Consider the following 71,785-nt stretch of genomic DNA (forward strand, 5'->3'; position numbering starts at 1 on the left):
ACTCTGCGCAAGGCAGCCTCCTGTGCTCCCAGGGTGCTGCTTCTGGGCTCTCTACTTAGGCTCCCCTACCAACACATGCAGGGTGGCTGCCATTGCAATGACCCACAATGCCTTGCAATTACAATGGCAGCCACCTGGTGCTGATCAGAGAAGCATTGCCACTTGGCACTGTTACCATCGTCCATCTTTGTCCTCAGTAAGACTCACCCACCTACCCCTGCAGCTGGCAGAAACAAAAAGGGGAAGGGAGAGATGGACAGGATCCATACCCTCCAACATTTCTCCAATGAAAATAGGGACCTCCTATTCCACACCCTCCAACATTTCTTCAGTGAAAATAGAAATGACCCCTCCAACATTTCTCTGATGAAAATAAGGATGCCCTATTCCATACTGTCAGGGGATTGTTGCGACTACTCCCGAGTAAAGACGCTCCAGTCCGTTCTGCCTTTAAGGGTTTTATTGTGCATACTATTTACAGTGCAGAGATAGCAGAAAACATGACCTCCTAGTCACTTGCAGAATCCTGCAATGGCGCCCTTCTGCTCCGGGGCCAGCATAATAGGTTGGGCACCCCAATACGCCGCCCTCTAAACCTGCGTTTGGGTGCGTGCCTCAATTCGGGTGCCGGAAGCAGCTGTGCTCCCTCTTCCACTTGTTGGCTAGGGCAGCGCAGGGGCTCTGATACATCGCTGAGCCGTCCCTCCTCCATTCCGCTCCCCTCCTCATTCCCCCCGCCTGACCCGCTGCTGCCGCTCTCGCTGGGCGAAGTGCTGGTCAGGATGATGGGGGGGGCTCCCTGTAGGGAGTCCCCCTGACACATAGCTTCCAACATTTCTCTGATGAAAATAGGGACGTCCTATTCCAAACCCTCCAACATTTCTCTGATTAAAATAGAGATGACCCCTCCAACATTTCTCCGATGAAAACAGAGGCGTCCTAAGGAAAAGCAGGACATTCCTGGATCAGATCAGAAACTGGGGCGACTTCTATAAATCTGGGACTGTCCCTGGAAAATATGGACCCAGGTATCCTGCCAACAAAGGGGAAGAGGTGGCAACCCAGACCCAGACCCCAAACCTGAGCATGCAAGGCAGCCTCTGAGGCCTGGTCTGCTACAGGTGCAGCAGAATATGGCAGCAATGTCCCATTGCGGAAAGATTGTGCTGTTTTGTAACCTTTCTCCCTGGTGTGATAGTTTTTATTTTCAGGAATTTTTTTTTGTTTTTAATCGAGGGAGCAGTGTTTTAAAAGATGCCTCATGGAACCCTGCAGTCTGGAGTACAGTGAAACCTTGGAAGTCATTACCAAGCTTAAAACCATGGAGCCCCCTGGGATGAATAAGGACATTGGATTCTTATCTCATTATGCAAGGTCAAGCTTTCTTTAGCGCCTCAGCCCTTCCTTTTCCCCCGCAGGACCAATTGCAGTCATCAGCAGTCGTTAACAGCCATCTACAGGTTTACCACTCCCATCAGCCCATCCCCCATCCCCCCCCGCCCCCCACCCTCTGTATATACATAAGGGACTGACTTCTGTTTCAAGTGTATCTGAAGAAGTGTGCCTGCACACGAAAGCTCATACCGAAATAAAAACTTAGTTGGTCTTTAAGGTGCTACTGAAGGAATTTTTTTGTTTTGGCTCCCGAACGCCGAAAACCCGGAAGTAAATGCTTCCGTTTTAAAACGTTTTTCGGAACCCGAACATGCGACGCGGCTTCCACTGAGTGTAAGAAGCTCTTGCAGCCAGTGGGAAGCTGCGCCTCGGTTTCCAAATGTTTCGTAAGCCGAACGGATTCCGTTTGAGAACCCGAAGTTACCACTGTTGTACGACCTAAGCTGCCTGATCAGGGTTGAGAATCCCGAAACTCCCGCCAATGGCTGGCAGAGAATGCAGCCGAGGCAAAACCATGGGGAGAGGGAACTGCTGGCTTGCTTCTCCCTCTCCATCTGCTGTCTCTGCCCTGTGCCCTCATAACTCACAGGGACAATTAGCCACTATAGCGGGTGGGGGGGGGGATACATGAGAAGAACGGCCAGCCATCTCTGGGAGAGCCTCACAATTCTCAGCAGTTACGGTAATGCCTGACTTTTGCACGTGGCTATTTCTGACACAGTTTTTTCAACAGCCTCTCAAACGTTCGCCCCAGAGCGGTCGGTCATCCTGCAGCATCTATAGAGGCCTCTCTGCCTGCTATTTTGACTGACAGGCAAGAGAGGAGTCCCAGTTATATCCTGTATTAATGAATTTATCATCTGGGGGTGAAGCAGATGTCTGTGGCTGTCTGCCAAGTCCCACGAATGTTACTTGTTTGTTTGCGCTCTGCGTGCGCATGTGGACAAAGGCACAGTCTGGTTTTTTCTTCCCTCTCGGGGAATGCAGATATGTGGGGAAATTCTCTCTCCCCCCCCCCCCACCGAACACAGCAAATGAAGTAGGATTGGTGATCCAGTCAGTAAATTGATCAACAAAAGCGTCAGTCATTCTCCTCAATTAGCTAGTGGGCCTGGAAATGTAGGGCGCACTACTGGCTAGGCTATGCCAAATACCTCCCCCTTTGATTGAATTTTGTGAAGGGAAATGGCTTTTCCCCCTTCCCACTTGTATTCCGATGAAGCAAGATTCTTGATTTATTTAGGGCATTTTTCTAAGATCAAAAGGCCCCCGGAGCAGCTTAAAACGGACCCTATTTTCCAGGGACAGCCCCAGATTTACAAAAGCCTCCCTGGTTTCTGATGTGATCCCAGAATGTCCCGCTTTTCCTTAGGGCATCCCTATTTTCTTCAGAGAAATGTTGGAAGGGATGGAGTTATGCAACCTCCGAGCCAAGGAGATAAGTAACTAGACAACCATTAGAAGACATGTGAAGGCAGCCCTGTATAGGGAAGTTTTTTTAAAAAAATGTTTAATGTTTTATTATGTTTGTATATATGCCAGAAGTGGCCCAGAGTGGCTGGGGCAACCAAGTCAGATGGGCAGGTCGGGAATAGTAAAGTTATTATTATTATGGGATAAGGTAAAGGTAAAGGTACCCCTGACCATTAGGTCCAGTCGTGACCGACTCCGGGGTTGCGGCGCTCATCTCGCTCTATTGGCCGAGGGAGCCGGCGTACAGCTTCCAGGTCATGTGGCTAGATGTCAAAGAGGAAAACAACTACCAGACTTTTAGAAGACATCTGAAGGCAGCCCTGTTCAGGGAGGCTTTTAATGTTTAATAGGCTACTGTGTTTTATTTTTCTGTTGGAAGCCGCCCAGAGTGGCTGGGGAAGCCCAGCCAGATGGGCGAGGTATAAATAATAAATTATTATTATTATTATTATTATTATTAATAATAATAATAATAATAATAATAATAATTTATTATTTATACCCCGCCCATCTGGCCGGGTTCCCCCAGCCACTCTGGGCGGCTTCCAAAAAAACAAATTCTAAAATACAGAAATCCATCAAACATTAAAAGCTTCCCTAAACAGGGCTGCCTTGATAATAATAATTATGATTATTATTATTATTATTATGACTAAGCCGCTTTTGGCGAACCAGAGCAGCGCACAGAAACGCCGTTTACCTTCCCGCTGGAGCGGTACCTATTTATCTACTTGCACTTTGACGTGCTTTCGAACTGCTAGGTTGGCAGAAGCAAGGACCGAGCAATGGGAGCTCACCCCGTCGTGGGGATTCGAACTGCCAACCTTCTGATCAGCAAGCCCTAGGCTCTGTGGTTTAACCCACAGCGCCACCCGTGTAGTGATAGGACGTCCCTATTTTCATCGGAGAAATGTTGGAGGCTATGGTGGGGAGGTAGGTTACATTTTGTGGCTTTCCACAGCTGCCAGAATGCCTTGGGCTAGCCCTGATCGCACCTGTTTTGTTATGATTTCTGTCCCCACCGCAATAAACAAATTAAATAACATCCCTGTTGTTTCTCTACACAGCAATGCAGCAGGTCTTGGACAACCTCAGTGACCTCCCCAACTCCATGGGAGCCGGAGACCTGGATCTCATCTTTCTCCGTGGCCTCATGGAGAGTCCAATAGTAAGATCATTGGCTAAGGTACAGTTACATGGGGTAGTTGGGAGAAGGGCAGTTTGCTGCAACAGTTCCTGCGTCTCCAGTTCCACCCACTTCCGCTGCATCGCTTACTTCTCCTTAATCTTGCCTTTAATGCATTTGCCAAATAGATTAGCTGGCAACCTATTGTCTGCTCGCTTTATTTCCCCTTTACCTGGAAGGTATTGCTATACACGATCCGGCCTTCACACTGCACACACATAATACAAATGCGTACACACACACACACACACACACACACACACACACACACACACAACTTCTTCCATGTTTTTTAGCTGAATGGGTCCCATGTGGTGTGACAGAATGGATGATGGTGTCTTGCCAAGTGCAAGGCGGTTCTTTTAAAATGAGATTCAGAAGTAATACAAAACACAAGTGAGTGAGAAGATTAAAGATTCTATTCTAAACAGGTTACGACACGTCCAGATAAATGAATGATTTAAAAAGGATAAGAAAAGAGGGATTTGCTCACGAAATCTCAAAATTCCAAAGGGAAATAATAGAATGTGATATTAAAGTGCTATCAGGAATGTACAACTTGTCGTTGGAATGGGAAACTCAAGATTAAGAGGTCAAATGGGTAACGATAACATGGGCTAAAGATATGGGACGTATTATCCAAATGTCAGATTGGGAAAAATTATGGAGAAACCACCTGAAATTTATGGCCTGTCAACTGATGCGGGTGGCCCTGTGGGTTAAACCACAGAGGCTAGGGCTTGCTGATCAGAAGGTTGGCAGTTCGACTCCCCGCGACGGGGTGAGCTCCCGTTGCTCGGTCCCTGCTCCTGCCAACCTAGCAGTTCGAAAGCACGTCAAAGTGCAAGTAGATAAATAGGTACTGCTACAGCGGGAAGGTAAACGGCGTTTCCATGCGCTGCTCTGGTTTGCCAGAAGCGGCTTAGTCATGCTGGCCCACATGACCCGGAAGCTGTACGCCGGCTCCCTCGGCCAGTAAAGCGAGATGAGTGCTGCAATCCCAGAGTTGTCCGTGACTGGGCCTAATGGTCAGGGGTCCCTTTACCTTTACACTGATAAAAGAAAATGATGTATAGGTGGTACTTAACACCAGTCAAGTTATCGCAAATGTATAGATCAGAAGATAAGAAATGCTGGAAATGTAAGGAAGTAGAAGGAACATTTTATCATATGTGGTGCCAATGTAAAGGTATAATTTTTGAGGGGGAAATGATATATACATACCAAGCAAGCACTTCAACCTGCAACTTGGAAGCCTTCAAGAAGTGGTGAAGTGACTCCACCAGGTATTCTCAGTTTGCACGGCCCCATGGCCGTCAGTCCATGCACGAGCTTCTCTCTAAAACTCTGCCCACAACCACCCGATTTATAGATAGCTAACCTGTGTGGTTTGCCCGTCTGGCTGCTCTGTGCAGATCCCTAGCTCTCTGCAGATTATCATTAGCCACCCTCTCCCAATGCCTCACTTTCTCCAAACAATGTCCAGCATCAAAGAAGGTACCTAGCCCTATCACCGCGAGTGTCTCTCTGGGTAGTTTTTCAAATAACAAATCTCTTAAGCATACCTGCCAAGTTCCGGCCTGAGAAATAAGGGACTGGACCGGAAGAAGCAGACCGGAAGTAGCGCTGCTGCCATTTTGGAACTGGGCAGAGCATGCTCAGAAGCGACTTTTGATGCTGCTCTGCCCTGTTCCAAAATGGCCGTCGCAACAGAAGTCGCGCTGCAGCCATTTTGGAACTGGGCAGAGCAGCATCAAAAGTCGCTTCTGAGCATGCTCCGCCCAGTTCCAAAATGGCCACCGCGCCAGAATAAACCGGGAAAAAACAAAAAAAATCCGTTTTTTCGGCTGGGGACAGCAGGAAAAACGGGGGTTTCCCGGGGAATACGGGAGACTTGGCAGCTATGCTCTTAAGTTGTCCAGCTGTCTAACACTGTCAAGTACTAACTACCATTGCATGCTCTCCATCATTTGGGCCGGCATTTTTGTTTGTTTTAAAAGCCATTGCATATCACCTGGAGACTTTTGCCTGATTCCCCGCTGCTAAGTAGCTTTGTGTATTATTTTCTCTCCTCTGCTTGTTCATATTCTTTGTTTTTGTTGTTGTTTATTGATCAAACTTATTGATTTTGCTGCAAGCTGCCTCAAGCTGAGGCAGAAAGGCCCGGTTATAAATAGGTTTTTCATTTAAGTGTTTTTGTAAGAAAAAATGTTACAAACAAGGTGTAACACAGTTAGGATAAACTGGGGGGGGGAGAGCCAATGCTAGTCTTGCTCAAGAGTAGATCCATTATAGCTAATGGGCATGACTAACATTTTAATTTGTCTACTCTGTGTAGGACTTACCGTATTTTTCTGTGCATAAGACACCCCCATGTATAAGACGGACCCCTATTTTTTGAGCCCAAAATTAAGAAATAATTAATTGCAACATTTCGTGTATAAGACGACCTCCAATTTTAAACTTAAAAAATTTGGGGGGAAATGTACTCTTATACATGGAAAAATACAGTAATTGAATAGAGCCCAAACATGTTTCCTGCCAGTTTTAGAATGAGCTTTCAACTCTTGTTTAGCATAGGGTGGGATACTACCCCACAATTCTGTTATTCCAAAAATGTATAAATAATGCCCACATTTCAAGAAATTTGCTTTCTTGAATATTTATTCCAGCTGTTTGCTTGGTGTGCCAGTTCAAATACCAATGCTGACTCCCATGTGTTTTTTCTTAACTACTCTGGGATGAAAAGTGGGTTTTAATTTTTCTATTATAAAATGTTTTTATTTACTTTTTCTTATTTAAAATATTTATGGATCACCCTTCAGTGGGGCTTCTCCAAAAGAAGATAATAACCATCTTATTAGTAGACATAATTAGCCATAATCTGAGTGTGGTTTTTTGTTTGAAGCTCAATAATACAATTTGTGTATTTGCTATCTGTCCTGCCTGCACAATTGCTAGTATCAACCAATAAATTATTGTCAAAACCTGTCAGGCATCAAACAATGAAATGCAGTGTAGCTGGATGTCAAAAGCAGCGGTCAAATATTCATCCACTTAGAGAATAGCGGCAGAGTATTTTATGCGGGTGGCGCTGTGGGTTAAACCACAGAGCTTAGTGCTTGCCGATCAGAAGGTCTGTGGTTCGAATCCCCGCGACGGGGTGAGCTCCCGTTGTCGGTCCCAGCTCCTGCCAACCTAGCAGTTCGAAAGCACGTCAAAGTGCAAGTAGATAAATAGGTACCGCTACAGCGGGAAGGTAAACGGCGTTTCCGTGTGCTGCTCTGGTTTGCCAGAAGCGGCTTTGTCATGCTGGCCACATGACCCGGAAGCTGTATGCCGGCTCCCTCGGCCAATAAAGCGAGATAAGCGCCGCAACCCCAGAGTCGGTCACGACTGGACCTAATAGTCAGGGGTCCCTTTAACTTTATTTGACACAAGCATTCACTAGTTTGAATTTGGAGGGGATGATTCTGCACCTACTGAGCATGCTTATTCCTCCTCATTGGGCTGTTTTGGGTACTTCTGCAAATCTTGGAAGTCCCCCCACACCCATTGATCTGTCCCTCTTGTGCTTGGATGGCACTGTTTTAGCTGCACAAGAATGCACACTTGAAGAAGGAGTTCCCTGTTAGAATATGGGATACCATGGAAATTGCTTGATGAACTGGCAAGGGCTTATATATCCATAATGGGAACGGGTGGGGCTGTGGTCTAAAGCACTGAGCCTCTTGGGCTTGCCAATTGGAAGGTCGGTGGTTCAAATCCCTGCAATGGGGTAAACTCCCATTGCTCTGTCCCAGCTCTTGCCAACCTAGCAGTTTGAAAGCACACCAGTGCAAGTAGATAAATAGGCACCATTGCGACGGGAAGGTAAACAGTGTTTCCGTGCGCTCTGGTTTCCGTTCTGTTGCACCGGAAGCAGTTTAGTCATGTTGGCCACATGACCCGGAAAGCTGTCTGTGGACAAATGCTGGCTTCCTTGGCCTGAAAGCGAGATGAGCGCCACAACCCCAGAGTCGCCTTTGACTGGACTTATCCGTCCAGGGGTCCTTTACCTTTTTACCTTCATATAGAATCATATAATTGTAGAGTTGGAAGGGTACCACAAGGATCCTCTAGTCCAGGGATGTCCAACACATCAATCGTGATCTACTGGTCGATACATGTGAGGTTTTTGTAGATCGCGGTCGATCGCTGGCCCCCTTCCGGCCCCGGCCCCTCTCCTTGTGCCGGCCTCTATTGTTGCAGAAGGGAAGCTGGAGCTTAGAAACGGAGGCTGTTATCTGGCCAGAGAGCCAGTGTGGTGTAGTGGTTAAGAGCGCTAGACTCGTAATCTGGGGAACCGGGTTCGCGTCTCCGCTCCTCCACATGCAGCTGCTGGGTGACCTTGGGCTAGTCACACTTCTTTGAAGTCTCTCAGCCCCACTCACCTCACAGGGTGTCTGTTGTGGGGGAGGAGGGGAAAGGAGATTGTTAGCCGCTTTGAGACTCCTTCGGGTAGTGATAAAGCGGGATATCAAATCCAAACTCCTCCTCCTCCTCCTCCTCCTCCGGCTAGTGGCTGCTTCTGTCCCTCCCCCAAAAGGGGGGCTTTCCCCCTCCCTCAGAAGAGCTGCAAGAAAGTCACGAAACCCCCCTCCCCCCAAAAAGGTCAACAACTTTGGCCTAAACTCCTAAAACGGGGGTATATCACTGCCAGATTTTAATTTTGAAAGTTGACCACCCCCGGCTTTCGTCCAACCCCCTGCAACGCAGGAATCATTTGCCCAATGTGGGGCTTGAATCTGCAGCCCTGAGATTAATGTCATGCCCCAGGAAGCCATGTGTAAGCCGGAGGATTCTAAAAGTTCCCCCAGCGACAGGCAGAGGAAGATGGGGGTGGGGGAAAATGCTCACAGTTGCGGGTACACATGCACTCTCAGATACAGGAATCCCTGGCCATCTTTCCGTTGTTTACCTCTGCTTATCTTTCTTCTGGCTGCTAATTGTCCCTCATTCTCTCCACCGCAGCCACTAGGGAAAATTAGCCATTAAAATGAAAGATAATATAAGCAAACAACCCAGAGAGCGCCTGCTCTCAAGTGTGTGCAGTGGTTATTGTCATGGAATTTTAATCAATACCGTGTTTCTCCGAAAATAAGCCATAGTGATAGGCAGTTTAACCTTGTAGGTTAACCTTGTAGGTTAAACTGTACCATACTTAATAAAAAAAGACATCCCCTGAAAATAAGCCACCATGGTTTTTTTTGAGGGAAAATAAATATAAGACGGTGTCTTATTTTTGGAGAAACACGGTATTGATCCAGAGCAGAACTCCAACATATCGTTAGCAGAGTAACAACTTAAACACAATGCAGGATTCCCCCAAAAATTACCAGAGGCAATTAATATTCCATCCAGCAGAGCTTTACCTTCTACTGAAGGCAAATGAGCATAATGGTCACCATACCTGCCAAGTTCCTGTCTGAGAAATAAGGGACCAGACCGGAAGTAGCAGACCAGAAGTAGCGCTGCCGCCATTTTGGAACTGGGCAGAGTATGCTCAGAAGCGACTTTTGATGCTGCTTTGCCCAGTTCCAAAATGGCCGCCGTGCCAGAAGTCACACTGCAGCCATTTTGGAACTGGGCAGAGCTGCATCAAAAGTCGCTTCTGAGCATGCTCCGCCCAGTTCCAAAATGGCCGTCGCGCCAGAATAAACCGGGGGAAAACAAAAAATCCATTTTTTCAGCTGGGAACAGCTGGAAAAACGGGGGTTTCCCGGGGAATACAGGAGACTTGGCAGCTATGATAGTCACAAATCCAATACATTCAGGATTGGCACCGTCCATAAGAAATCCGGTTGCGGAAGACTTAACTTAAACTTACAATACAGTGGTACCTCTAGTTACGAACTTAAGTCGTTCTGGAGGTCCGTTCTTAACCTGAAACTGTTCTTAACTAAAGGTGTGCTTTCGCTAATGGGGCCTCTTGCTGCTGCTGCTGCGCTGCCGGCACATGATTTCCGTTCTCATCCCGGGGCAAAGTTCTCAACTCGAGGTAACTCTTCCAGGTTAGCGGAGTTTGTAACCTGAAGTGTTTGTAACCTGAGGCGTTTGTAACTCGAGGTACCACTGTAACTTATAATAAGTCACTCCAAACCTTAACACTAAGCATACTATGTACAGAACACCACACCAGAAGGAAGAGAGACAAAAGAAAGAAAGAAAGAAAGAAAGAAAGAAAGAAAGAAAGAAAGAAAGAAAGAAAGAAAGGGTGAAACCCAGGCTCCTTCTAGCCTATTATTATAGTCATAATGACCTTGGCAGAAAGAGATAACAGAATCTGTTTAAGCCAGCTGTACTCAGCTTCTCTGAAGGAATAACCCAAATCTCATGAACCTTCTGCTTGTTTTTTTCACACAGAGAAGCTTCCAGAACCCTCTTGAATGAAATAATAATAATAATAATAATAATAATAATAATTAATAATAATAATTAATAATAATTTATTATTTATACCCTGCCCATCTGGCTGGGTTTCCCCAGCCACTCTGGGCGGCTTCCAACAGAAAAATAAAATAAAATAATAAATTAAACATTAAAAGCCTCCCTAAACAGGGCTGCCTTCAGATGTCTTCTAAAAATCTGGTAGCTGTTTTTCATTTTGACATCTGATGGGAGGGTGTTCCACAGGGCAGGTGCCACTACCAAGAAGGCCCTCTCTGCCTGGTTCCCTGCAACTTGGCTTCTTGCAATGAGGGAACCGCCAGAAGGCCCTCAGTACTGGACCTCAGTGTCCAGGCAGAATGATGGGGGTGGGGACGCTCCTTCAGGTATACTGGACCAAATTACAGGGTGAGTCTTTTAAAAGAGGCTCCGTGGAACATGTGTACACTGTATCCACGGGGCCTCTTTTAACGGACTCGCCTTGTAGAATAGGAAAGATCTCTACACATCAGATCAATGCTTTCTGCACTAAGAAATGCGAACTGATCTCTATTATTGTTATTAGCGATGACCATTTTAGGTGTGTCCAAATGACATGTGATCGCCAACCTGTGGGCCCTTTTGGACCCGGAAGAGGGAAGAACGGAGGCAGAATTAAGCACGCTCTGCCGACAGGTGTGGGGGGCCGGGAACAGACCCCTGTGCAAAATGGTTGCCGCCTAGATCATTAATCCAAAGATCACAGGGCGGTTCAGAGCAAACCTGTTTCCGGCTTTAGAATTTTTAGTTTTTAGAGCCGTGTTGCTTTTGAAATGGGGAATACATAAGCAGGATTTGAAACAGATATATTTTATTTCAGCCAAGTTCAGATAATAATGAAATTTAATTTATAATTAAGTAACAACAATTGAAATAGTAATTGAAAATGAAATGGGCAGCATCTCTCTGTCTGAAATGCTGAATTCATTTCTAACCAAGCCAGCTGTAACACATAGTCTCTTGATGGAGGCTTTTGATTGAAGGGGATCGGGGATTGCATGGGGTAGCTACTTAACCCCTTACCTTCCTGCCATTTCCCCCCATGCCCAGTTCAAATATCATCCTTCCTCAGCTAGAGATAAACCAATCTTTCAATTCTCTTGATTTCTTGCTTTTCAAATCTTAATTTCAGTCCTTCGCATTTCCACTTCAGTTTGATTTTTTAAAATGTCCTCATTAAAATCCACCAGCATTTAAGATACACATGATTAATGTGATATACCCATTTCTGTAAAATACATTTGTCTTTGTTTGTATGCTTTCACAGTTCATATGCATTTCTACGCACACTTTACCTCAGTTATATGCATTTTTGCACACATTACTCATTACTCGGCTGGAGAACGGCAAAATTCAGAGAAGTGCATGGGTGCGTTTCAGTTTACATACTGGGAGGGACTTCCCTGTATCCCTTGTCCCTCACTTTCAGGAAACTGCACATTAGGTAGATCTGCATTTAGATGTGAACTGAATCAAATTTCTCTCTCTCCTCTCCTGGCACATCCCTACCCCAAACCGCTTTTCTCCTTGAGGGGTAAAAAGATACAGGGACCACATATCTTCCAGCCGCAGGGTGAAAAAAGAGCTTGGGGAGTGATTTTGAGCAGGGAAATGGCAGGAAGGGTAAGGGTTAAGCGGACCTTCCCTCATGCTGTATTTCTGATACCAATCACTGTATCTGGCAACTTCCCTGCCTTCCACACCCACTTTCCCCCTCGTAGTACCGTAGTAGTAGTAGTAGTAGTAGTAGTAGTAACAATAAATAAATAAATTTTATTATTTATACCCTGCCCATCTGGCTGGGGGAACTCTTGGTGACTCCCAACAGAGCAATAATAACAACAATAATAATAACAACAATAATAATGCAATAAAACATCAAACATTAAAAACTTCCCTAAACAGGGCTATCGTCAGATATTGTAAGAAAACTGTACATCTCCTGTGTCTCCGAAACTGGTATGTTAATGTTTCCTGGATTGGGGGCCAAAATGCATTCTCCCTTCTTGCCTAGCCCCTGTCAAATAGTGGGGTCTAGGCAGGGCCGGCCCTACGGCAAGGCTGGACAGTCGCGCTGGGAAACGGGGCGGGGGGGGCGCCAGAGGGATCTTTGCACCACGGCGCTAGGGCGCCAGATATGCCTAAGGCGGCCCTGGGTCTAGGAAAGTTGCTCTCTCTCTCGAGAGAGCTAGAATCAGGATGTTTTTGTCCCGTTTTTCAGCCAAAGCTACCCAGAAACACCCCACCTCGCTATTTTCCAGTGCTAGCCCTGGATTCCAGAACTGGCTCATATCAAGCTCTCCTTTCACCTCTCCTACTGACTCCAGGCAGGCAACGCTAAGCTTCTGCTTGAGAGCCTAATTATTTTTAGTTCCTTCTCTTTTGTGTCTGCCTCCCTTTGGACAGCCTTTTCCCGAGGCTCCTCCAGAGCCAGCGATTCATCCCCTCTTACAGCAAACTCCCGTCAAAGGCTAGGAGAGGCTCTGATCTTTCTGGCGTTGCTGCTGCTGCTGTGAGCAAGTGGGCTGTGTGTTTGTGTGAGAGCGGCATGTGTGAGTTAATACTTCCAATCCCCTTTGCTTTACACAGCTCACAACACACCCTCTCTTTTCCCCCCAAGCTTACCCTTTTGGCTCTGGAAAGTGCTGATGAGTTTAAATATGAGGCTACATGTTTAAAATTTGGAGAGCTCTATAAACCACACACACACACACACGCTTTTGGTTTAACTTGGGGGGGAGATAGGGCCGTGGGTTTTTCAGCCACCCACATAAATATAACCCCATAGGTCTCTAGCGTGTCCACACTTACCACTGTCGGAAGGACAAAGGGTTGGTTTGTTTACATGTGCCTCTCTAATCCCCCCCTCCTTCACCCTTTTGCCACCCGCCCACCGTGCAGGCTCACGAGCGACTGGAGGAGACGAAGCTGGAAGCCGTGAGGGACAACAATCTGGAGCTGGTCCAGGAGATACTCAAAGACATCACTCGCATTGCTCAGCAAGACAGCACGGCCGCCGAGCTGGCTCGCATCCTCCAGGAGCCTCACTTCCAGGTAGGAGGTAGCTGTATCTCAAGATCTGGGGAGAGAGAAGAAAGTGTCACTGGGATTGTTGAGGCCACATGGACCGCGGAGCCTGGGGCTCGTTGGAAGTGGCCCTGGAAGGAGGACAGACAGTTCACTAAGGGCTCATTTCTCATCAGGAGGTGTTAGCAGGAATCCCATCGTATATCAGCTTTGTCTGTGTGTGACACACACAGAGAGAAAAGTGTAGGGAGAAGTGCCCTTTCGCACGAAAATCCACAGGGACAGTATATTAATAAAGGATCTGTGGATTTGCCCTATTTGGCAGCGGGAGTTGGGGGAAGGGTTCCGACTTGGCGATGGATAAAGCTTTCTGCTTCATGCCAGGCTGACAGGCCTTTGGTCAACAACGTGCAACAGCGAGATGTATTTTATTTTTCCATGTGTATAAGGAAGACATGCTTTATGTCCTCCTTTTTTGCAGAGACACCTGAGGCTTAATGCTGTTGATTTATTTGCTAGTATCCTTATTGCATTTGCACCCGGTCTTTCTTCTGTGTGGGTTGAGTGGTGACACACCAGGACTTCCCAGGTGTTTCCCCACTTAGGAACTGAGCAGATGAATACCTGCTTAGCATCAGCAAATTTGCTGGATCGTGTAACTTCAGACTGCTGATGTATATACAGTGGTGCCTCGCAAGACGAATTTATTTCGTTCCTCAAGTCAATTCATTTTGCGAAAAATTCGTCTTGCGAATCGCGGTTTCCCATAGGAATGCATTGAAATTTCTCTTTTTTGCCCATAGGAACACATTTATTAAATTTCAATGCATTCCTATGGGAAACCGTGATTCGCAAGACGGATTTTTCGCAAAACGAATTTGTCTTGCGAGTCACCATCAGATCGCAAGACGCATTTGTCTTGTGAAAAATTCGTCTTGCAGGGCATTCGTCTTGTGAGGTACCACTGTACGCGAATTATAGATTCTCTGTGCTAATGTTGCCTCTCTGTGTCTATGTCTAAGGTGGCATGAGGGAGGGGTTTAAATGCTTGCAAGGATTTGCCTGTCTTGTTTTAACTGGTAGGTTTATGAATAATAATAATAATAATAATAATAATAATAATAATAATAATATATTTTTACCCACCCATCTGGCTGGGTTTCCCCAGCCACTCTGGACAGCTCCCAGCAGAATATTAAAAACACGATAAAACATGAAACATTAAGAACTTCCCTAAACAGGGCTGCCTTCAATTTTCACAGGAAACTGAAGTAGAAGCTTATTAACAGTGAAAGCTTTATTTATTGCCCTCCCCAGTTAAAAGCTTAAGACAATATTTAAACAGTCTTGGCCCAGTATACCTGAAGGAGCATCTCTACCCCCATTGTTCAGCCCGGACACAGAGGTCCAGCTCCAAGGGCCTTCTGGCGGTTCCCTCACTGCAAGAAGTGAGGTTACAGGGAACCAGGCAGAGGGCCTTCTCGGTAGTGGCTCCCTCCCTGTGGAATGCCCTCCCATCAGATGTCAAGGAAATAAACAACTATCTGACTTTTAGAAGACATCTGACGGCAGTCCTGTTTAGAAGTTTTCAATGTTTGATGTTTTATCGTGTTTTTAACATTCTGTTGGGAGCCGCCCAAATCCAGCAAGATGAGCGGGGTATAACTAATAAATTATTATTATTATTATTATTATTATTATTATTATTATTATTATTATATTTAATAGTCAGGTATCAGAAGCCAAGTTGTAATACAACTTGCTCTTTAGATTCCTCCCCCCTCTCAATGTCATTCAGATGTTGTGATCCCACCTCCCTCTAAAGAGTTCAAGGTGATACACATGGTATTATCTCTGCAATAATCCTGTGGGCTCCGAGAGAATGAATGACCCACAGTTACTCAGTGACCTTCATGGCTAAGTGGGGATTTGAAGCCTGTTCCACTCCCTAGTCTCAGCTTGATAGGCACCTCTACACCTGCTGTACTATATATCTAACCATTGATATATGGCCTAATCGTTCCCCAGGGCTCTGCGCATTTGCGTATGTTCTTGCTGGGCTGAATCTAGCGATTTCGGAAATCACCGTGCAAGAGATCCTATTCTGATCAAGAACATTCCTATATGAATGGATGCCTCTAGGAAAGCCATCAGTGTGCTTTCTGGGGTATCTGAGTGCGCTATTTAGAGAGAAAGGCCTGGAGATCCAGGACCTCGTGCGAAAGACTTGATCCTCATGATCCCCCGTAACAAGGCCCGTTCCCCTCCTCTGTGTTTTACTTAATCTGTCTCTGGTCTCAGCTGAGCGAGTCTTTCTGTTGTCTCCTCTTTCCCACCCCTGCCACGCCCCTTTCTCAGTCCCTCTTGGAAACCCACGATTCCGTTGCCTCCAAGAGCTACGAGACTCCACCACCCAGCCCAGTCCTGGACCCCATGTTCAACAACCAGCCGGTGCCACCAGATGCCGTGCGCATGGTGGGGATTCGTAAGACTGCTGGGGAGCACCTGGTGAGTAAAGTCTTTTCTCACTGTCATTGGCCTCGCCATATTTTAGTTTAAAGGCCAGTGTACTAAGCAGACCTGTAACTAACTAACTAACTAACTAACTAACTAACTAACTAACTAACTAACTAACTAACCAATTAACCAATTAACCAACCAGCCAGCCAACCAGTGCCAGATTTACATACAGTGGTACCTCTACTTACGAATGTTTCTACTTACGAATGGAGCTCCATCCGCCATCTTGGATGCGGTTTAGATAGGATTTTTTCTACTTATGAATTTTTACATAGGGTTGCTTCTACTTACGAATTTTTCCTCTCAAAGCATTCCTATGGGATTCGACTTACAAATGTGCGTTCGGAACGCATTAAATTCGTAAGTAGAGGTACCACTGTATAAGCTAAACAAGCTATGGCTTAGGGCCCTGTCCCCATCACCCACAACTTCTTTGCATTGCCCCTGCTTTGCATTGCTGGTTTCTCTTTCCTCTTCCCTCAGGGTGTGACGTTCCGGGTGGAGCGCGGCGAGCTTGTCATTGCCCGCATCCTGCATGGCGGCATGATTGACCAGCAGGGGCTGCTGCATGTGGGCGACATCATCAAGGAGGTGAATGGGCAAGAGGTGGGCAGTGACCCACGTGCATTGCAAGAGGTGCTGAAAAATGCCAGCGGAAGCGTCGTGCTCAAGATCCTGCCCAGTTACCAGGAGCCACATCCACCTCGCCAGGTAGGCGGCGCCATCATTTAGTTACTGTCTCCCCTGTGCTAAATAAGGTCTTGCTAATTGCCCCCCCCCAATCCTGCCAGGAAGAAAGATAAAATGTGATTGTCATCTCTGACTGAAACAGGCAGGCTTTCTGCTTTATTCTTTCTTTGCCTTTCTTTCTCCACTCCTTTCTTGCGTCTCTCTCTTCCTTTCAGAAAGATTCCCCATCCTAAAATCATAATGACTACGCTGTTGGCTGATTAAAGAATCCATCAATTATTTATCTCTCTTCTCTCTTTTTGCATATTATCAGAACATCCGTATTGGTGCCTTTCTGAGCTGCTGGGAGGAAGTCTATGATAACGTCCCATGGAATTAATTATCAAAGCTCTTTTTCCAAAAAAGGAAAGGCCGTCTGTAATATTTTCTTCTGCATTCCCTGTAGCAGGAGGAACACGCCGAGAATTAAAATAGCCCCTGGAAACAAGTTAAGTGCTCTTAACTTGCAGGGCCACCAATTTAAATTTGGCCACCACCACTAGTTAACCAACAAAACGTTGAGTCAGTACCGATGAAACCTTTGAAAGCTTAAAGTGGTTTTAAAAGCCCCCCTGTTTTCGGTAGCTGCATGTTTGGCCATACGCTGATAATTATTTAGGTCATTGGAAATTGCCGGATAAGAAGACTGTAAGTGCTGAGCATCGAGACTTTCTTGGCATTTGTAAGTGTTGCTCAGATGCTCTCGTGTTCACAGCTGGAACATACAAGAGAGCCACGAAGGACCCTTTATGGCCCTCCAGCAATATTTGCAGCCTTATAGCATGGATATATATTTTTCCCCCAGTGACTGTTTTGAACGCTGTGATGCTGTGATTTTTTTTGCTGAAAGATTCAGAACAGATGAAAGAAAGTACTTCTTCATGCAGTACATAGGAAGCCGTGATGGCCACCAACTTGGAGGGGTGGCTTTGAAAGAGGATTAGAAAAAATCATGGAGTAGAGGGCTATAGATGGCTACTAGCGGGTGGCACTACGCTCTAAACCACTGCCCCTCTTGGGCTTGCCGATCGGAAGGTCGGCGGTTCGAATCCCCGCGACGGGGTGAGCTCCCATTGCTCTGTCCCAGCTCCTGCCAGCCAACCTAGCAGTTCAAAAGCACAACAGTGCAAGTAGATAAATAGGTACCATTGTGGCGAGAAGGTAAACTGCATTTCTGCGCACTCTGGTTTCCGTCATGGTGTTCCATTGCTCCAGAAGCGGTTTAGTCATGCTGGCCACAGGACCCGGAAAGCTGTCTGTGGACAAACGCCGGCTCCCTCGGCCTGAAAGTGAGATGAGTGCCACAACCCCATAGTCGCCTTTGACTGGACTTAACCGTCCAGGGATCCTTTACCGTCCAGGGGTCCTTTTCACTAGCCACAATGATTATGCTGTGCCGCTATAGCTGGAGGCAACCATGGTTCCGAATACCAGCTGCTGGAAACCACAGGATGGGAGAGCAGCGTTCTCGTGCTCTGATCCTGCTTGCTGGTTTCCCACAAGCATCTGGTTGGCCACGGTGAGAACAGGATGCCGGACAAGGTGGGCCTGATCCTGCAGGCTCTTCTTAATGTTCTCATGCTAACTTCCGCAAGCTGCCCAGCTTTCTGTTTGCCGCTGTTGCCAGTGATTTCTTCGTTTTGTTTTATGCAATATTGGGAAAGTTGGCCAAACTTTCTATATGCTGTATCTAAAACGAGCCGCCGCGAGGGGGGGGTCATCCGGGGAACAACCATCAGTCTTAACCGAGGATGGGTAATAGGTTCTGACAGGCAGGCAACAGAGTGGAATGAAATTCAGCACCTTGGCCAGCGCACTTTGGAGTCAGAGGCAAGATTTTGCATTTGCAAGCAGTGCTAGCACAGCAAGCTGAAGTGTTGCCTCAGCACCAGTTCGAAGCCTAGTGACAACTGATATGTTGTTGTTTAGTCATTTAGTCGTGTCCGACTCTTCGTGACCCCATGGACCAGAGCATGCCAGGCACTCCTGTCTTCCACTGCCTCCTGCAGTTTGGTCAGACTCACATTGGTAGCTTCGAGAACACTGTCCAACCATCTCGTCCTCTGTCGTCCACTTCTCCTTGTACCCTCCATCTTTCCCAACATCAGGGTCTTTTCCAAGGATTCTTCTCTTCTCATGAGGTGGCCAAAGTATTGGAGCCTCAGCTTCAGGATCTGTCCTTCCAGTAAGCACTCAGGGCTGATTTCCTTCAGAATGGATAGGTTTGATCTTCTTGCAGTCCATGGGACTCTCAAGAGTCTCCTCCAGCACCATAATTCAAAAGCATCAATTCTTCGGTGATCAGCCTTCTTTATGGTCCAGCTCTCACTTCCATACATCACTACTGGGAAAACCATAGCTTTAACTATACGGACCTTTGTCGACAAGGTGATGTCTCTGCTTTTTAAGATGCTGTCTAGGTTTGTCATTGCATTTCTCCCAAGAAGCAGGCGTCTTTTAATTTCGTGACTGCTGCCACCATCTGCAGTGATCAAGGAGCCCAAGAAAGTAAAATCTCTCACTGCCTCCATTTCTTCCCCTTCTATTTGCCAGGAGGTGATGGGACCAGTGGCCATGATCTTGGTTTTTTTGATGTTGAGCTTCAGACCATATTTTGCACTCTCCTCTTTCACCCTCATTAAAAGGTTCTTTAATTCCTCCTCACTTTCTGCCATCAAGGTTGTGTCATCTGCATACCTGAGGTTGTTGACAACTGATATAGTCTTGTTCTTTAGTCAGGGGTGCAAAAATCCCAGGTTTCACCTCCCTGGAGGAACTCCATCTTGAACTGAATGAGGCCACAGTGCATACCCGAGGCAGGCTGCAGTGTCTATGGTCTCCCTGGGACTTGCATGCTTTATGGAAGGCAGGGTGTCCAGACAGAGGGAGGTTTGTTTTGGAGAAGAGCTGTTACTGTCACAGGTTGTAGGCAAGGAAACCTCAGGAACAGGGGGTGGATTCATCGCAGATCCTTTGGATTTTTCCTTCCAGAAGTACATGCCAAAGTATTTGACACTCTGGCTGCTTCCTGAGATTGTCAAAGGAGAGGATCACTTCATCTTCCATGACTCCTGGTGCATAAAGCATTTCTCGTGTGTCCTGAGTTATGACAGATAGCCTTGCTCAGAGGCTCCTGCTGTCAATCTCACAATGGATACAAGGGAAGATTTATTCATAACTAATGCATTGTTGTGTTTGCGTCTCAGATTTTCAGCTCGCCTAAGGTGGTGTGCAGATCCAAACTTAAAATAAAATAAAATATATGAATCTAAGGAACCCTATAGAAACCTTCTCCATGCCAGCCACAGTTGAGCACATGGCTCTCTCCATGTTCCTCACGTTTCTTTGAATTATGATCTGGCAACCATTACTTCTGGCAGCATTCAAGCACAGTTGGACATACCACCTCCTGGTATGTCTTCTTAGGTAAAGGTAAAGGAACCCCTGACCATTAGGTCCAGTCGTGACCGACTCTGGGTTGTGGCGCTCATCTCGTGTTATTGGCCAAGGGAGCCGGCGTGCAGCTTCCAGGTCATGTGGCCAGCATGACTAAGCCTTTTCTGGTGAACCAGAGCAGTACCGTTTACCTTCCCACTGTAACGGTACCTATTTATCTGCTTGCATTTTGACGTGCTTTCGAACTGCTAGGTTGGCAGGAGCTGGGACCAAGCAACGGGAGCTCACCCCGTTACAGGGATTCGAACCGCTGACCTTCTGATCGGCAAGCTCAGTGGTTTAACCCACAGTGCCACCCACGTCCCTACAGCGTCTTCTTAGATGTTTCTAATCCCTATCTATCTATCTATCTATCTATCTATCTATCTATCATCTTTATTTATTTATTTGATGGCCACAGGGGTCGCCAACCTTTTCGGACCGGGGACACATTTTGAATGTTGAGAGTTCTGAGGGCATGAGTGATAAAATGGCTGCTGTGGGGGCACAAAATAAAAAAGTGTGCAGTCTGGGCAATGCTTTCCTCATAACTGTATTTCCATGTCAGAGGAAGCATAATTTCTGCCTGGAATGTAAGACTGAAGCAGGAAACAAATGCATTAAAAAGGAGAAAACAGCAGGCCTTTGGGACCCCAGGAATTCCTCTTGCTTGTTGTCTTAACAATTCCCTTATCAGTCACAGCTCTGACTTCACTCATTGGTTAAAAACACTAGCAAGCTAGATCAGCCAGGCTTGCTCATTTCACAGAAAATGCTTGAAAGGGTATCTGCATATTTCTGTTTCAGAACTTACTTTCTAGGAGAAAGCTCAAAAGACGGGAGCCGCTGTGCAGAGGTGCAAATGAAGACCCTCATGTGTGCATTGGCTCCTACAGGCATGAGTCTGGCAGCCCTTGCCTTGAATTGCTGCATTGAATAGAACCCCAAATCTTTGCAGATTCCTGTACAAAATTAACACCTCTAGGTTTGATTTGTATCTCTTGGACAAGTGTGCAGATTGCATCTACCCAACAGATTCCATACTTCTCATAATGTTTGTGGATTTATTAAAATAACTCATTCGCCGCCTTTAAACCAGAAGTTATAATGTTGTGACATAAACATATCAAAATGCAACCGTACCTTGGTTTTCAAACAGCTTAGTTCTCGAACCTTTTGGCTCCCGAAAGATCGAAACCCAGAAGTGACTTTTTTCTGGTTTGCGAACTGTTTTTGGAAGCCGAAGGTCCGAGGGGGCTTCCGTGGCTTCTGATTGGCTGCAGGAGCTTCCTGCAGCCAATCAGAAGCCGTTCTTTGATTTCCAAACATTTTGGAAATTGAACGGACTTCCGGAATCCGTTCCGGAAGTCTGTTCGACTTCCAAGGTACGACTGTACGTATTTAAATGCTTTATTGGAGATAAAAATATATATGCTTTTTTGAATATGAAAGGAAGTAGAAATTTAAATGAATACTTACATGGAGAGTTTTGTTAGAATATTGGGGTGTGAAGCCCTATATTCTTTCTCTTGCCACTGGCTTCGGTAAAGAAGACAGCAAACAATCATAGCTTTTAACTACGTTTATTAGAGAATGATGGTTAAGTGTATACGCCATCACTCTCATTCAGTCAAAAAGTGAAAGTAGAAACAGAACAAAGAATATCACATGACAGGAGACCAAGTTACACCGTCTCCTGTGTGTGGGAAAGTTACAGCAGTCTTATAATGTAATCAATCAGTCACATGCAGCTTTTTTCCCTTGCATAGGATTTATGCTAATCACAGATTAATTCAGAAATGGCTCAAACAGACTTAATGGGTAAAAACAGAAATACAGATTTGTGCCTGCCAGGCTGAGGGCTGTAACTCCTCATCTCTTGCAACCCTTTGGGAAGGAAAGAGAGAGAAATTTGCTGCCTCAGCCAATGTCCGTGTCCCTCTCTGCTCCATTCCTCCTCTGCCAAGTGACTTTTCCATTCTGCTCTGTCATGCGTCCCTCCCTTTGTCTCATGCAGCGGAGTTCAGAAGTGACAATGCTTGGGTGCTTTGGGTATAGCGGCGTAATAATTTAATGAGCAGGTGTCAAATCAATTACGCATAGCCGTCTCATGCTCTGAGCATGGGAAGCTGTGTAGGTGTGTCACGCAGCCTCCTCCCCCCCCCCCCCCCCCGGCAACCTGGTTCTGGGTGAGGCCTAAGTCGACGCGAGCAAATTTCTGCTCAGGAGGTAGCGCTTTTCTACCTCAGCCATTTGTCTCTGGCCTAAACCATCCTGGACTTCACACCTTGGAGGGGACCCTGGCGCAGCCATTAGTCCTTTGGGGTGCAAGAAAAGGATAGGGAAAAGCTTTCTGCTTCCTAAGACCATCCCATCTCTGCTTCCCACATAAGATTTGTTGCCTGAGACCTCCTCTCCAGGCATCCTGCTATGGTGTATAGTAGGAATGCACGAGGCAGGGGCGAACATGCTTCTCCCTCCTCTCCTCAGTGTCGTTCTTGCCACCTTTCGTGAGTCGGAGGTTGCCTTCATGAAGCACAGTCGCTCCCTGTGCAAGGTACTGAACCAATTGTGGAATTCCCTTCTGCAGTTACAGAAGATTCCCCACTTCACTGTCTCGCCAGAGTGGTGCATGCTCTAGTTATCTCCTGCTTGGACTACTGCAATGTGCTCTACGTGGGGCTACCTTTGAAGGTGACCCGGGAACTACGACTAATCCAGAATGCAGCAGCCACTCTGGGCGGCTCCCAACAGAATATTACAAACACGATAAAACATCAAACATTAAAAACTTCCTTAAACAGGGCTGCCTTCAGATGTCTTCTAAAAGTCAGATAGTTTATTTCCTTGCCATCTGATGGGAAGGCGTTCCACAGGGCGGGTGCCACTACCGAGAAGGCCCTCTGCCCGGTTCCCTATAACCTCACTTCTCGCAGGGAAGGAACCACCAGAAGGCCCTCAGAGCTGGACTTCAGTGTCCGGGCTGAACGATGGAGGTGGAGACGCTCCTTCAGATATACTGGGCCTAGGCCGTTTAGGGTTTTAAAGATCAGCACCGATACTTTGAATCATTCATATATACAGACACTGCTGATAAGTAAGGTCCATTGCGCTGAACGAACGGGAGTTAACTCCCAATTAAGCAGGTATTGTTTTTCAGCCCAAGTGGGGGCAGCACTCTGCATCAAATTGCAACCAGCTGCAGAATACTTTAGTTTAAGGTGGGCAGGGTAAAAGGAAGCTAAACCAGCATCAAAGTAAGCAGAGAGGAGGTGCTGCTTCTGTACCCTGTAGCATTTAACTGGAAATGCCTCAAAAGACTCCTGATCTTTGCAAGTTTTGATGTGAATCAACCTGCTCTGTAACTCTTGGACTAATGTTCCGGTTGGACCATGGCAGATACCAAAATACATTTAGAAAACCATATGGTGCATGTTGAGTGAAAATACATACAGTGGTACCTCTACTTACGAATAACTCTACTTACGAATGTTTCTACTTACGAATGGAGCTCCGTCCGCCATTTTGGATGCGGTTTAGATAGGATTTTTTCTACTTACAAATTTTTAGATAGGGTTGCTTCCACTTACGATTTTTTTCTGCCAATGCATTCCTATGGGATTCGACTTACAATTTTTTTTGACTTACGAATGTGCGTTCGGAACGCATTAAATTCGTAAGTAGAAATACCACTGTATAGGGATGTGTATTTTGAGAGGAATGTGTGTACTGCAAGGGGAAAGATGTTTATTTAAATGCAGAATTTTGTGCAGATTTTTTTTAAAAAAAAATGCAGTTTAATGCAGGAATGGGGTAGAGTGGAACTATGGATTAAGATAAGTGACAGTGACATGGACCAGAAGTAAACTGATTCTCTTCTCCTTATTTCCAACATCCTTATTCTCATCCCCACCCTCCCTTCAAATGTCAAGGAAAGAAACAACTATCTGTAGGGTTGCCAGACTCAATAGAGGACAGGACTTCTGTGCCTTTAATTGCCCTGCTCTCTTTTGAGTCTGGAAACCTTAAAGACAAACCAGCAGACCCTTTGTTTAATTTCCAAGCAAAGGGTCTGCTGGTTTCTCTTTAAGGTTTCCAGACTCAAAAGAGAGCAGGGCAATTAAAGGCACAGAAGTCCTGTCCTCTATTGAGTCTGGCAACCCTAACTATCTGTGACTTTTAGAAGACATCTGAAGGCAGCCCTGTTTAGGGAAGTTTTTTTTAAATGTTGGATGTTTTATTGTGCTTTTAATATTCTTTTGGGAGCTGCCCAGATGGGCGGGGTACATTATTATTATTATTATTATTATTATTATTATTATTATTATTATTATTACTATTCCACTCCAGGGCCCTGTGCTGTGCCGTATCTTTGCCTACAGATGTTTTGATTTCAGACTGCGCAGCCAAAGGAAAATGGGTCACCCAATGTCATGGTGACGTCAGGTGATTGACAGGTGGCTGGCCCTGCAAGGGGAGGGGGGTGGAGATAAGGATCCACCCCCCACCAGCTGCATCCAGTTCCCCACCCCTTCTTTATTCCATAGGATCTATTCTGTATTTTGCAGCCTTTTAAAAGCAGCCTTAGCAGCTGATGGCTGGTTGTTGATGTTTTTTTGGCTAAACTAAAGCTGTACAAGGAAACATCATTTCCCTATAGTGAAGCAGTTCTTCTTTAATACATATAATAATATTGTACTATTCTTTTTCCGTACAGAAAGATACATTTGCTCCTCTGTATTAAAAAATACTATTGATTTCCCACTCGGGCAGCATCAATGCTTATAACCCAAATCGCATACAATTGCATTTTAGGTTTCCTCTTTATCTGATTCCATCCTCTGTGACATGTTTCTCAATATGTTCTGCCGTTTTCTTACACTTCAGACACCGCTGTGGTCCTCATGTATGGAAAATAACTTTTTATATAGACTAGGAACGGTTTCCAGTCTTCTTTAAAAGATTCTAAATTCGTATCTTTCATCAGTGCCGTCAGTTTTGCCATCTCTACCTGTTCCAAGATTTTCATCAAACGTTATTCTTTGGAGTGTGTCCTTCCTTCCTTCCTTCCTTCCTTCCTTCCTTCCTTCCTTCCTTCCTTCCTTCCTTCCTTCCTTCCTTCCTTTTCTGTGCATGTAGAATCCTTGCTGCTGTAGCCACATATGCACATAAATACTGTTGAGGCTTCCTTTGGGATTCCACCGTCTCCTCTCCCAGTGATGCAGTTTTCATGTAATGCTAAGCCAAACCGTAGCTTAGCCAAATCAAAAATTGTAGCCGTCCTCAGTCCTGCTGGGCCAACTAAGCCATGGTTTGGCTTAGCATGTTTTCCAGGCCCATACTCATGGTTCTGCTCGCTGCAGACAAAGATTTCTTCTTGGTTTACTGCCTTATGTGTTTGTCTTGAGGATGCAAGCCCAAGGTTTAGATGTAGTGCTCCGCGGTGGACTTATAAAAGGGTAAAATGCTTCTTAGGCATTTAAGCAAGCAAAAGAAACAACATTTCCCCACTGGCGCTGTGGGTTAAACCACAGAGTCTAGGGCTTGCTGATCAGAAGCTCGGCGGTTCGAATCCCTGCAACGGGGTGAGCTCCCATTGCCATAGCTGCCAAGTTATCCCTTTTTAAGGGATTTTCCCTTATGCTCAATAGGCTTCCTCGCGAGAAAAGGGAAAACTTGGCAGCTATGCCCATTGCTCGGTCCCAGCTCCTGCCCACCTAGCAGTTTGAAAGCACATCAAAGTGCAAGTAGATAAATAGGGACTGTTCCAGCGGGAAGGTAAACAGCGTTTCCATGCGCTGCTCTGGTTCGCCAGAAGCAGCTTTGTCATGCTGGCCACATGACCCGGAAGCTGTCTGCGGACAAACGCTGGCTCCCTCGGCCTATAGAGCGAGTTGAGCGCCGCAACCCCAGAGTCGGACTCGACTGGACCTAACGGTCAGGGGCCCCTTTACCTTTACCCTTTAGATCATGTAAAATGTGCAGGGATGTATGGTATGCAAAATGAACCATGGAAAGAGAAGAAGGGAAGTCATGGATTCAAGGTTGCTTAAATGAATATTTTGAAAACCTATAGATACCGGTAGATAGATGTTAGATAGATAGATGTAGTGCTCAGCCAGAGCATGACATAGCCCTGAGTAGCGCAGGTCATGCTAAGCCATGCTTTGGCATGGTATGTCACGGCCAAACATATGTAAAAACCAGTGCATGACACTTTGCTCTCCCAGCACAGTAGGGATGATATATACAGTCATAACTCAGGTTACGGCTGCTTCAGGTTGTGTGTTTTCGGGTTGCACACCGTGCCGAACCCGAAAGTCCTGGAATGGGTTACTTCCAGGTTTCGGCGCTCATGCGCAGAAACATTAAATTGTGCTTTGCGCATGTGCAGAAGCGCCGAATCACGACCCGCGCATGCGCGGATGCGGCACTGCGGGTTGTGAATGCTGCGGGTTGCGAACATGCCTCCTGCACGGGTCACGTTCGCAACCCGAGCGCCCACTGTATTGACTAATTCACTGGGAGATTTAATGTCTAGATGCCATTGGAGAGGAACTAAACTCTGAAGAATGGTGCCAATGGCTCACCCTCACAAAGTGTAATGAATAATAATAATAATAATAATAATAATTTATTTATACCCCGCCTATCTGGCTGGGTTTCCCCAGCCACTCTGGGCGGCTTCCAACAGAAAGATAAAACACAATAATCTATTAAACATTAAAAGCCTCCCTGAACAGGGCTGCCTTCAGGTGTCTTCTAAAAGTCCGGTAGTTGTTTTCCTCTTTGACATCTGTTGGGAGGGCGTTCCACAGGGCAGGCGCCACCACCGAGAAGGCCCTCTGCCTAGTTCCCTGCAACTTGGCTTCTCGCAATGAGGGAACCGCCAGAAGGCCCTCGGTGCTGGACCTCAGTGTCCGGGCAGAATGATGGAGGTGGAGACGCTCCTTCAGGTATACTGGACCGAGGCCATTTAGGGCTTTAAAGGTCAGCACCAACACTTTGAATTGTGCTCGGAAACGTACTGGGAGCCAATGTAGATCTTTGAAGACCGGTGTTATGTGGTCTTGGCGGCCGCTCCCAGTCACCAGTCTAGCTGCCGCATTCTGGATTAGTTGTAGTTTCCGAGTCACCTTCAAAGGTAGCCCCACGTAGAGCGCATTGCAGTGGTCCAAGCGGGAGATAACTAGAGCATGCACCACTCTTGCTAGACAGTCTGCAGGCAGGTAGGGTCTCAGCCTAGAATAGACATCTATTTACAGGGGAACTGTTCCTGGTAAACGTGGACACTTGATTCTTGCTAAAAATCTGGAGCAGATTCAAGCCCTGCTGTCAGAGGTGTTATCCTCCGAACATGGGTAGCAGAATACTTGCAGCATCCCTCTGCTATCCACCAGTCTTCGGAGTACACCCGGGAATCGCTCTGTGGGAACGCTTCAGCATGAAACGTGAAACGCAGGGAATAAAACGTAGGGCCTACGTGCGTTCTGCCTGGAATACTCGAGTGTTCTCCCGGTTGCGATGGTGCAGGCGGGGATTTGAGAGTAATGTCTGGCGGTGCTAGAAGCATTCCAGAGGGAGGGATTGTGTAATGAGTTAGCAGCAACAGCTCCTTGTCACAAAGCCCATGCTGATTCCAAAAGCGGGCGGCGGGGTGGGGGGTGGGGGGAAGGATGACGTGAGTGGTGGTGATGGAGACGAGCGCTGCTTGTTTTCATGTGAATATAATCCTCCTGCTTTGTGGAAGCCAAGAGGATTATTTCACACCAACAAGCCCAAATAGTGGCCTAAAAAAAGACAGCAGGGGCATGTCTCTCTGTGTGTGTGTGTTTGGGAAGACACATTAACTTATTACACAACCCTCCTCTGCCTCCCCACCTCAATCTTTCCCTCTATCTGGAGAGATAATATATAACTTGCTCAAGGGCTTTGGGAGGGAATAACATAGAGCGGAGAAGCAACGGGGGGAGGATATATTCAGAGCCGGCCTTGCTGTTAGGTAGAATGAGGAGGCTGCCTCAGAAGGCAAATGCTGGGGGGGGGAGCAGCATTCTGCCCTCAGGTGCCAGTGGAGGACACAGTCCGCTATCACCTGTCAGGTTTCCTTGTGGTCCCTTCCAACTCTATGACTCTATGATCCTAGATTGCATTTATGCACATCTGTGAGACTGTACTGCAACATTCAGGGATGCGGGTGGCGCTGTGGTCTAAACCTCAGAGCCTCTTGGGTTTCTCCCAGCTCCTGCCAACCTAGCAGTTCAAAAGCACACCAGTGCAAGAAGATAAATAGGTACCGCTGTGGCGGGAAGGTTAATGGCGTTTCCGTGCGCTCTGGCTTCTGTCACGGTGTCCCGTTGCGCCAGAAGCGGTTTAGTCATGCTGGCCACATGACCCGGAAAGCTGTCTGTGGACAAACGTCGGCTCCCTCGGCCTGAAAGCGAGACGAGCGCCGCAACCCCATAGTCGCCTTTGACTGGACTTAACCGTCCAGGGGTACTTTACTGCAACATTCAGTGCACATTTTAAAAGATGGCTGGGTTTCGCTTTGCGTATTGTTTCCTGAAAGTGCAAGTGTTTTAAGTTCTCCAGACTCGCAATGCCTACAATAGCCATGTCTCGCTCCAAATGGAACCGAGCTGTAGAAAAAGTCTCTACGAACTGAAAACAGAGATGATCTCTGTAGCTTTGTTATCCATGAAAATGTCTTGAGGAAAACATTTTTAAAGGAAACGGAATCACATTTCTCCCACATCCCTGACCAGCCAGTGCCTTAGCCCATTTCCCCTGATCTGTGAGAAGTAGAGCCAAGTTTGATCTCCGACAACATTTCATTGTTGAGATTCAATGGTGGGGGGTGGGGGCTGCAAGGGGTCGAGAGAGCCTGAACTGGGGTTCTCTTGTCCCTTTGCCACTCCTCAAGCGCTGAGCCCCTGAGTTTCTTTGCAAATGTCCTTCTGTGATTTTTGTCCCCGCATGCATTCAGATTGGGCAGGGAGGGGGACGAGTGAAAGGTCTCTCTCGACAGACAGCTCATATATGATCCGTTTCCCAGGAGATGTCAGCAGTGTGTGTCTCCTGCAAATGCAAATAAAAGGAGTCTATAATGAAGAGAGAGAGAGAGAGGCTAGTGTTTTTTCCTCGCTGCCTTCCACCACCAGGATTTATTGTTTGAAGATAACAGAGCAAAATGAGTACTGTACTGGCCATGCTCTTGCTTCGGCAGCTTGCTGGGTTTGTCCCCTGACTGCCGGATTGTTCTTTCCAGTCCACAAGGAGGGAGGAGGTGTTTGTAGCGATAACATTACAATGAACACCAGCAATTTATTGCTAAAGAAAAGGGTGCCAGGCCTCAGCTTGGCTAGGAAGCCTCGTGTTGCCGACTCCCCAACTCCCCCAAGTTTCTGAGCTGTAGTTTAATTTGCAAAAAAACAGGGCAGGCTAAGTTTGCTCATCTCTGTGCTGCAAGTTATTTATTTCACTGGTTTCTGCAGGTCAAGCTGATGCTCAGGTGTTTTTGGGGGGGGGGGTTTGTGTGTGTGTTTTTGCAGTTAGTCCTAAATGGAATTGCACTCCTGAAGAACCATGTTGGCTGTTTGGGAGTTCAGCTGGACCCAACCCGCCTGGATATGCCCGGGTGGTGGCAGGGCCCGGAGTGTTTTTTACCAGCTTAGGCTGGCACAGAAATACCTGATGCCACTACCTCTTCTTTTGCCCTGCTATAGGTTTTCTGGGAAGGTTTAGGGGCTGGTGGTATGGGGCTACCTTTGAATGTGACCCAGAAACTACACTTAATCCAGAATGCGGCAGCTAGACTGGTGAATGGGAGTGGCTGCCGAGACCATATAACACCGGTCCTAAAAGACCTACATTGATTCCCTGTACGTGTCCGGGCACAATTCAGAGTGTTGGTGCTGACCTTTGAAGTCCTAGTTACAGGTAGGTAGCCGTGTTGGTCTGGCGTAGTCGAAACAATTTTTTTTTTCTTCCAGTAGCACCTTAGAGACCAACTAAGTTTGTCATTGGTATCTGAAGAAGTGTGCATGCACACGAAAGCTCATACCAAAATATAAACTTAGTTGGTCTTTAAGGTGCTACTGAAGGAATTTTTTTATTTTGCTTCGACTCAGACCAACACGGCTACCTACCTGTAACGGTCTCTAAGGTGATACTGGAAGATATTTTTTTTTTTACTTTAAAGCCCTAAACGGCCTCGGTCCAGTATACCTGAAGGAGCGTCTCCACCACCTTCGTTCAGCCAAGACACTGATTTCCTGCTCCGAGGGCCTTCTGGCTGTTCCCTCCCTGTGAGAAGTGAGGTTACAGGGAACCAGGCAGAAGGCCTTCTCAGTGGTGGCACCCACCGTGTGGAATGCCCTCCCATCAGATGTCAAGGAAATAAACAACTATCTGACTTTTAGAAGACATCTGAAGGCAGCCCTGTTTAGGGAAGTTTTTAATATTTGATGTTTTATTGTGTTTTTAGTATTCTTCTGGGAGCTGCCCAGAGTGGCTAGGAAAACTCAGCCAGATGGGTGGGGTATAAATAATAAATAATAACAATCATCATCATCATCATCATCATCATTATATGTTGTTGTTGTTGCAGGATTGGGACAGGCATAGCTATCTCCCACAGAACTGGAGACGTGAGATGGGTTGAACTGTCCTGTTTGCATTTTCCCGTAATACGTATCTTTCATCCCTTCCTGTTTTCAATTCCATGGTTTCTGGTGTCAATGCCACAGTCTACCGTGACCTGCAAGCCCACTTTATTTCGATCTTAGCTGGCTCGTGGTGTCCACCCCTCTTGGATCCTCCCTCACTCCAGAGCCTCCCGACGCATCTCACCTTGCTTCCCCTTCCTTAGGTGTTTGTGAAGGCCCACTTTGACTATGACCCAGCCTCTGACAACCTCATTCCATGTAAGGAAGCTGGGCTGAAGTTCATTGCCGGGGACCTGCTCCAGATCGTCAACCAGGATGACCCCAACTGGTGGCAGGTATGGACCTTGTGTCAAATAAATGAGCCATGGGCAGGATCAGGCCCAGGGTGCATGTTCATGGGATTAGGCATGGGTGATGTTCAGGGAGAGCTGTTTGCTGCCAAGAAATCAGTCCGTAGGCAGCTAGGCCAGAACTAGCCAGGGAAATCAGAATGGCTACATGCGAGACAGGATTAGACACCTGCATGTTTAGGTGTCCTAGAAAGGAATGCAATTCCTAGGCAAAAAAACCAAGTCTGTATGAGTTCTCCACCTCTACTTTACTGCAGCTCTTTTATTAACACTGCGACTTCTAAAAATGTCAGAATGAAGAAAATGGGTTGCGTGTCTTTGTGGGGGGAAATGCTTTTTCCAGGATCTTGGGTCCTGCAATTTACCCACCCGCCCGGGTGCTCAGAACTAACCTTTGGTTGTTTCAGGCCTGCCACGTGGAAGGCGGCAGTGCAGGTCTGATCCCGAGCCAGCTGCTGGAAGAGAAACGCAAGGCCTTTGTGAAGCGAGACCTCGAAGTCACCCCCTCATCAGGTAAAAGGCACAGCCCCTCCCAGTTCTCAGAGTTCCCTGGGAAGAGAGACAGAGATTGTAAAACGGTTTGAGGAGGGGAAATCGGACTCTCCTAACAACTCTCAGCACTTCTAGACAGTCGTGGCTTCTTCCCCCAAGGAATTCTGGGAGCTGCCGTTTGTCAAGGATGCTGAGAATTCTTAGGAGACCCTCCCAGAGCTTCAATTCTCAGAGTGGTTTAACAGTCAATCTGTCTTCCTGGGGAACTCTGGGAACTAGCTCTGAGAGGGGAATAGAGTGGTACCTTGGTTCTCGAACGGCTTGGTTGTCGAACAACTTGGGACCCGAACGCTGCAAACCCGGAAGAAAGTGTTCTGGTTTGCGAACTTTTATCAGAAGCCGAACATATGAGTGCCACGCTTCGGATTTGAGTGCCACACTTCCATTCTGAGTGCTACATTGAGGTCTGTCTGATTTTGCCATTCATTTTAGGGGTTGTTTTTAAAAGTTTGGAACGGCTAATCCATTTTGCATTACTCTCTATGGGAAAGCACGCCTTGGTTTTGGTATGCTTTGGTTTTGGAACGGACTTCTGGAACGGATTAAGTTTGAGAACCAAGGCACCACTGTAAAGGTTCTTCTAAGAACTGTTGACAAACTACAGCTCCCAGAATTCCCTGGGGGGGAGCGATGGCCATTTATAGTGGCATTGTGGTGCTTTAAAGGTGCGTCATGTGAATGTGCCCCTACTCTCACCTTCTTCCACACGTGCGATAGCTTTCTCTGCAGCTTTGCTTAGTGGCTCCTTTCCCCTCTCCTGGCAGGTGCCTTGTGCGGAAGCCTCAGCAGCAAGAAGAAGAAGAGGATGATGTATCTGACCACAAAAAATGCAGGCAAGGGATCTTGGCATGTCTTCACATTTCTCCGTCGCCCAACCATGCTTCCTCTGTGTTAATGGCTAATGGTGATTTCTTTCCCTCTCACTTCAGAGTTCGACCGCCACGAGCTGCTGATCTATGAGGAAGTGGCTCGCATGCCTCCTTTCCGCAGAAAAACCTTGGTGCTGATCGGGGCTCAGGGGGTTGGCCGGCGCAGTCTTAAGAACAAACTCATCATGTCTGACCAGTCGCAGTACGGAACCACCATCCCGTGTGAGTCTTGCTGATTGCAGACAGGGTGTCAGGAATGAGCCAGCTCCAAGCAAAGGTTTGCAGCCAACTGCAGAAAGCAGCCAGGAACAGAGAGGTTTAGATGTTAATCAGGGGAGAGCCAGCAGCTGCAGACTTCGGCTCTTCCTGACCTTGACAGGCTGGCTGATAAGGCAGTAGCTGAGAGCAGGCTAGTACACAGCCAAAGCTTGCAGTAAGCACAAATAGGCATGAATAGACTCAGCCTCTCAGACCAGGAACAGGTTGGAGCTGACCCAATAAGTCCAAGGAGTCGGCGAATGGGAGGGTTGCTAGACAGGAAGCAAACAAGAGGCGTAAGAGGCGTAAGTTCAATACCTTCTGTCATGCCCAGAAGCAGTCTTCAGAAGGGTCATCTTGAGTAATGATGCCGGAGCCATCCAGAGCTATCTGTTTGTTTTTTCAATAACGCCTCATTTTTCATTACCTATGCTTACTGTGTTATGTAGCTGGGAAACATGTACTCCAGACACGGGGGCACGGAGGGCATCTTAACATCCTGGCAGATCCTAGTTCTGTTGTTGCACTCTGCCCTGGGTCTGTGTGTGTATGCGAAGGAGAGTCCTGCATCTTGTGTTAAGAATGGATGGATCCGTTCTTCCGGGTCCGTTTCACACACCTTGATTTATTTGTAAAATAATATTTGTGTGTGTGTGTGTGTGTGTGTGTGTGTTTATTTGGTTTTTCAGATTAAAATTTTACAGTCACATATCCAACATGCAACATAAATACAAGATTCGAAAGAATCTCCTGAATTCCCCTCCTCCCCTTTGCGGTTCCTATTATTAATCATTTCCTCCTGCCATCTTTTACGATAATCCAAATCTTTTACCTCTCCATTGTTTCCAAAATTCACCGTTAAACTACAAGTGACATTCCAATCCTACTAATGATTTTAACTGTTTATAATGGTCTTTAAGATAAGTTATGAATTTCCCCCTTTCCTTATAAAAAGTTTGGTCTTCCTGATTTCTGATTCTTCCGGTCATTTTTGCCATTTCGGCATAATCCACCAACTTGATCTGCCATTCTTCTCTGGTCAGGACTTTATTTGAAGTCCCTGTTTGTAATAATAATAATAATAATAATAATAATAATAATAATAATAATATTCATATACTGCTGTATCATGAAAATACATCACAGTGATTTGCAACACTGGAGATATATAAAACCACACTGGAAAACTATAGAGAGTTACCAAAAAGTGTTGAAAGCAAAGGCGTTATAAAGGCAAACATTAGTGGACCCTTGTGGGGGATGGACTCTTAATTTTCTGCAAAAATAGAAATAGAAAAGTTTCCAGCAGGCAAACGTTTAAAAGTTGGCACAGAAAGTGCCCATCGAATCCCAATGCCATGATCTTTTCTTAAAGTTCTGTCCCACTTTGCGTCCGTCATGGTACCCAGATGCTTGTTATCTTTTATTCCTTTATTTTTACATTTATATATTACCATTCTTCCTAGGATCTCAGGATAGCATTTATGGTCCTCTCCCTCCTCATTTTTATCCTCACAACAACCCTGTGAGGTGGCTTAGGCTAAGAGGCAGTGAGTAGCCCCAAGGTTGCCCAGCGAGCTTCTTGGCTGAGTGACAATTTGAAGCCATGTTTCCCAAGTCGTAGTCAAACACTTCAATGTGCATTTTCTACTATTGATCAGCACTTCGCCCAGCGACAGCACTAGCAGTGGGTCAGGGGGAAGCGGAATGGAGGAGGGAAGGCTCAGCGAGGCGTCAGAGCCCCTGCACCACTCTGACCAACAAGTGGAGGAGGGACGGCTCAGGGAGGCGTCGGAGCCTAGGCACTGCCCCAGCCGGCCAGGGCAAGAAGGGGCACTGCTCCTTCCGGCGCCTGAATTGAGGCACGTGCCCAAACATAGGGCAAAGGGGCGGCGTTTTGGGGTCCCCAGGCTATTATGCTGGCCCCGAAGCAGACGGGCGCCATTGCCGGATTCTGAGAGTGACCAGGAGGTCATGCTTTCTGCTATCTCTGCACTGTAAATAATATGCACAATAAAACCCTTAAAGACAGAATGGACTACAGTGGAACCTCGGTTTATGAACACCTCGGTTTATGAATTTTCAGTTTGCGAACGCCGCGGACCCATCTGGAACAGATTAATTCACTTTCCATTACTTTCAATGGGAAAGTTCGCTTCAGTTTATGAACACTTCAGTTTAAGTACTCCGCAGACCGTCTGGAACGGATTAATCCACTTTCCATTACTTTCCATGGGAAAGTTCACTTCAGTTTATGAACACTTCAGTTTAAGCGGACCATGTGGAACAGATTAATCCACTTTCCATTACTTTCAATGGGAAAGTTTGCTTCAGTTTATGAACGCTTCAGTTTATGAACAGACCTCCGGAACCAATTGTGTTCATAAACCGAGGTACCACTGTAGAGCGTCTTTACTCGGGAGTAGCCGCAATAACTCCCTGACAGTATCAGTCCGCAATTTTTCACAAAACGTGTTTTCTCACAGAATGTGCAATTATAAACACACTTTCGCTTGCAATATGCCTTTTTAAATGTATTTTTATCCCAGACTGTGAAATGCATTTTGATACGTCTTTAGCCAAGAATTGCATCACAAAATCTGACAAAAGGATTACCTTAAGTTTCCACCCACACTTTAGTCTGGATGGTGCAGTTGAGGTCAGTCCCTGCTGGAAGATCGAATTCTTCAAGCATCCCTGGTGATAGGGAGGTGAGCAGGGAGAGTTCAGGACAATCTTCAGGGGCTTATTCCATTGATTTAATCCATCAGAAGGTAGCAGAAATAAACTATCTGATTTGTAGAAGACATCTGAAGGCAGCCCTGTTTAGGGAAGTTTTTAAGGTTTGATGTTTTATTGCTTTATTGTTATTATTATTATTATTATTATTATTATTATTATTATTCTGTTGGGAGCTGCCCAGAGTGGCTGGGGAAACCCAGCCAGATAGGTGGGGTATAAATAATAATAATAATAATAATAATAATAATAATAATAATAATAATCCTAGTTACAGGTAGGTAGCTGTGTTGGTCTGAGTCGAAACAAAATAAAAAAATTCCTTCAGTAGCACCTTAAAGACCAACTAAGTTTTTATTTTGGTATGAGCTTTCGTGTGCATGCACACTTCTTCAGATACCACGAAAGCTCATACCAAAATAAAAACTTAGTTGGTCTTTAAGGTGCTACTGAAGGAATACTAATACTAATACTAATACTAATAATAATATAGCAGAGAACCACAAACTTGTCCTGACCTCACTCTCTTCTCACTAGATCCCATCTCCAGTTTCAGTTTCTGGGTGATCTTTCTTTGTACATCTGTGCTTCTGCAGATACTTCGCGGAGACCCAAGGAGCATGAAAAGTCCGGGCAGGGGTACTGCTTTGTAACCAGGAGTGAGATGGAGGGAGACATCAAAGCAGGCCGCTACCTGGAACATGGCGAGTATGAAGGAAACCTCTATGGGACCAAGATTGACTCTATCCATGAAGTCGTAGAGTCAGGCAAGATGTGCATTCTGGATGTGAACCCCCAGGTACTGCCTCTTTTCTCACTCCAAGGGTTGGGAACGAGGGAGGAGAAGGGAGAGAGTCTTCCCTTGGTCGGCTGTGCCAGGAACCTTTCCTGGTTGCAATGCAATGATTTATTCAGGTCACATCATTTGTAAGTACAGTCATACCTCGGTTTAAGTACGCTTCGGTTTGAGTACTTTCAGTTTAAGTACTCCGCAGACCGTCTGGGACGGATTAATCCACTTTCCATTACGTTCAATGGGAAAGTTCGCTTCAGGTTAAGTACGCTTCAGGTTAAGTACAGAGTTCCGGAACCAATTGTGTACTTAAACCAAGGTACCACTGTACAGAATTGCAACTTGACTCTCATCAGTGTTGCAGTACTGGAAGTCAGTTTCCTTCCTTCCTTCCTTCCTTCCTTCCTTCCTTCCTTCCTTCCTTCCTTCCTTCCTTCCTTCCTTCCTTCCTTCCTTCCCTCCCTCCCTCCCTCCCTCCCTCCCTCCCTCCCTCCCTCCCTCCCTCCCTCCCTCCCTCCCTCCTTCCTTCCTTCCTTCCTTCCTTCCTTCCTTCCTTCCTTCCTTCTCTCTCTCTTCTCTCTTCCTTTTTTCCTCTTTCTTTCTTTCTTTCCTCTTTCTTTCCTTTCTTTCTCTCTCTCCTCTCTCTCCCCCCTTTCTCCCCCCTCTCTCGGATGCGTCAAAAGGCTGTGAAAGTTTTGAGAACAGCGGAGTTTGTCCCGTACGTGGTGTTTATTGAGGCACCGGATTTTGAAACCCTTCGAGCCATGAACAAGGCAGCGCTGGAGAACGGTGTGGCAACCAAGCAGCTTGCGGTGAGTCCCCTCAATGCCCGCATGGCAGGCAAGCAGGCAGAAGCAGTGGCAAGGAAGAGGGGTAGCAGTAGCTGGGGCTAGTGGCTGCAAGGGAGGAGGCCTCTGGAGGAAGCCTTGCCAAACACACCTCCTGCACAGAACTTGGCTGGGGGGGGGGAGCCAGTCCCTCCACAATAACCCCTAGTGTAACACAGAAGGGTTTGAATCCCCGTGACGGAGTGAGCTCCCCTTGCTGTGTCAACCTAGCAGTCCGAAAGCACGCCAAAAATGCAAGTAGATAAATAGGTACCACTCCGGCGGGAAGGTAAACGGCGTTTCTGTGCACTGCTCTGGTTTCGCCAGAAGCGGCTCAGTCATGCTGGCCACATGACCCGGAAAAACTGTCTGCGGACAAGCGCCGGCTCCCTCAGCCTGTAAAGCGAAATGAGCGCCGCAACCCCAGAGCCTTCTGCGACTGGACTTAACTGTCAGGGGTCCTTTACCTTTTTTTAATATGATCAAGGGTCTGGAAACCAAGCCTTATGAGGAGTGGTTGAGGGAGCTGGTTACGTTTAGCCTGGATAAGAGGAGATTAAGAGCAGATACGATAGCCATCTTCAAATATCTAAAGGACTCGCTGTCACATGGAAAATGGAGCACGCTTGCTTTCTCCTGCTCCGGAGGGTAGGACCTGAACCAATGGCTTCAAGTTAGAACAGGGGTCCCCAGACTATGGCCCGCGGGCCAGATGCGGCCCAATTGGCCTCCCAATCCGGCCCGCAACGACCCTGCCGCCCGCTGCCGCCGCCCACTCTTACGGCGTGCAGCGCGGCGGCGCTCTTCCAGGTCGGAGAAAAGCACAAAAAATCGTTTGTGCGCATGCGTATGGGCCTCTCCCGACCCAGAAGAGGTCATTTCCGGTGCACTTCCGGGTCGGGGGAGGCCTATACGCATGCGCACAAACAATTTCCGGCGCTTTTTCCGACCTGGAAGTGTGCCACCGCGCCAGTAAGTGTGTGCGCGCATGCGCATGGGCGCGCAATCCCCCGCCCTCCGGCCCAAAGCCAGGTAAGTCTGGGGACCCCTGAGTTAGAAGAAAGGAGACTATTAGGGTTGTTGGGTTGTTGTTTTTATTTTGATGATATATTTTGTGGTTTTATATTTTGATTTTGTTCTGTGAAGCACCCTGAGACCTCCAGGTATAGGGCGGTATATAAATAATAATAATAATAATAATAATAATAATAATAATAATTATTATTATTATTATTTTCGTGTCCTGCCAGGATGCCGACCTGAAGCGGACGGTTGACGAGAGCTGCCGGATCCAGCGGGGCTATGGTCACTACTTTGACCTCTGCTTGGTCAACGACAACATGGAGCAGACATTCCAGCAGCTGCAGGAAGCCTTGGAGAAGTTGCACAGCGAACCGCAGTGGGTCCCCGTCAGCTGGGTTTACTAGAGGGACAGCGCTCCTCCTCCTCCTCCTCCTCCCCACAGCCTCAAGAGCATCGGCTTTTTCCTCCTCACTTGGCCAAGAAACCCAGATCTTTTAACCTGCAGCACCCAGCACATGCTCTCCCCCACCCTCTCCCCATTGCTGGCAACGAAGGAAGAATTCATCTCATGGTGAACGTGGGGGTTGGTCAGAGGGGTTGAGCCAGGCTACCAGTTACCCACAATGCCCTGCCCTGTCGGCTCCCCCACCTAATTGTGGCCGGCTCCTCTGATTGGGTGAGGCGGAAGAGGTGGGGTGGGAGCACAGCGCCTTTCCAGCCACAGCTAACTCACTGCCAAAATCACAGCTTTGTCGACGGACCACAATCTCAATATTGCCAAAGGAACTGGTAGCCTGGGCTGTTGCCCCCCCTCCTGCCCCCCTTGCCCCCACTGAACATACCACGCTGAGTAGATTGGAGGGGAGGGGAGGGGCGGACGCCTTGCCACCCTTGGTCAGCACAAGATTTTGCGGGGTGTTGAAAAACTGCAGAGGAACGCCTGAAAGGTTTGTAAGCGAGACAAGGAAGAATGTGACGCAAGATAGCCTGGCGGTGGGAATTTTGCACTTGGACTTGTTCCCTTGGGCCGTGGCGGCTGGCGGCTGAGCGAGATCCTCCGGCCTCAGTTTAGCTGCCTGTAAAATGGGGCTATTTAATACGGTTTGTTTTTGTTTTACGCTGTTTGCAGAGGCGGGCTCCCTCGCCGCAAATATCCCGAAAGAGCTGTTGGGCGCATTGTGTCTGGTGCAACCTAGGTTTCCCTCGGCCACCCCAAATACCCCTCTCCCTGCCCCAAGCTCTTAGAAGAGCTTCTTTCAACTCTCCTAGGCAACACTGGGCAAGGTGGGCTTATGGTTGGATTAGCGTCGTATCAGCTAGGAAGTTGTTCTTCTCCAGCCTCCGGGAAGCTGACCTGCTATTAGGAAAGCAGCGTAGGGCGGCTGTTAGGGAAACTCAGGGCTGGCATCAGGGATCAGTGTTGGGGGGCACCTGCCAAGTCCCACATCTTTGCAATGGGGCCACCACTACCTCCCTGCTCCTCAGCTGACTTCTTGCCTCCAAGCATTAGGAAAGGCATCCCCAAACTGTGGCCCTCCAGATGTTTTGGCCTACAACTCCCATGATCCCTAGCTAACAGGACCAGTGGTCAGGGATGATGGGAATTGTAGTCCAAAACATCTGGAGGGCCGGAGTTTGGGGGTGCCTGATTAAGAACATAGAGCTATAGCCTTATGTTCTCCCTGTAGGTGGATGCATGGATCTGGCCCAGAGGGAGAGGGCAAGAGAGTGGGCACCTTAGAGGGGAAGTGGGGCCGGGGGCACCGTGAGCACACCTTGTCCAAGATGCCCCACCCCTTGCAAACAAACCCCTAAAATCACCAGAGAAAGCAATAGCAATTACCGTCATCTTTGATCCTAATCCTTGCTGTTCCTGCTGCTGCAGCCCACAGCCCTCGTTGTCCCTTTTTACAACATCAAAATGCAAAACAGATGATCGGGCGTTTAAAATCTGCAGCGCAGAAATACAGGCTGCTTCTCGTCTGCACCTACGTGAAGCCCACTCCTTCCCCTCGTGGAGTCTGCTCCCCGGATTTTCCCGTTGCCTCTAAAGGAGATCCTCTGGTTCCTCCCCCACCATTTTGGCTCTTCCCCAGAAGGTTTACCTGCAGTTGCTTCCCTCGAATTCCAGGGTTCTCCTTTTCTCCTGCCAAGGACCAACAATCACTACCTCACAACTCTATGGCAGCTGTTAACTGGCGGGACTACCCGCTGCAGGGCAAGGGCAGAACCTTGGACTTGGGGAGTTTTTAAATTGCCAGATAAAGAAAAGAAGCTTCTCTGCAGTGCTTCTCCCACATGCCAATTTCTTTCTCTACCCCCCCTTAAAAAAAATGAAACCCGATTCCCTCCCACCCATCACCCACCTCTGAGATGATTCTGAGTCCTAGGTCACCAGGGCAACGTGGGGCAGAGCCCAAACAGTATATTTTCCACCGTATCTTTGCAAGGGAGGAGGATGGAGAGAAACCTAGAACAAAACGGTCCCATCTCAGGCAGACCCTGAGAGAAATTTCCCTTTATACCGTAAGTCTGGAGAGAGGCTAGCTGCCCCAGCCATACCTGCCAAGTTCCTGCCGGAAAAATAAGGGATCGGCAGACCGGAAGTAGCGCGGCCGCCATTTTGGAACTGGGTAGAGCAGCACCGGAAGTTGCTTCTGAGCATGATCTGCCCAGTTCCATAATGGCCGCCATGCCGGAAGTCGCGCTGTGGCAATTTTGGAACTGGGCAGAGCAGCACCGGAAGTCGCTTCTGAGCATGCTCCGCCCAGTTCCAAAATGGCCGCCGTGCCAGAAATCGCTTCTGCACATGTCCAGAGACTCCAGACATGCGCAGAAGGAGCCTCCCCCAGCCGGTAAGTAAACCGGGGGAAAACAAAAAAAATCGTTTTCCCAGCTGGGTACGGCTGGAAAAACGGGAGTTTCCCGGGGAATACGGGAGACTTGGCAGCTATGGCCCCAGCACACTCTCCCCACTGTATTATGAGCATTCCTCCTACTTTGTTCACAGAACGTTTGTGGGGAGAAGGTAGACACTGTTGGTTATTTATGGAGCATTTTTTGTTTGTGGAAAGCCATGTTGCACCAAGCAATTGTGGCCCCTCACTTTCTCGTGCATTTCCCCATCCTTGTTGCAAGAAGTCCAGTTTTGGGGAGAGGGAGGGAGCAGAGGGTTTGTTGTGCAAGAGCAAGAATCAACTGTAAGAGTGTGTGCTACCTGAATTTTAGGCCCTGGCCAGCTTTCCTGTTTCTTGCAAAACCCAGCGTTAATTTGAAAAGAAAATAACAATAGCAATAACTCCACCTGCTGGTAATCAAGTGTGTGCTTTCCCAGTAACTATAAAATCCACTTGTTCATGTACAAAGCTGCAAGGGGAGGGCAGTGCATTGATACTGTTGGGGAAAATATTGGGGTTCAGTACCCAAGACCCTGGACAGCCAATAAGATGCCTTATGAGGAATGGCTTAGGGAGCTGGGCATGTTTAGCCTGGAGAAGAGAAGGTTAAGGGCTGATATGATAGCCATGTTCAAATATATTAAAGGATGCCATATAGAGGAGGGGGAAAGGTTGTTTTCTGCTGCTCCAGAGAAGCGAACACGGAGTAATGGATTCAAACTACAAGAAAGAAGATTCCACCTAAACATTAGGAAGAACTTCCTGACAGTAAGAGCTGTTCGGCAGTGGAATTTGCTGCCAAGGAGTGTGTGGTGGAGTCTCCCTCTTTGGGGGTCTTTAAGCAGAGGCTTGACAGCCATCTGTCAGGAATGCTTTGATGGTGTTTCCTGCTTGGCAGGGGGTTGGACTGGATGGCCCTTGTGGTCTCTTCCAACTCTATGATTCTAAGATGCAGAGTCCAGTTGTCCATCAAACAGAACATTTATTTATTAAATCACCGCAGTGCGTTCCGGCTTACTCTCACCGTGCTGGTGGGGCAAGCGGGACCCCGAGAGCTGAAACACACCGCTATTTCTACCAAACATATATCAAGATGTATTTCAGACATGGCGGAAGTCAGGAATTTCCACTCCACAATAGCAAGGCTGCGAAACAGGATCTTCTGATCTTCCTTGTCCCCTCATTGTTTGCTCAACAACTTTCCTTAGGAGATAAGCAGGTCTGGAGTTAAGGGCTACAGTGATCTTGTTGAGGAGGTCTGCGGTTATCAGTTTATGCCTGGCATCCCCAAACTGCAGCCCTCCAGATGTTTTGGCCTACAACTCCCATGATCCCTAGCTAAGAGGACCAGTGGTCAGGGATGATGGGAATTGTAGTCCAAAACATCTGGAGGACCCAAGTTTGGGGATGCCTGGTTTATGCAGACCTGACATTCCACCCAGCCCAGAGCTGCAGGCAGCCCCTTGCTCACAAACACGTTTCTGATTCTTACATTTGTTGATCACTTCAGATTTTCCAATTCCCACCAACCAAGCACCCGGCAATACTCTGTGAGTGGTTGCTATTGATGTGGTGGGGACTGTTTCTTCTGCTTCGCAAATATAAGGAGGGGGTGATGCAGAAAGCTGCTGCGGACTGCACACCCAGTAACCCACCCACCCCAGTTGGGGTCGAGATAAATTGAAATGTAGAAGTTGTGGAACAAGGAGGCAAAGCAACCTGCCCGCCCGCCCCCTCCTCGAACAATAAAGGGCATTTCAGAAGAAACCTGCTCATCCCTAGGAGGAGAAAAAGCACAGCTCTCTGGTTTTGGAATATTAGTAGGCATCTGCTAATCTGCTTCGAAACTGCCATCATATACCACAGGAATGAGAAAGCTGTGGTTCTCTGGATGTTGTCAGAACCCAACTCCCACTGGTTCCGGCCACCATGACCGATGCTGAGTAATGATGGGAGCTGAAATCCACCAATATCTGGAAAGGCCAAGCTTTCCCCCTTCCCTCCTATACAGTCGTATCTTGGCTCCCGAACGCCGCAAACCCGGAAGTGAGTGTTCCAGTTGGCAAACGTTGTTTGGAACCCGAACATCTGATGTGGCTTCCGCAGCTTCCGATTGGCTGCAAGAGCTTCCTGCAGCCAATCCGGAAGTCACACTTTGTTTTGGAAGTTGAACGGGCTTCTGGAACGGATTCCCTTCGGCTTTCAAGGTACCAGTGTACTTGCTTATCCAGAAGAACATGGCAGGGCTTTCTTCTCAGTATACATATTAAGGATTGTGCTGCAGCATGGATGCAAATCTGGCAAGATAAAATCAGTGCCGGATTACCAAACGGGCGTCGTAGGCACTGGCCCCACACCTTTTAGGGACAATGGATTAAAATAATATTGATTTGACCTCGAAAGAAAATTACAATCAAGCTTTATTCGTTCAGTGTCATCCCTCTAAAATCAGAAACTTATTAGAAGATCATTTCCAAGAGGGACCCTGAGATTTCGACTGCCTAGAGGCCTCCACAGGGTCTAACCCGGCACAAGCTAAACTCCTCATTTGAATTTGCCTTATGGTAATGCCTTCTCTCCAAACACAGTGGGAATGGTTTGATCTGAGGCCCTTACCTTTTTGCCACCCAAGAACCACGCAATATTTATTAGCTTCTCAAATAACCACTCTGACCCTCTTTGGGATCTCTACTTTCTCGTGATCCGTGGCTTCCCAATCTTTCTCATGTGCTTTTTATATCCCACAAATTGTACGCGTGCATGAATTTTTTATTTTGTACAGATAGCTAAAATAGAGGAGAGATTTATGTACCTTTATTTGGGGCGGGGAAAACATGTATATTTAAAGAGAGAGAAATCTGTATAAATTGGTATCAGTTACGGGTGTGCAAAGAGGAAACGAGTATTATTAACTGTAGCACCCTGGCTAGATATGCCCGAAAGGACACACCTGATGTTATAGCAAAACAGGCATTAAAAATCAAAGCAGGTTTTTTTGGGGGGGGGGGAGGGGAGAGGCAGTAATTTAAAAGCAGTTATGCAAGGTCGGCGGTTCAAATCCCTGTGACGGGGTCAGCTCCCGTTGCTTGGTCCCAGCTCCTGCCAACCTAGCAGTTCGAAAGCATGTCAAAATGCAAGTAGATAAATAGGAACCGCTACAGCGGGAAGGTAAACAGCGTTTCCATGTGCAGCTCTGGTTTGCCAGAAGCGGCTTTGTCATGCTGGCCATATGACCTGGAAGCTATACGCCGGCTCCCTCGGCCAATAATGCGAGATGAGCACGCAACCCCAGAGTCGGTCACGACTGGACCTAATGGTCAGGGGTCCCTTTACCTTTATGCTGCTGTTTACATGGATTAAGTCACAGAGCGGGGTGTGTGTGTCTCTTTTGGAGCAGTCTCCATTTGCCTCTGAGGCCCAGCTGACACACACAAGTAGCTACGTAATGGTCACTCAAAATCCAGACATGGGTTTTGTAGAGGGTGTCCGGCAGAAACTAGCCAATCATTACACTGCCTTGTGGCGGCAGTGGCGTAACGGAATTGTTGGATTTACAGTGGGGCCGTCGTTGTAAAAATTAATAAAGTTCCCATGAAGGGAGATCAGCCTCATAAGGAGGACTGAAATCCTCTAAGGAGTAGTCATTAACAGTCGTTAACAGTCATCAACAGGTTTACCACTCCTATCAGCCCATCACCCATTCCCATCACCCCCCACCCTCTGAATATACATAAGGGTCTGGTGGCTTCTGTTTCAGTGTATCTGATGAAGTGTGCATGCACACGGAAAGCTCATACCAAAATTAAAACTTAGTTGGTCTTTAAGGTGCTACTGAAGGAATTTTTTTATTTTGTTTAGACTCAGACCAACACGGCTACCTACCTGCCTCTAAGGAGCAGATAGACCTAGGCTCCTTTTGGTTGGGATAAAATGACAAAGACCAAAACCCAGGGCTTGTAAAGCAAAGCGTATTCTTTATTTTTAAAAAAACAGAGGTCTGTTATAACAGAGGTTCCGCCCCCCCCCCAAATGCAGAGATGGCAAGAGGAACCCTGAACAAAATAACATTTTCCCTTATATACCTTTGACTGTATATCAGTCAGGGACCCAGGTGGCGCTGTGGTTAAACCACTGAGCCTAGGGCTTGCTGATCAGAAGGTCGGCGGTTCGAATCCCTGTGACGGGGTGAGCTCCCGTTGCCACATGACCTGGAAGCTATACACCGGCTCCCTCGGCCAATAATGCGAGATGAGCGCGCAACCCCAGAGTCGGTCACAACTGGACCTAATGGTCAGGGGTCCCTTTACCTTTGACTGTACATGTAAGTGGATGGAGCGAAAAAAGGCGGGAAGGGGAGATAGTTAACATTTTCAGTAAACAGAGTACTTGTGAGCTTTATCTGTGAATCTTCTGGAAATGGCACCCTGATTATTCTGGAGATGTCCCTGAATTGGACAATGTGTAAATGCAAGTATTGTTGGTAAGCGGTTGGGTGTGAGGAGGCATTAACATGAAATCCTGTCTTTCCTGTTTATTGACTGTGTAACTTATTAATTTAACAAAGTTCTTAGTTTGCCTTTTCCTGGGTAGCCTGGCCATTCCTTTGAGATGGAAATCACTTTAATTCTTGAGACAATGAGAAAGTTCCTTCACACACACACACCCTTCTCTCCTTGCAGAAAAACATTTGGTCGTTTTGGGAGAATCAAAATGGTTTTCAGGCCTGTCTTCCTGTACTGTTTGCTTGGTACATTTATGAACATTTTATATGTGACCTCAAAATTCTTACAACACCGTGGAACCCACTGAACTTAGTGGGACTTAATTCAAAGTAGATATATGTGCAGGGTTGAGCTGTTGGTGACATTAATTGTGCGCTTTCCCACCAGTGACTGCTAGGTTCATTCTTAATGGCGCTTTGCTTATACAGTATTTGCTTTTCTGCCCGGACTCATTTTTATTTTTTATTACTGCAAATGCTCCTGCGATTTTGTCCTGTCACCCACTTCTCATGGTTTTGATCTTTGTACCTGCCCATCTCTTTGTATTGCTTCTCTGGCTCTGTTCCCTTTTTCTTTCTTTTACGTGTGTCTCTTAGTTGGGAGAAATCTTGACATCATGTTTGGCGCTTCCGGATTTGCCATGGGGGGGGGGGGGCGCTGAGCTTCCACCTGGGTGGGAATTGGCATATAGGCTCTCATGAGTGGGAGATAGATAAAGTCAGAGCCTGGCATGTAATTGGAGCCAGAAATGCCATTTTAAAGTTTTGTGCTTAGTAGGGATGGAGCACCTTCAGGCAGCGAAATGTCTTGGACAAGCACCGACCCTGTTTTATTCCTTTTTGGCCACATTCACGTTCACATTTGGCCAACAGACATGGCTTCCCCCAAAGAATTCTGGGAACTGTAGTTTATCAAGAGTGGTTAGAAGACTCTCTGAGCTACAGTTCCCAGAATTCCCTGGGAAGAGGGATGGACTGTTAAACCACTCTGGGAAGGGAACTGGGGTTCTCCTATCAATTCTCAGCGCCCTTGACAAATGTCAGCTCCCAGAATTCCTTGGGGGAAGCCGAGACTATTTAAAGTGGAATCCTAGTGCTTTTAAATGTATGACATAAATGTGTCCTTGGGCTCCTCCATCACTTTTATCTCTCTCTTGTTTCCAGTTGAGCTGACATTCCCCCTGATTCATTTTCTCCATCCATCTCTGTTTTTTAAAATAATAACTGTGGGCTTTGCCTGGGGCCTCCACTCACAAGTCTTGCTTCCAGTATTATATCAACGACTACAAGGGCTAAAAATGTTATTAAAGTGGAACTTTAGGCATAATGAACACCACACACTTAAAATGCACGATGAAATCACACGAAGTGGAAAATCTGGAGAACAACCCCGCTCCACGGACTTGGCAGCATAGAGTGGCTTTCTCTCCCCTAATTAATTTTTAAAAAACTGTATATACTGTGCAACCGAGTCTCACCTGGAAATGTCACCTCCTTTATTTCTCTCTTTCTGCCTCTCGGAAAAAGGTGCATTGTACTGTCAAGTGTTTTTACCGTTATCTTTACTTTAAAGAAGATGAAGAGTTCAGTATCTTGTCTATTGTGTGTGTGTGTGTGATAGAAAAGCCGTCTCTCTGGAGAGTGCCGTGTTATTTTCAGTAGCGCCACATTTTAGATGGTGTTTTTGTCCTGGATGTTTTGAAAGCTCGGTAGGTTTCTCTTCTAACAGATCTGGTGGGTTTCTTTCCTGTTGTCATTGCTATAGGGCGGGGGAGAGAAGCATTGTACACATTTTCCTGTTCTGAATTTTTATTATGGTTATTATACTTATCTATTTATTTATTTATAAAGAACAATAAGAATGACACTTTACGATTAAGAGCATTCAGATTTTTCCCTTGCAGTTGCTGATGGTAAACTCAAGAGGGTGCTGTGGCCAGTACCTAGGTATACCTAGGGACAATTAACAAACTGGACCAATACAGGGGTTTAGATTCCAATACAGTGGTACCTCTACTTACGAATAACTCTACTTACAAATGTTTCTACTTACGAACGGAGCTCCATCCACCATCTTGGATGCTGTTTAGATAGGAATTTTTCTACTTACAAATTTTTAGATGGGGTTGCTTCAACTTACGAATTTTTTCTCCCAATGCATTCCTATGGGATTCGACTTACAAATTTCTTCGACTTACAAATGTGCGTTCGGAACGCATTAAATTCGTAAGTAGAGGTACCACTGTACAGTGGAATCTCGGTTTTCAAACGGAATCCGTTCCGGAAGTCTGTTTGACTTCCGAAGCATTCGAAAATTGAAAGAGTAAGCTTCAATTCAATAGGGAAACTCAAAACGGAAGCCGCTTCCGACGTTCAGGTTCCGAAAAAACGTTCGAAAACCGGAACATTTACTTCCGGGTTTTGGGCGTCCGGGAGCCGAAACGTTTGAAAACGGAGCCGTTCGAGAACCGAGGTTTGGCTGTACCTATTTTGTTTTATTTTATTTTTTTCCACAGCATTTCTACAGCTCTCGCTTGCTAAAGCAAACAAGCCTCAAAGCGGTTAATGAAAGATAAAAGCAGGAAAATCAGGAAAAAGTTATGACACTTTAAAAGATACGAAACATTAAAACGCTAAAGCAGATGAAACTTCATGTCGCCTATGAGCTATGGCAGCTACCCTGCCACCCTAGTTCCGGTGCTAGTGTTCAGGTTACTGCTGTGCTGCGAACCCCTTGGTTTTGTTTTTTTAGCAGGTCACCGAGGAGAAGGAAAGCTTCACATCCGAGGTGACCAGGGAGTTGTAACTCTTACTCTCCTGCCACACTTCTGAGGAGATGAGCACCGCAACCCCAGAGTCGTTCGCAACTGGACTTAACTGTCAGGGGTCCTTTACCTTTACCTTTTTAAACGTCACTATATATCAATATGATGTCTGAAATAAGGGTGGCTCTGTGTTGCATTGGCTGGCTTCACAGTTTTCCCCACGTTGTGATTTTTGCATAGCGCACACACAAGCACACCATGATTCGTGATATATCGCCAGATCAAAAATTATGACACTGATATGACAATATGAAGTGGTTTGGGACTTATAGAGTGTTACCTTGGTTCCTGAACTTTATTTGTTCCAGGAGTCCGTTCGACCCCCGAAAACGTTTGAAAACCAAGGTGCGGCTTCTGATTGGCTGCAGTGTAGCCTTATCAGCTACTAAGGGTCCTTTAAGTTGCGCCCAGGCAGGACAGAGATAGTCAATAATGACACCGGGGTTGAATTCACAGAAAGAATTGAATTCTTATTAATAAGAGACTCAAGGTGATCAGCTCACGACAAGAGTAGAGAAACACAAATTGCAAAGCTTCTTATACACTTCTTTGGGCTCCTTTCCCCCTCCCTGTAAATGTGCGCACGCAAGGGGGTCACGCATGCAAGGGGGGTCACAAGTACATATAAGGATCTTCCTGTGTCCGGTCTTATGCATAAACACATGCTGACTCAGGCAGCCTTGACTATCTTGCTGCTCTTTGCGTCAGACTGCTAGCATCAGACAAGACAGTCATCCGGCCTTGATAGCTTAGCTGGGCATCCTGTTTTGTGTACATTACCCTTTGGCACACAGAGAGAGGCAAAGAAAAAAAGCATTTTAAGCAAGTCATCCCAGGGATATGGGGGGGGGGCTAAGCCATACACTCACAATTATACAATGCAGGCAATGCAAACTATAGGATCAGATCTAGCCCAATAACACAATTGGCAAATCTCTCTCCACAGCAGGAGCTTCCTGCACTCAAGCGGAAGCCGTGTCAGTCAGACGTGAAGCACCGTCGTGACACTTTTCCTTCCAGTAATGGCATTGTTTCACCACCTCACTGGCAGTGTCAGGTGCCAGTCAGGGTGTCCTCTTGGCATCTGGCCTGATGTAGTTGGTGACAAGCTTGCTGTCATCGCCACAGTGCAGTCCAAAGAGCAAAACATCGCTGGCTGTGAAGGCGGGAAGGAAAGGACTCCAAGCGAAAGCAGGGTGTGGTGGAGCCAGACAGTGGGCCCAAGAATTCAGTGAGGCTGAAAACACAGGAGATGATGACCTATTTATTGACACCATGCCTTTTCCCCTGGCAGAGACTCAAAGCTGCTTACAGTCAAATTAAGAAGTGCTGAAACCATAGAGAGAATCATTTAAAAAACAATAGAATTGTTATGCATATACATAATGTATATGCAGGCCTTTTTTTTCAGCCGGAGCTGAGCTCCTACGGTATCTCAGGTGGGTGCCATTGCCATTCTAAGAGCTGCAGCCTCTTTTTCTAGAAAAATAGCCTCTTTTTCTAGAAAAATAGCATTGGAAACACAAGGACCAATCTGAATTTGAGAAATAAGTACATGAATTTTAAAAATAGGAAAGGATTAGTGTGTGTAACACTGAAGGGATGGTAAGAGGAAATGTACCGACACAGCAGAAGTTTTAATATCAGAACAGACATGGAATTTCATATTTACACAGAGGTTCAAATTTACAGTATTTTGTAATATTATGAGATTAGTTGTGCAGACTGTATATTTCACAGAATTGGAATGACATTGCTTTTCAAAAGGGGCGCTGCAGCCCCCAAATAAGGCACAGATTTGCGGGGGGGAAATGCATTTGCTAATTCATACAGGGTTGCCCTATTTCAAAAAGTGAAAATCCGGACAGAAAAGTTGCTGAGCTTGCTTTGGCAAAGTTTGTGGCTGTTTATTTATTATTATTATTATTTCAGGTGGAATAAAGGTGAAAGGGGTGCTGTTGGCTAGAGTGGTTGCTGCAACAAACAACACACCCTGGTGGGGGGAAAATGTTTGGTTTCTTTTGCATTTTAATGCAAGCCAACCAAACTGGCACTTCCCCGAAACAATGCTTGGATCAAAATGCTGCCTCTTCTTCAGAAACTGCACTTCCTTGAATGAGCGATACAGCTCTCCAACACAAGAGAACATATACAAAAGGGCATCTATCAGGGGAAAGTATTTCTGAAAAAGCATGAATTAGTAGTTAGTGAAAGCAGCATACCGAAATGCGTTGTATTAGGGGAAATCGGGCCCATCACTAGGTGCTCTGGTTTATGGTAGGCGAGAGCCATGTTTATATTATGTGCTCACGTGCAACGAAATGTGGGGAGAGCAACCTATGAGAGAACGGTTTCTTACAATGAAACAAAGCTACTGAAACGCCCCAAAACTTTAGAAGGTTCTGATAGATCCGACCAAAATTCAGCTTTGTGTTTCTGCTAGACATGGCCTGAGAGCCCCGCTTTCAGGCCATGGAAAACATGGAGACATATGCGCTCTATGTGGGGCTACCATTAAAGGTGACCCGGAAACAACAACTAATCCAGAATGCGCCAGGTAGATTGGTGACTGCGAGCGGCCACCGAGAACATATAACACCGGTCCTGAAAGACCTACATTGGCTCCCAGTACGTTTCCGAGCACAATTCAAAGTGTTGGTGCTGACCTTTAAAGCCCTAAATGGCCTCGGTCCAGTATACCTGAAGGAGCGTCTCCACCCCCATCGTTCTGCCCGGACACTGAGGTCCAGCTCTGAGGGCCTTCTGGCGGTTCCCTCGCTGCGAGAAGCGAAGTTACAGGGAACCAGGCAGAGGGCCTTCTTGGTAGTGGCACCCACCCTGTGGAATGCCCTCCCATCAGATGTCAAGGAAATAAACAACTATCTGACTTTTAGAAGACATCTGAAGGCAGCCCTGTTTAGGGAAGCTTTTAATGTTTAATAGATTATTGTATTTTAATATTCTGTTGGAAGCCGCCCAGAGTGGCTGGGGAAATAAATTATTATTATTATTATTATTATTATTATTATTATTATTATTACAGTGGTACCTCGACTTACGAACGACTCGACAACCGAATTTTTTTGACTAATGGCCACGTGCTCACAGATGTCTCGACATCCAAAAGCAAACCGCGGCGGTTTTAGATAGGGATTTTTTGACTTACGATTTTTTTCCGTTTCCACTGCAACCCTATGGGAAACTGCATTTCCAATGGGGTTTTTCGACTTACTAACCCATGAAGGTGCCTTCGGAACGGATTACATTCGTAAGTCAAGGCACCACTGTATTATTATTAAGAGTTCTAGTAAAACGAGAGGTTTTTTTTTAATGCTAGGAAGCAGGCTTGGTCTCAACAACAGGGTTTTCAAAGCAGCAGGCAGAGGAATCATAATAATAAAAACAAACAACAACAACACAGGACGGCAGTGGCTGGGCAAGAGGATTCAACTGGGCCGCAAACCCCAGCCCCTGAAAGTATCCGTTCCAAACTAAAAAGAAAAAGAAAAAAGAGACGCGTTCTCATTTTTAACACTTTGATCTATAAGCCCGAGATATTTGGAGTTAATCTGGGTTTGATCCTGCTGTTAGGCAGAGTGAGGAGGATGCCTCATGTGACGGATGCTCACGGGCAGCAGAGGGCAGCAGTGAACAAGTTGTTGGAGGACCTGATGCCAATGCGGATGTAAAATTCATGAACCAATACGGTTGGCTTCTATATCAAATTCAGAGTGCGGGCAGGGCCGGCCCTACGGCAAGGCTGGGTGCCGCAGGGCGCAGGGGGGCGTCGCTGTGACCACGAGACAGCCGCTCTGGGAAACGTGGCAGGGGGCGCCGGAGGGATCTTCGCACCACGGCGCCAGGGCACCAGATATGCTTAAGATGTCCCTGAGTGTGGGGTGGGGATTGTGGGGGCAGAGGCAGGGGGAGAGATGATAACCTAATTAAATAAACTGCCCTTTTAAGGAAGCCCATCTCTCTAGTGGTGTAACTGCCAAGGATAAAGCCTGAACACTGCCAAACATTTACCAACTTGGAGGGAGACTTGGATCTCAATGGAATCACTTAGCTGTGATTCCTGCATTGCAGGAGGTTGGACTAGATGACCACTGGGGTCCCTTCCAACTCTACAATTCAATGATTCCATGAGAACAGGTGTGGGGAAGCCTCGGCTCTCCAGATGTTGCAAACATGGCTATTGGCCGGGGATGATGGGAGCTGTCGTTCAGCAACTTCTGGGAGGCTTAAACTTTCCCCTTCCCTGCAATCGAAAATAAGAACGTTACCTTTGCCTCTCTTTCTAAAAATCTGTTTCTACCTCTCCAACTGTTTGTCTGCCATTGGTGGCTTTCCTGGTAGTTTTTATGTTTACACTTTTCTCACTTTCCCATAGCTGCCAAGTTTTCCCTTTTCTCGCGAGGAAGCCTATTCAGCATAAGGGAAAATCCCTTTAAAAAGGGATAACTTGGCAGCTATGCTTTCCCTTTTCTTCATGCTGTTTCATACTCCTAATTAATAGGTCTGTGGAGAAAGAAGTAGCTGCTTTTGAGAACCCAGGATGCTGTTGCAACTTAATTTTCTTCTCTCTGGTGCACATTGTGCCCCTGTAGCTACTACTGAAATGGGCCCCTTTTGTTACACATTTCTGTTGACTTTTATTAAATTTCAAAGAAAGAACACACAGAATTCGAAATTCCTGTCATCTTGTGTCTTCTTCCGGCTTCTCGCGCTGAAACTCACGACATTTGGGGAAAATTTGGAACGCTGGGGTTTTCTGTGCTTGTTAGCAAGATAGAGCGTGCATGATAGCAACTTGTCTGATTGCCCCACTCTTGAGAAATGCCGGTGGTGGGTGATGCTCAAGCTTTACTCAAGAGTAGACCCATTGGGATTTAAGAACAGCGTCCCAGTGGTTTTCTTTTGGTCCTGTGCTTTCTTAGCCATGGGTCCGAATGGTTTTGGCCTGGCCTGCTGTTTTCCTCGGGAAAAGGTATTCTTTAGCAATAAATTGGAGCATCTGGAGAAAAACTGGCTGAGGTTTGCTCCAGTTCATAATAATAATACATTTTTATTTATACCCTTCCTTCCCGGTTCAAAAGCCCGGGCTCAGGGCGGCTAACAACAAATTTAAAACACTTAATTGTAATACAACATAAAAGCAGCATAAAATACAGTATAAATGCATGAATAACAATAAAATTCAAGTTCAATAATCAGTTTGGGGGAAATCCATCCAATAAACATTAGATAGTCACCAAGGCTAGCTGGCTAAATTAGACCTACTTGGGCCAGCGAAGAGGCCAGGGGAGAATTAGCTGTGGGGTCCCAGAGCGGGTAATCTTCATAAAAGGGGGGAGGGGGGAGAGAGAAGGGTCAGGCTGAGTTCAAATTAAAGGCCAGGCGGAATAGCTCTGTCTTACAGGCCTGGCGGAAGGAGGTTAAATCCTGTAGGGCCCTAGTCTCGTGGGACAGAGCATTCCACCAGGTCGGAGCCATCACTGAAAAGGCCCTGGCCCTGGTGGAGGATAGTCTGGCTTCCTTAGGGCCTGGGACCTCTAAACTATGGTTATTCATGGACCTTAAGGTCCTCTGCGGGGCATACCAGGAGAGGTGGTCCTGTAAATACGAGCGCCCTAAGCCACAAAAGGCTTTGAAGCTCAAAACCAGCACCTTGAACCTGACCCAATACTCCACCGGGAGCCAGTGCAGCTGGTAGAGCACTGGGTGAATATGCTCCCATGGCAAGGACCCCGTGAGGAGCCTCGCTGCAGCATTCTGCACCCGCTGGAGTTTCTGGGACAGTTTCAGGGGCAGCCCCGCGTAGAGTGAATTACAGTAGTCAAGCCTGGAGGTGACTGTCGCGTGGATCACTGTGACCAGATCGGGGCAGGAAAGGTAAGGGACCAACTGCTTGATACGGCGAAGATAGAAAAATGTCGCCTTGACTGTTGCTGCAACCTGCACCTCCATGGAAAGGGAGGCGTCAAGGATTACACCCAAACTCTTAACGGAAGGCAATGGCACTAATTGATCCCTTGCAAGAGAAGGGAGTTGGTCCCCCAACCCTATACTATCCCAACCCAGCCAGAGGACCTCTGTCTTCGAAGGATTTAGTTTCAGTCAGCTCCCATGAAGCCTTCCAGATACAGCATCCAAGCACCTGGTCAGTGTGTCCGGGGCCGAGTCGGTGTGGCCATCCACCAGCAGATAGAGCTGAGTGTCATCAGCATATTGGTGACAACCCAGCCCAAAGCTCCGGACAATCTGGCCAAGGGGGCGCATAAAGATGTTAAGAAAGTCTGAAGAAGTTAAGATGAAAAGTCACAAGGAGAGTCCAATGTCTAGGGCAGGGGTCCCCCAAACTAAGGCCCAATCGCCTTTTCAATCCGGCCTGCGGATGGTCCAGGAATCAGCATGTTTTTACATGAGTAGAATGTGTCCTTTTATTTAAAATGCATCTCTGGGTTATTTGTGGGGCATAGGAATTCGTTCATGTTTTCCCCCCCAAAATATAGTCTGCCCCCCCCAAAGGTCCGAGGGACAGTGGACCGGCCCCCTGCTGAAAAAGTTTGCTGACCCCTGGTCTAGGGGGAAATGTGCAAAATTTGAAAATTTAATAAATATATATTTTAAAACAACAACAGGGAGGTTTTCTTCAGCTGATGAGAAAATTAAAAGGAGTGGAGGAAACTCGTGACTGAGGTTTGTAGCATTAGAATTAAAAGAAGTATGGAGGCAATACGGTATGTACGGAGACACTTTCTTCTGTACAGTATCTGATGAACCAAGGAAGGTGCTTCTTCAACACATATCCACCCTGAGACCTCGGGGTATAGGGTGGTATATAAAATGAATAAATAATAATAATAATACACTTACTAGCCTGATTAGTTAATAACTGATAAGCATGGAATAAGTCCCACAAGATGTGAAGGTGGCCACAAGCTTAGACAGATTTTTAACAGGGGTTAGGCAAAGTAATAATAAAGCATAGATCTGTCAACAACTATTTGGCATAACGCCTAATGGAACCTCCTTGTGCAGAGGCAGTATATCTGTGAATACCAAATGTTTGTGGAAGGGAGAGGCCGCCATCTATATTCTCCGCTTTTGTGCTTCATAAGGATACCTTGCAGACTGGGAAGGGAATGCGAGTCTCGATCGATCCACCCATTATTATTATTATTATTATTTTTATGCTCCTCTCACAGTTCTGGTTTTAATAGCAGTAGAAACACGACGCTCTTCAGCTGTGATCATGCGGTAGGTATGCAGGAGGCTCGGAGATATCCAGCGCAATGTTGTCATAAACAGGCGGCTGCCCCTCAGGAGGTGGGTAACAGGGTAGCTTCCAGGCAACCTGGAGAGAATGATAGGAACGGTGTCACTGTCACACACAAATCATTCTGGGGGGCTCTTAAACACACACATCTACCCTACCCATAGCTGCCAAGTCTCCCGTTTTCCCCGGAAAAACCCCTTTTTTACTTACCTTTTCCCGGTGGTCCCCCGTATCACTTTGTCTCCCGTTTTTCTCCATTATTTTCTCCTGCCGGCGGCCATTTTTTTTCTTTCCGATTTGCCCTTCTATGGGCACCAAAAATGGCCGCCGCCAGCTTCAAGAGTTGCATCTACGCATGTCCGGAAGTGCATAGACGTGACTTCCGGTGTTGGCGGCGGCCATTTTGGTGCCCATAGATGGGCGAAGCGACACTGGAAGTTGCATCGGCACACTTCCTGACATGCGTACAAGCGACTTTTGAAGCCGCCGGCGGCCATTTTGGGTGCCCATAGAAGGGCAAAGCCACACCGGAAGTTACATCGACGCAGCTTCCGGTGTAAAATGGCTGCCGGTCCCGGATTCTGCAGTCCGGAACTTAGAAGGTAAGACCCTACCCAACCACCAGGAATGAACAGGGAAGGAGATTTTCTACAGGGTGGAAAGAAGGTTCTCAGAAGTCAACGGCAATTTGAAAATTTAATAAATATATTTTTTAAAACAACAACAGGGAGGTTTCTTCAGCTGATGAGAAAATTAAAAGGAGGGGAGGAAATTTGTGACTGAGGTTTGTAGCATTAGAATAACCGCCCTGAGACCTCCGGGTATAAGGCGGTATATAAACTGAATAAATAATAATAACATGAACACCTCCCTTATCATCTTAGAATGGCCCCCCACCTGAGAGGTGCCAGAATGGCTGGGGGGAAAGCCCTTTTTGAATTTTAAATAATTGCACCTCATCTGCTGGTGAAGGGCGGGTAATGAATTTAATGATAATTAAAAGAATCATGGTTTGTCTGGTTCAATATAATTCAGTATATCCTACCAAACTAATGAAGACAATTGAGGAAACATATTCTCAAAGCTACCAACATGAGTCTCACCAAACTGCGGGAGGCAGTGCAAGACAGGAGTGCCTGGCATGCTCTGGTCCATGGGGTCACGAAGAGTCGGACACAACTAAATGACTAAACAACAGCAAATTCTCTAATAGATGGTGACCCATGATTTTAAATTTTTATGTGCTTCTTAGTGTGTATCTATATGAGACTGATATTTTAATATCTTGTATGAAATCATGGGATTCAAGAATTTTTTTTTAAAAAAATAAATTAATAAATGAGGTAGCTTTCTTTTGTGTTCATATAAGTGGCGTAGTGCAGGTTGTCGGCACCCTGGGCACAGAGTGTGCCCGCGCTGGCCCAAGCCTTGGCTTCCAACCGATCTGCCTTTGGTCTTGATGAGGGAGCCTATCGTGGGGGCACCGTTATGCTGCCTCGCACCCAGGGCCGGATTGAGGTTTGATGAGGCCCTAAGCTACTGTAGGTAATGGGACCCTTTATGTGTCCGGCTGTCCTTTGTCAACAACAAATTGTCACAGTTTTTTGTATGTCAAATATACTGTATCCTACATGGTAATTTATGGACCTAGTAGGTATCTAAAGCCATTTGCACATAGGAAAATACGTATTTTATTAAAGTAATTGTTGAACTGAAATACAATTAAGAAGTAGTATATTAAAAAGGTAAAGGTACTCCTGGCCATTAGGTCCAGTCGCAAACAATTCTGGGGTTGCGGCGCTCATCTCGCTTTATAGGCCGAGGGAGCCGGCATTTGTCCGCAGACAGCTTCCAGGTCATGTGGCCAGCATGACTAAGCTGCTTCTGGCGAACCAGAGCAGCGCACGGAAACGCCGTTTACCTTCCCGCCGGAGCGGTCCCTATTTATCTACTTGCACTTCATGCTTTCGAACTGCTAGGTTGGCAGGAGCTGGGACCGAGCAATGGGAGCTCACCCCGTCACGGGGATTCGAACCGTCAACCTTCTGATCGGCAAGCCCTAGGCTCAGTGGTTTAGACCACAGCGCCACCAGCCTCCCAAGTATATTAATAGTGAAATACAATTAAGAAGAAGTATAATGGGGGGGGCAATAAGCTACAGCTACAGCTTGTTTAGCTTATACGTAAATCTGGCACTGCTCACGCCCTTTCAAAAATCTGCACCCTGGGCCACAGCCCCACCCCCTGACCCTCCCCATGCTACACCCCTGGTCCATATAGTACCGTATCATTTGAAGAAGCAAAATTGATTTAATGAACATTTGCGTCCCCATTTTCCTCAACTTTTGCACCAGGAATGAAGAGGCATGGGCTTCTCAATTCGAGGCAGGGCCATAAATCTCTCCTGCCTCACTGGAAGCAGGCTAGCTGTCATTGTGGCAGGGATGCCTGCCGTATCTCATGAGCAGAAGAAAGAGTCGCATGAGATGCTTACCTCACTGTAGGGGGGAGGATCCATGCTCTGTTGCTGTGGAGGAGCTATAGGCACAGGTGGGGCAAAGGCAGGCGGCAAGGTGGACATGCGTATTGCCGTTTCTTCCTGGCCGGTCTCCTCCGGGTCCTTGCAAACTGCGCAGCACCACTTAAAAAGCGCTGTCAGGCAGCCCAAGCCCACGCCAATCCCAATGACAGTGACGAGACCTCTGCAGGGAGACAAAGGAAGGAGAGACATAGCAGAAGCCCAGCTCTTGGATCTACCAAACCCCGTCAAGGAGACGTTTTATCTTTTGCCATGCTGCTAATGCAGAATATCTGAAACCCACCACCAAGAAGACATTCCTTCTGTAGGCTGCATTCTGTTCAGCACGGTTGGAGGCAAAGAGCGATCCAGGACATTGTTTTTCTCCCAGCCCCACCGCAAGTTGAGCATACAAATGGGCATTGCATTAGGAATAAAATGCTTGCAAAAAAATACTGTATATTCCTGCGTATAAGACTTACTTTTTAACCCAGGAAAAGTCGGGGGTCGTCATACGCCGGGTCATATTTCTTATACAGCGAGTATATCCCAAACCCTATATTTTAACTAGAAAAGTTGGGGGTCGTCTTATATGCCCAGTCGTCTTATACGCTGGAATATACAGTAATAATAAATGTGCATAGCAGTGAAAGATTAGACGACTGCAATGCACTCTCTGTGGGGCTTCCTTCGTGCTTGATGTGGAAGCAGCAGAGAGGGCAGAATGCGGCGGCGCAATTGCTGACAGTGTGTATAACACTCGTGGTTTTTAAGGAAGGCTTAAGGAATAGTTTAGATAATGCAGATGGGCACATGACCAGGGCCAGATTTAGGTTTGATGAGGCCCTAACCTACTGAAGGCAATGGGGCCCTTTATATGTCCAGCTGTCCTTTGTCAGCAATAAATTGTGGCTGTGTTTGTTGTTTTTGTTGAATATATGCTATATGGTAATTTATGGACCTGATCCCCTTCATGGATCAATGCCTTGTCGTGGCGAAGGGGCTTGAATAACTCAGAGAAGCTATGAGCTATGCCATGCAGGGCCACCCAAGATGGACAGGTCATAGTGGAGAGTTTTGACTAAACGTGATCCACCTGGAGAAGGAACTGGCAAGCCACTCCAGTATCCCTGCCAAGAAAACTCCATGGACAAAGACAACAGGCATATAAAAGTTATGACGCTGGAAGATGAGCCCCTCAGGTCGGAAGGCGTCCAACATGCTACTGAGGAAGAGCGGAGGACAAGTACAAGTAGATTCAGAGCTGATGAAGCGGCTGGGCCAAAGCCGAAAGGACGCTCACTTGCGGATATGCCTGGAAGCGAAAGGAAAGTCCGATGCTGTAAAGAAAAATATTGCATAGGAACCTGGAATGTAAGAACCATGAGTGGAGGTAAGCTGGATGTGGTCAAAAATGAGATGACAAGAATAAATATCGACATCCTGGGCATCAGTGAACTAAAATGGAAGGGAATGGGCGAATTCAGTTCGGGTGACTATCATATCTACTACTGTGGGCAAGAATCCTGTAGCAGAAATGGAGTGGCCCTCATAGTCAACAAAAGAGTGGCAAAAGCTGTAATGGGATGCAATCTCAAAAATGACAGAATGATCTCGATACGAATCCAAGGCAGACCTTTTAACATCACAGTAATCCAAGTTTATGCACCAACTACCAGTGCTGAAGAAAGTGAAATTGACCAATTCTATGAAGACCTACAACAACTTCTAGAAATGACACCAAAGAAGGATGTTCTTCTCATTACAGGGGATTGGAATGCTAAAGTAGGGAATCAAGAGATAAAAGGAACAACTGGCAAGTTTGGCCTTGGAGTTCAAAATGAAGCAGGGCAAAGGCTAATAGGGTTCTGTCAAGAGAACAAGCTGGTCATCACAAACACTCTCTTCCAACAACACAAGAGACGACTCTACACATGGATATCACCAAATGGGCAGCATCGAAATCAGATTGATTATATTCTCTGCAGCCAAAGATGGAGAAGCTCTATACAGTCAGCAAAAACAAGACCTGGAGCTGACTGTAACTCAGATCATCAGCTTCTTATAGCAAAATTCCAGCTTAAACTGAAGAAAGTAGGAAAAACCACTGGGCCAGTAAGATACAATCTGAATCAAATCCCTTATGAATACACAGTGGAAGTGAGGAACAGGTTTAAGGATTTAGATTTGGTGGACAGAGTGCCTGAAGAACTATGGATGGAGGCTCGTAACATTATACAGGAGGCAGCAACGAAAACCATCCCAAGGAAAAGGAAATGCAAGAAAGCAAAATGGCTATCCAACGAGGCCATACAAATAGCGGAGGAGAGGAGGCAAGCAAAATGCAAGGGAGATAGGGAAAGATACAGGAAACTGAATGCAGATTTCCAAAAAACAGCAAGGAGAGACAAGAGGGTCTTCTTAAATGAGCAATGCAAAGAAATAGAGGAAAACAATAGAATGGGGGAAACCAGAGATCTGTTCAAGAAAATTGGAGATATGAAAGGAACATTTCGTACAAAGATTACCATAATCAAGGACAAAAGTGGTAAGGACCTAACAGAAGCAGAAGACATCAAGAAGAGGTGGCAGGAATACACAGAGGAATTATACCAGAAAGATATGGAGGTCTCATACACCCCAGGTAGTGTGGTTGCTGACCTTGAGCCAGACATCTTGGAGAGTGAAGTCAAATGGGCCTTAGAAAGCATTGCTAATAACAAGGCCAGTGGAAGTGATGATATTCCAGCTGAACTATTTAAAATTTTAAAAGATGATGCTGTTAAGGTGCTACACCCAATATGCCAGCAAGTTTGGAAAACTCAGCAATGGCCAGAGGATTGGAGAAGATCAGTCTACATCCCAATTCCAAAGAAGGGCAGTGCCAAAGAATGCTCCAACTACCGCACAATTGCGCTCATTTCACACGCTAGCAAGGTTATGCTTAAAATTCTACAAGGCAGGCTTAGGCAGTATGTGGACCGAGAACTCCCAGAAGTGCAAGCTGGATTTCGAAAGGGCAGAGGAACCAGAGACCAAATAGCAAACATGCGCTGGATTATGGAGAAAGCTAGAGAGTTCCAGAAAAACGTCTACTTCTGCTTCATTGACTATGCAAAAGCCTTTGACTGTGTCGACCACAGCAAACTATGGCAAGTTCTTAAAGAAATGGGAGTGCCTGATCACCTCATCTGTCTCCTGAGAAATCTCTATGTGGGACAAGAAGCTACAGTTAGAACTGGATATGGAACAACTGATTGGTTCAAAATTGGGAAAGGAGTACGACAAGGTTGTATATTGTCTCCCTGCTTATTTAACTTATATGCAGAATTCATCATGCGAAAGGCTGGACTAGATGAATCCCAAGCCGGAATTAAGATTGCCGGAAGAAATATCAACAACCTCAGATATGCAGATGACACAACCTTGATGGCAGAAAGCGAGGAGGAATTAAAGAACCTTTTAATGAGGGTGAAAGAGGAGAGCGCAAAATATGGTCTGAAGCTCAACATCAAAAAAACCAAGATCATGGCCACTGGTCCCATCACCTCCTGGCAAATAGAAGGGGAAGAAATGGAGGCAGTGAGAGATTTTACTTTCTTGGGCTCCTTGATCACTGCAGATGGTGACAGCAGTCACGAAATTAAAAGACGCCTGCTTCTTGGGAGAAAAGCAATGACAAACCTAGACAGCATCTTAAAAAGCAGAGACATCACTTTGCCGACAAAGGTCCGTATAGTTAAAGCTATGGTTTTCCCAGTAGTGATGTATGGAAGTGAGAGCTGGACCATAAAGAAGGCTGATCGTCGAAGAATTGATGCTTTTGAATTATGGTGCTGGAGGAGACTCTTGAGAGTCCCATGGACTGCTAGAAGATCAAACCTATCCATTCTGAAGGAAATCAGCCCTGAGTGCTCCCTGGAAGGACAGATCGTGAAGCTGAGGCTCCAATACTTTGGCCACCTCATGAGAAGAGAAGAATCCTTGGAAAAGACCCTGATGTTGGGAAAGATTGAGGGCACTAGGAGAAGGGGACGACAGAGGACAAGATGGTTGGACAGTGTTCTCGAAGCTACGAACATGAGTTTGACCAAACTGCGGGAGGCAGTGCAAGACAGGAGTGCCTGGCGTGCTATGGTCCATGGGGTCACGAAGAGTCGGACACGACTAAACGACTAAACAACAACAACATGGACCTGATAGGTATCTAAAGCCATTTGAACATAACAAAATAGGTATTTTATCAAAGTAATTGATGAACTGAAATACAATTAAGAAGAAGTAAAGGTAAAGGGGCCCCTGACCATCAGGTCCAGTCACGGACGACTCTGGGGTTGCGCACTCATCTCGCTCTATAGGCCGAGGGAGCCAACGTTTGTCCACAGACAGCTTCCAGGTCATGTGGCCAGCATGACTAAGCCGCTTCTGGTGAAACCAGAGCAGCGCACGGAAATGCCGTTTACCTTCCTGCCAGAGCAGTACCTATTTATCTACTTGCACTTTGACATGCTTTCGAACTGCTAGGTTGGCAGGAGCAGGAGCTGGGACCGAGCAACGGGAGCTCACCCCATTGTGGGGATTTGAACCGCCGACCTTCTGATCGGCAAGCCCTAGGCTCTGTGGGTTAGACCACAGCACCTTAATACAATTAAGAAGAAGTATAGGTAAAGGGACCCCTGACCATTAGGTCCAGTCGTGACCGACTCTGGGGTTGCGCGCTCATCTCGCATTATTGGCCGAGGGAGCCGGCGTATAGTTTCCAGGTCATGGAATGCCGTTTACCTTCCCGCTGTAGCGGTTCCTATTTATCTACTTGCATTTTGAGGTGCTTTCGAACTGCTAGGTTGGCAGGAGCTGGGACCAAGCAACGGGAGCTCACCCCGTCACAGGGATTCGAACCGCCGACCTTCTGATCAGCAAGCCCTAGGCTCTGTGATTTAACCACAGCACCACCTGGGTCCCTAAGAAGTATATTAATAGTGAAATAATTATTAAGCTCTAACTTAAAATGATTGGCATTTGGCAATAACAAAAGTCCTTTAGAAACACAATTTACAAAGACTCATAATCTAGTTTCTAGAAACTTGCTATAACATGAAATAATAATAGGTGTAAATATATGATGCAAACTACTACTAATAATAAATAGCATAATGGAGGCACCCTATATATAGAAATGAGCAAACCAGTGATATTTTAGGGAGCAGGCTAGCAGGCAGGGCCCATGACTTACATCATAGGAGCCTACACAACACAAAACACTGTTGCTGTATGTAGGTTTTATTTTATTTGCTTTTTATCTTATATTTTGGAAATGTACACCCATTTATTTATTTATTTTTTGGGGGGGCCCAAGAGAGTGAAGCCCTAAGCTATAACTTGTTTGGCTTCCTGCACTGGGTGTGGCTTCAGGAGAGGGGGTGTGGCTGGGAAGGGGGGGTAGCCTGGACCACATTTGGCCCTGGGCCTATATAGTTCCCGACCCCTGGCAGCACACAAACGCAATCCTTCAGTCCATCAATCTGATATTTGACCAGTCTCAACGCTGCTGTAATCGCAGACAAACCAACGTCTTCTCCTGCCAATCAATAAACTTTGTTTGCATAGCCAACAGCCATAGCAACAGAATACACACAATATACAATTAAAAGCAGCATGGATAAAAGGATCAAGCATATAACTATGATTGCCGTTCAAAAAGTGGCCCTTAGTCTCATTGCACCCTCGATGAATCTGGCAACTTTTGTTGTCATCAGGCCATTTCGATCTGATAAAAGAACGAACAACGTTGCCTCAGTTGGGCGGCCTGGGAGAGTTAGAAGGAGTGGTGTAATAAGTTTGAACCTCAAGTCTTTGTGGAGGGGACATGACGGAGGGATGTGAGCCACTGTTTCTGTGTTGCTGATTCCACAGGGGCAGAGTCGTTGTTCGGTTGGAATCTTTTGAAATCTGCCCTCGAGTATGGCAGAGGGCAGCACATCCATTCTGGCTAAAGTAAAGCCACGTCTGAATTTTGAGGTGGTTAATTTATGCAGATAGTATGCCAGGGGTTCAAGCTGGGAGGGGGGAAAGAAGGCAAACCAAGGGCAGAATTTCTTTGTGATGGCCAAGTTGTTCTCCTGCCAATTCACAAACAGTGATTCCCACCACCACCACCACCACCACCTAATCCACTCGCCAGGAAGGGCTGCCCACACTCGCTCCATACATACATGGTCCAGTCAGGCATTGTCCATTTCCTGCAGGTGCAGTAATAGTTTATACACCTTGAAGAAGGAGAGAGGCAAAAGTTTAGAAAGACAAAAGCTTGCATTATTATTATTATTATTATTATTATTATTATTATTATTATTATTATTTCCGTTTAATATACCACCCTTTATCAAAAGATCCCCGGGCAGTGTACCACATTAAAAACACATGGTAGAACATCAATAATCCTATATAATAAAGTGCAAGTGTCTCAGCGTCCAGTCCCTGCTACTGCGCATGTGCCCCACGGACACAGGGTTTGGACGCAGAGACTTGACGCACACACGCGCACATACACACACGCTCTCCCCACCCACCCCACCCCCCTGCCTACCGTTTCCCTCGCAGTCCTCAGAAGAATCGCGGCCTTCTCCTGGGCGCCCGCTGGCCAGCTGGGCTCAGCGGAGCGCCCCGATGAAGTGGTGGTCGTGGGAGGGGCCAGCCGCCCCCCCACGCGCCGCCGCCACCGAAAAAGGCCGAATGTTCTAGCGCCCGTTTATTAAACGGGCTGAATGACACTAGTAAATAATAATAAAACAAAAAGGCTGCTGTCGCTTTGCCCTCCACTCCTCCCAACCAGCTGCTTCTGGATTTGCCCTAAATTTGTGGGTAGAGGCTGCAACTCAGTGACACAGCGTGTGTTTTACATGCAAGTTTCTAGGATCAAACTTTGCATGCAAGTTTCTAGCTCTCTACAGCGAGAGCTGGGGAAAGAAACCCTGGAGAGGGTATGGATTGCTTCTCAAGCCTAGTTTTTTTCGCCCATGCCAATTTTTTTGCTTGGGTTTTCCCCACCCCTGTTGTCTTACATTGCACCAATTTCTACCCAATTTTTTTTAATCTACCCAATTTTCCCATGCCCAGGTTGGACGCTCATCCATTTAAGGTCTGAGCCGGTCCTCCTAGCATCTTCAGTACTGGAAAACAGGCCAGAGGAAGAACCTGGAGCTGTAACTTACGAGTAATCCCAACAGTCTCCATCGAACGTCGAAACCTAGAAAGAGAATGAATCTGGAAGTGAACGACTGGAAAGGAAGATGTCTTTATTGAATGCGCATTTATTTATTTAGTTTATATCCCACCCTTCCTTCAGCGAGGTATTTTTATCTTGATCTTCACCCAAAGGGGAGGGGGGGAGCTGCCAGTGCAGGTTGCAGACCAATTAAAACCAAGTTCCTTACCTTGAGCTAAAAGACATAACATGAAAGATAGGAGGGTTGGGGACGGAGGAGGAAAAAGCAAATTCGGGTACTACCGTATTTTTTCGTGTATAAGACAACCCCTATTTTTTAAATCCAAAATTAAGAAATTAAGTTGTTTAACATTTTCGGGGCAGTAGAAGCCTGCTTGTTCTACTGCCAGAATGTCTTCGTTTTCTAGCCACTCTTTGAACTTTTCAAGTAGATGCTTTGTATAAAGTTTTCTAATCACACTTAATAAGCTGATCGGCCTATAATTCGCTGCATCCCCTCTGTTGCCCTTTTTATACAATGGGACCACTATGGCTGTTCCCCAATCTCTTGGGAAGCGGCCAGTATTGTCTATATGGGTGAAAAGGGTGGCTTGGAAAGGAGCCCACCAACCTGCCTGAGATTTTATCATTTCTGGAAGAATACCATCTGGGCCAGGGGCTTTGGCCATTTTCAGTTGATTTCACTTTTGTTGCTGATACTGCTGGCTATTTAGCCAGCTGCTCTATTTCCTGCTCCTGGGTGGGATGTTCAACGTCCTCATACATAGCTTGGGGAAAAGGCGACCCAGCGGTCAGGTGGAATATGTGAGGATAATGGGGAGGCAGCCTTGTGGGAGCCAGAAGTAACCAGTTTCCAAAATAATGTCTGTTTGTTTCTTTTTGCTTTTGCTGCATTAATTAGTTCTGGCCAGCATTTTCTGCTATAAACATTTTTTAGGGAAAGTATTCATTTCAGCATCAGTAAAACTTGTCTATCCCCTTCTGAACTATTTCTAAGGATGGAGATTCCCTATCCTCCCTCTGTTGCAGACTGCCATTCAGTCATTTATTACAAACCAACGTCCCTTTTCTTTTTTCATACTTCTTTCTGAATGTTAAAAGGGCACGTTAAAAAGGTAAAGGGACCCCTGACCATTAGGTCCAGTCATGACCGACTCTGGGGTTGCGCACTCATCTCGCATTATTGGCCGAGGGAGCCGGCGTATAGCTTCCAGGTCATGTGGCCAGCATGACAAAGCCGCTTCTGGCGATCCAGAGCAGCACACGGAAACACCGTTTGCCTTCCCGCTGTAGCGGTTCCTATTTATCTACTTGCATTTTGACGTGCTTTTGAACTGCTAGGTTGGCAGGAGCTGGGACCAAGCAACGGGAGCTCACCCCGTCACAGGGATTCGAACCGCCGACCTTCTGATCAGCAAGCCCTAGGCTCTGTGGTTTAACCACAGCGCCACCTGGGTACCAAAGGGGCAGGTTAGGAAGGGGAAATCTATTTCCCTGCCTTTAACAGTCAAAGGGCTCTTGCCATCTTACACTCTTAACACCACTAATTCGCAGAAATATAAAAATAGACCGGATTTCCCCCCCCCCAAAAAAAACCCTTCATGGCCATCTAAACTAATGGGCACCACCGTATCTTGTGGCAAGGAGTTCCATAAACCACTTAATGTGCCAGGTGAAGAGGTACTGCTTTTCTTTTGTTCCGAATTTGACTGCCCGTCAGTTCCATTGGGAGACACACAGCGATATTGGGGGAGAAGAATAACAACTTCTCTCCACGGCATGTCTCGCCTCTCGGCAACTTAGTTCCCCACCCACTCAAAACCTAAAACATCCCCAAATCGGAGCCTTTCCTCGCGGATAAGGTCCCCTCCCTTCCACAGCTCATTGGGGCTGCCTCTTCCAGCAGTGTTCCCAGCTCTTTGCTATGAGTCCCACGGCATCTGGCAAACTCACCTCCCGGTAAACAGCGAAGAGGCAAGTCAAGAGCCTTGCTGCTTGCTTTTGCCATGTTGCCATCCTCTTGCCTTGCAGTTCAGTGCCCTGTGCACGACTCGGATCACTCAGGGAAAGTCTTATCTCGCTCGCTGCACTGTGGACTTTGCCTGAGGAGAGATCGGAGGGTGGGGAACGGGGTCATTGCCACTGGGTACGAAGCACCATCATGTGCTGTGCTGAGGAGATCAGGCATTTGCCAGGGGTCCCCAGACCAGCAGAGGATCCCCCCCCCAGGGCTACCATTTCTGAAACTTTGTATGGAATATCCAAGGAGATCAGGTGAGGCATAATAACAACAACAACAACAACAACAACAACAAATTATTTGTACCCCACCCATCTGGCTGGGTTTCCCCAGCCACTCTGAGTGGCTTCCAACAAAGATTTAAAATACATTAAAATGTCACACATTAAAAACTTCCCTGAACAGGGCTGCCTTCAGATGTCTTCTAAATGTAAGGTAGTTATTTATCGCTTTGACATCTGATGGGAGGGCGTTCCACAGGGCAGGTGCCACTACCGAGAAGGCCCTCTGCCTGGTTCTCTGTAGCTTTGCTTCTCGCAGTGAGGGAACCACCAGAAGGCCCTCGGCGCTGGACCTCAGTGTCCGGGCAGAACGATGGGGGTGGAGACGCTCCTTCAGGTATACTGGACAGAGGCCGTTTAGGGCTTTAAAGGTCAACACCAACACTTTGAATTGTGCTTGGAAATGTACTGGGAGCCAGTGAAGATCCTTTAGGGCTGGTGTTATATGGTCCCGCGGCCACTCCCAGTCACCAGTCTAGCTGCCGCATTCTGGATTAGTTGTAGTTTCCGGGTCACCTTCAAAGGTAGCCCCACGTAGAGCGCATTGCAGTAGTCCAAGCGGGAGATAACCAGAGCATGCACCACTCTGGCGAGACACTCCGTGGGCAGGTAGGGTCTAAGCCTGCGTACCAGATAGAGCTGGTAGACATAAAAGAATTGTGCGTATATAGGATTGCAGCTGCTATCAATTGTCCTGCGTCACTTCATTTTTTTCCTAGATGCTTGCATTTTATTATTATTATTATTTATTACATTTCTATCACCTGAAGATCACAGGGTGCTTTACAATATAAATTGTGTAACCAGCTGGTTTGCCTGTCACCTCGAGGCAATGACTCATTCTTACCCATGGCAGGAGTCACTCAAAATACTGGTGTGCCCTTCTGCGTCATAGAACCGGCTTGAGGTGTCAGGTGCTTTGTGATATTGAACTTTAGAAGGGGAAATCCCGTGTAGTCCGATATCTTGCTGACGACACGGGTACCTGTGGAGGAAACTGTGTGTCTTCCTGAAATGTGAGATGACTTCCAAATCCAAATCCAAATCACTTTATTTCAGCTTTAAGCTCATAGACATAATAAGAACAGAAACACGCACGATTTGATTTACAATTAAAAGGTGAAATAGCTTAAAGGATATGCAGAATTAGATAAGGATATAATAAAAGAATTTCAAGTTGTATATAACAATCCATTCCGAATTTTGCCATTTGTAAAGTTACAAACGGATTTTGTGTCTTGCAATAAAAAAGCAAGGTGAGAAACTTCCAGATGCCCGGGGAGTTTTTGAATTAGTGGGAGCAATAAATTCTTACAGATGGCACAATATAAAGGACATATAAACACTATGTGCTGCAGGGTGTCAATCAAAGAGTTATCACAGGCACATAAAACCAGAACTTGGCCCTTAGAAAATCTGTGAAGGGGGACATTTGAGGGGAAGACATTAAAACGTGCCTTAATAAAAGCAAAACGATGAGTGGCAATAGGAAGGGATGATAAGTAAGCTGGCACATGAAATGAAGGATTAACGCCCAAATGTCGCGGAGGAGATGTGAAATATACTTGGAGTCGAGAGTGAATTTCATGCTCTTTATTCAGTTCGTAGTCATCAAGGAGAAGAAGAAAAGAATGCCCCTTTCCCCAAAACCATCTGCTTATATACATTATTTACACAATGGGCTTTGCGTGATTGGCTACTTCAGGGCTACACCTGTGGGCCAATCAGTTTGTGGATTGACTTCTGCCAGCCGCCTGATTGGCTGCTCCTGCAGGCCAATCAGGTTGCGGATTCACTTCCACCTGGAGTTGGATTGGGTGACTCCTGCGGACCAATCAGACTGCTGATTCTGGATCCTATTGTTCTATGATTCAGCTCAGTACATAACACCATGACTTCCTGTTTTAGAGGGAAACTGAGGCAGGAGGGGGAGGGCAAATCAACTCTTCTCTCCAGGACATGACTGTTACCATAGGAGCCAATTTCTAGGAGGCGAGGTTCCTTCAGGCCCTCCCAATAAAATATTTGAGGGGGCCAGACCCCTCCCCAAATTCATGGGCATTGCCATTCACATGGTATCGGTGCATCTCATCTTGTGATTGATTATGTGGAATAAAATATTTTGAATAAAATATTGGCACCCCTGACTGCTATCTTGAGCAAGAGGTAGCTGAATGCATAAGGGAATGGGTTGTGTTATTTTTATTTTATTTTTTAAAAACCATTTTAAAGACTCAATGCTATTTGGTTACTCTCAACTTTCAAGGCAAGCATTCAAATGTATATTCTTTTAAGGAGAGACAATATCTTAACACCCAGGAAGGTCTGTAGGGAAGGAGGTGGTCTTTCAGATATCTGAGGCCTAAGTCATGTTGTAGGGCTTATACAAGGGCCAACATTGATGCCGAAATCCAGCATCGCCTGAGCTCTGCGAGTGCGGCTTTCTCCCGACTGAAGTGCAGAGTGTTTGAGGACCGGGACATTCGCAGGGAAACCAAAATGCTTGTTTACAAAGCTAATGTACTACCAACCTTACTGTATGCTCGTGAAACGTGGATCACTTTTAAACGCCATCTCCAACTCCTCAAAGGATTCCATCAACGGTGTCTCCGAAATTTTTTACATATCACTTGGGAAGACAGGCGAACTAATAATGACAGTGTACTGGAAGAAGCAAAGATCACCAGTGTCAAAGCAATGATTCTTCAACATCAACTTCGTTGGATTGGTCATGTTGTGCGAATGCCTGGCTATTGTCTTCCAAAGGAACTACACTATTCCAAACTTAATAATGGAAAGAGTAGTGCTGGTGGTCAACACTGGCGGAGGAACGGGAGTGCGGAGGGAACGGACCACCCCCTACTATTCCAGTAGGGTGCCATCGCAGAGGCCCCCCCGGACACACGTCTTGCAGTCCCCCCACGTGTGGGGCGCCACGCCCCCACAGGCAGTGCACCATGCCCCCAGAACTTGTGCCACGCCCCCAGGAGGTGCACCACACCCCCGTGGGCAGCGTGCCACACCCCCTGGATGCACATCATGCCCCCGGGGGTGCCAGCCACGCCCCCGCCTCCTCTCTGCCCCCGGTAGCGGAGCATGCAGCTTTGCCACTGGTGGTCAACAAAAGAGGTTCAAAGACTCTCTCAAGGCAAATCTTTTAAAATGTAGTATAAACACTGACAATTGGGAAACACTGGCCTGCGAGCGCTCCAGTTGGAGAACAGCCTTTACCAGAGGTGTCATGGGCTTTGAAGAAACTCGAACTCAGGTCGCAAGGGAGAAACGTGCTAAGAGGAAGGCACTCTTGGCAAATCCACACCGTGATCAACTCCTGCCTGGAAACCAATGTCCCCACTGTGGAAGGACGTGTGGATCCAGAACTGGCCTCCACGGCCACTTACGGACCCACTGTTAAAACTGTGTTTATGGAAGACAATCTTACTCAGCTACGAGTGATCGCCAAAGAAGAAGATACGGAGAACTGAATTCAGGGCTGGAAAAAATGAGAAAGTGGGAGTAACCAAAACGGACATATTTGCCCACCCTGAAGTAAAGCAGAGCCCACCAAACAGACAGCAGTTATTATGGGTTTCAGCCACAAGGTGTCAGTCCAAGCCTGGCGACGGAAGGTCACTTTCTTGATGGTTAACCAAGATGCTAGGAGGGTGACCCACCTGAATTCAGCGCTGTTATGCAGGTCTTATGCCAGCCTCTTTTCAATGCCAAGCTCAGCAAATATCTGTTGGATCCTTAGGAGCTGTGTGTCCTCCCTTTGGTACTAAAAGCATTTCCCACCTGTTCTTTCCATAATCCCGATTACAGGGGTTATATACTGGGCCAGTATTATTGCTCTCCCCCCCCCACACACACACATTATAAATGCTGGGGTGTGACACCAAGAGATAATGGCTTGCTTAATTTTAAC

General features: G+C 46.7%; 1 protein-coding gene across 2 annotated transcripts; it reads left to right on the forward strand.

Moving 5' to 3' along the window:
* The first annotated feature begins 3,935 nt into the window (after nt 1–3,935).
* MPP2 (MAGUK p55 scaffold protein 2) lies at nt 3,936–38,715 on the forward strand. 2 transcript variants are annotated; one of them, XM_035135600.2, is made up of 11 exons: nt 3,936–4,054; nt 13,424–13,576; nt 15,908–16,057; nt 16,553–16,780; nt 31,104–31,235; nt 31,658–31,763; nt 32,567–32,635; nt 32,732–32,893; nt 36,265–36,467; nt 37,145–37,273; nt 38,539–38,715. In XM_035135600.2, exons 1-11 carry the CDS (start codon nt 3,938–3,940, stop codon nt 38,713–38,715), a joined length of 1,626 nt encoding a protein of 541 aa, XP_034991491.2. In that variant the 5' UTR covers nt 3,936–3,937. The 2 variants fall into 2 exon arrangements, with proteins under 2 accessions (XP_034991491.2, XP_034991492.2); XM_035135601.2 differs by having other exon boundaries at nt 3,938–4,036.
* Nucleotides 38,716–71,785: the final 33,070 nt, after the last annotated feature.

This window comes from Zootoca vivipara, chromosome 13 (genome assembly GCF_963506605.1).
Source record: "Zootoca vivipara chromosome 13, rZooViv1.1, whole genome shotgun sequence".
Taxonomy (NCBI): domain Eukaryota; kingdom Metazoa; phylum Chordata; class Lepidosauria; order Squamata; family Lacertidae; genus Zootoca; species Zootoca vivipara.

Excerpts from the sequence above, each read along its gene's own strand:
- MPP2 (XM_035135600.2), top strand. The coding sequence starts at position 3,938 with ATGCAGCAGGTCTTGGACAACCTCAGTGACCTCCCCAACTCCATGGGA. Across the intron at positions 31,236-31,657 it reads ATGACCCCAACTGGTGGCAG|GCCTGCCACGTGGAAGGCGG; the intron begins GTATGGACCTTG and ends TGGTTGTTTCAG. Across the intron at positions 32,894-36,264 it reads GTACGGAACCACCATCCCGT|ATACTTCGCGGAGACCCAAG; the intron begins GTGAGTCTTGCT and ends GTGCTTCTGCAG.